Genomic DNA, 72,089 nt, shown 5'->3' on the forward strand with positions numbered 1-72,089 from the left:
GCGCTGTTAATAAGATTATTCCGCCGACACTGTTACCTTGTGCATACCATATTTCAACGCTGTGCGACGGTGCTTTACTGATTTTGTGAGTATCTTTTGAGTATGCCGCTATGGCTTCACTACATATTCCTTTTAAAAACAGGTATGCCCCGTCATATTTTAAGTATATGGCTCTGAGCACTATGGGACGTAACTTCTGAGGTCATCAGTCCCCTAGAACTTAGAACTACTTAAATCTAACTAACCTAAGGACATCACACACATCCATGCCCAAGGCAGGATTCGAACCTGCGACCGTAGCGGTCGCGCGGTTCCAGACTGTAGCGCGTAGAACCGCTCGGCCACCCTGGCCGGCTTAAGTATATGTTTTTCACATGTATGTCAGTAATACTTTTCATTATGGCCTATTTTTTTGTTTTAAGATGTAGACAGTCCACTACTTGTATTTGTTTTTACACGAGTGTTGCTGCAGATCTGTGGGTGATCGTCGCCGACCTAAACCGGTAGTCTAAGGACGTAACAATTTTGTAACCATAGACGGAAATAAATGAAATTTGTTCTACACTTTCTCGATCACCGTTCTATTCGCCACCGTTTCGCAGCCTGTTGCAAAAATTCTGTTTTACGCATGATGGAGCTCGAGCACATTCCAGTCTCGGTATTCGAGAAGCGCTTCTTAAGCGATCGTTTTTTTCTGGACTGTTCCACAGTGAATATGAAATCAGAGTATAATACCCAATAGATCGGAAGAATTTAGTCAACGCTTACAGATGTAATACTTACCGGTACCAATGATTGTCAGTAGTTGATTAATGTAATTTACATTTTTAGTCGAAATTGCGAGGTCTTTTTTTACTAGTGAGAGGGCTTTGAAAGCAGATTGGGATGAGGTGACAGTACTCAGCCGAATAGCACAGTCACGTAGGTGGGCAGACGCACCACCTTGCAGGGAGTTCTCAGGACATGCCTTGGAGGGACACTGACTAATGACATGCGGTCCACTGGTCTTTCTTTTGTAGAGCTGCGACTGGGCGTCGGACGCACCACAGGCAACACAGATGTGATCTCACACAGCCACCCTTCTGCGACTCAAAAGTGAAAAGACAAAGAACGTTGTTTTCAGGAAGGTAAAGGAAAGCCTATTGTGCACGAAACACAGAAAGCCGTGTTCCTTTGGAACGCACCGCATGCTATAGTTAACATATAGAAAATAGAGCGAGACTAGGGCTGCTAATAAAGATGTACCGATGTATTGGTATATCGATATTTTTTTCAAGAAATATCGATGCATATGAGAGCTATTTTCCTCCCCGATATATCGATATCAAAATGGAAGTATCGGGGACCAATATTTTTATTTTATATTACTTTTTTCACAATTTTCGGTACATATTTGAAGTTGTTTCTTTGAAATTGTAGTAGAAGATAATTTTACTTTCACCGTGTGCAGGTGTCTTACGACTTTTTTTGAGCTTTCATCACGTACAATCGTTCTGTCTGACTGTGTGAACACAGTACCGGGTGACAATAACCTAACTGTATGAAATAAAATCGTCATAACTTCTGAACGCTTTGTGTTACGACGTTCAAACTGCGCGGTTGCCCGCGGCGCATGATCGTAATTAGTATGACTTAGTTTAGCGACGAAGCCCACTTCAATTTGGATGGATTCGCCAGTAAGCAAAATTGGCACCTTTGCGAAATGAGGACCCACTTTTCGCGATCGAGAAATTTCTTCACCCTCAGCGGGTGACTGTGTGGTGTGCAGTGTCCGGTCACGGAATAATCGGTGCGATGTTCCCTGGTAGCACGGTCATTCTTTAACTGCTGTGAGGGGTCCACTTGTACGTGGAGCCCGATTTGGTAAAATATTTCATGAAAAATGACGTGTAATGGTTATCACATGTAGAAGAGGTTGTATCTTTGACACCACTGAACCAAAGATGTTGTCTGAGTGGCAGAATCGATTTAAGTTGGAGCGCGCGAAGCGCAGAAGCTGTTGTCGTTGCACTCTGTTAAAGGAAGGACTTAAAGACTTTAAGCTAGCGGCTAGCTGTGAGAATTTAGCTGTTGGCCCATGGACGCAGCATAATACAGTTTTGTAAGGTAATGAAATTTTGTATGTTTAGTTTTAAGTATGCAGCAACGCAATGTGAATTTTGTTAATTCTAACAGTAGGGCCCTTGAATGTAGAAACCGACTATCTTCTGTCATATTTAATGTATAGGTTGATTACGTATACCCGATTTGTAATATTTTGTGTCCTTTGTAAACCTAATACAACGAAGTTAAATTTTGGAAGCTCTTTTGTCAAACGATGTCAGACCTTTTGCCATGCAACAATCCAAGTATTGTTAACTACGTCAGTAAGTGAGAATTGTAGAACAGAATTGAGAAGTTCACTGATTTTGAAGTCAACGTAAAATGTTTCATATTAGATTTTGTGAAGGAGGAACTTTATTTTGAATACAATTTTCGAACTGAAGAATTCGGTCTTAGCATATCCTGTTATCAGTACCTCATCCTCTACCATGTCGTGTGACATTCTTTGTATGAAGCTACTTTACGGTCGGCATTGCACTTTGCTGAGCCCAGATTGAATATTGTGTATGCCTACTGTGCAGAGAACATGATACCAAGATTACTTCCGTTGCGACTCAAGAGCTACGGAAAATGTATTTCATTGTTTATTTACACAGGGAATTTTATCAGTTTATTGCACAGGGCCATTGTTATCGGTGCTCACGAGACTGAGTAAATTTCAGAGGGATTCATTTCATTATAGGCATTACATACTGGTTTTCCAGATTAAGTTGTTTAATTTTTCTTTGGATTACAGTAAAACTGATTAAGCACACCATTTTCTAAACAACACATTACACAGTAAGTATGAATAACACAAATATATTTTTAAAGAACGTTACACTGCTTTATGAGTTTTTAAGCGACCTAGTCAGCTGGACGGCAGATCTATGCGTAGTTATTCATCTACTCTGAAGGCCATGAAGGTGTCAGGAATTGTGATAAGAGACGAGCAGCACAAAATTCGCGGAGTTATCTGTCAGGAAACACGTGGCCGTTCTGAAGCAACTAATGTCTCAATTTGTTAAAAGAACCCGGGTTGGTAAGCTACAGCACCAAACGGAGAACCACAGCATGTCCGAGGCAGAGGAAGGATGGTCCTGTGATCGCAGATTAACCGTAAGTTTTGAAACACCCTCTTTTTTTTGTTACTCCAAACTATAATTGAGTTTTTCTCGAAACAACATTTTTCTGCGCGCAAGTGCTCTACAACCTCGTTAGATTAACCGATTCATTTGATTTTTTTAAATGAAAGACAATTTAATTTTGGCGGTCCCGTCGAGACCTTTCTTTATTCGAATTGTATACATTTTCTTAGACATTTAAACTTAGATAAGCATGCCAAGAAACTGACAGGTTTTCCAAATATCTACTTTTTTTTCGAGATATTTTTTCAAAATCCCATCATGATGGTATACCAGGTTCATTCTAATTTAAGAATTTAGTATTTTTATGGATTTCAAAAACAGCCACGATAATGCACAACTAGAGTTACGCTTTATCAAAGTAGTGGTTAGATATTTTTGGTTCACTTCGCAAATGACGTAGTAAATGGTAGGATCACCGCTGCCATTGATTGAGCCATCACATTTTAATTTTGTTACAGTTTTTTTTATTGGCAATTATGGTTTGCAGTGGTAACGTATGTCAAAGCATCTGGGACATGTGATACATCTGCGACAATTTTTCTGCAATTGACGATGGTTTAAGAAATTTGAAATTTGTGGTAAGTTTCTATGGGACCAAACTGCAGAGGTCATCGGTCGCTAGCCTTACTCACTACTTAATCTAACTTAAACTAACTTACGCTAAGGCGAACACACACTCACATACCCGAGGGAGGACTCGAACCTTCGACGGGGGGAGCAGCACGAATCGATGGTTTAAGACCGATATCTGTAGCAGAATAAATAATATTACGACAGACAGCACAGTGTTGTGCATTTTGTAAAATTTAATTACGTACTTAAGTCAGATTATTTCAATCAGTTATTTGATTTATTGCTTGTTGTTGTTGTTGTGGTCTTCAGTCCTGAGACAGGTTTTATGCAGCTCTCCATGCTACCCTATCCTGTGCAAGCTTCTTCATCTCCCAGTACTTACTGCAAACCACATCCTTCTGAATCTGCTCAGTGTATTCATCTCTTGGTCTCCCTCTACGATTTTTACCCTCCACGCTGCCCTCCAAAGCTAAATTTGTGATCCCTTGATGCCTCAGAACATGTCCTACTAACCGGTACCTTCTTTTTGTCAAGTTGTGCCACATACTCCTCTTCTCCCCAATTCTATTCAATACTTCATCATTAGTTATGTGATCTACCCATCTAATCTTCAGCATTCTTCTGTAGCACAACATTTCGCAAGCTTCTATTCTCTTCTTGTCCAGACTATTTATCGTCCATGTTTCACTTACATACATGGCTACACTCCATACAAATACTTTCAGTAACGACTTTGTGACACTTAAATCTATACTCGATGTAAACAAATTTCTCTTCTTCAGAAACGCTTTCCTTCCCATTGCCAGTCTACATTTTATATCCTCTCTACTTCGACCATCATCAGTTATTTTGCTCCCCAAATAGCAAAACTCCTTTACTACTTTAAGTGTCTCATTTCCTAATCTAATACCCTCAACATCACCCGACTTAATTCGACTACATTCCATTATCCTCGTTTTGCTTTTGTTGATGTTCATCTTATATCCTCCTTTCAAGACACTGTCCATTCCGTTCAACTGCTCTTCCAAGTCGTTTGCTGTCTCTGATAGAATTACAATGTCATCGGCGAACCTCAAAGTTTTTATTTCTTCTCCATGGATTTTAATACCTACTCCGAATTTTTCTTTTGTTTCCTTTACTGCTTGCTCAATATGCAGATTGAATAACATCGGGGATAGGCTACAACCCTGTCTCACTCCCTTCCCAACCTCAGCTTCCCTTTCATGCCCCTCGACTCTTATAACTGCCATCTGGTTTCTGTACATATTGTAAATAGCCTTTCGCTCCTTGTATTTTACCCCTGCCATCTTTAGAATTTGGAAGAGAGTATTGCTGTCAACATTGTCAAAAGCTTTCTCTAAGTCTACAAATGCTAGAAACGCAGGTTTGCCTTTCCTTAATCTTTCTTCTAAGATAAGGCGTAAGGTCAGTATTGCCTCACGTGTTCCAATATTTCTACGGAATGCAAACTGATCTTTCACGAGGTCGGCTTCTACTAGTTTTTCCATTCGTCTGTAAAGAATTCGCGTTAGTATTTTGCAGCTGTGACTTGTTAAACTGATAGTTCGGTAATTTTCACTCAACACCTGCTTTCTTTGGGATTGGAATTATTGTATTCTTCTTGAAGTCTGAGGGTATTTCGCCTGTCTCATACATCTTGCTCACCATATGGTAGCGTTTTGTCAGGAGTGGCTCTCCCAAGGCCATCAGTAGTTCTAATGGAATGTTGTCTACTGTCAAACTCTTCACGCAGTATCGTATCTCCCATTTCATCTACATCCTCTTCCATTTCCATAACATTGTCCTCAAGTATATCGCCCTTGTACAGACCCTCTATATACTCCTTCCACCTTTCTGCTTTCCCTTCTTTGCTTAGAACTGAGTTTCCATCTGAGCTCTTGATATTCATACAAGTCGTTCTCTTTTCTCCAAGGGTCTCTTTAATTTTCCTGTAGGCAGTATCTATCTTACCCCTAGTGAGATAAGCCTCTACATCCTTACATTTGTCCTCTAGCCATCCCCGCTTAGCCATTTTGCACTTCCTGTTGATCTCATTTTTGAGACGTCTGTATTACTTTTTGCCTGCTTCATTTACTGCATTTTTATATTTTCTCCTTTCGTCAATTAATTTCAATATTTCTTCTGTTACCCAAGGAGTTCTACTAGCCCTCGTCTTTTTACCTACTTGATCCTCTGCTGCCTTCACTACTTCATCCCTCAGAGCTACCCATCCTTCTTCTACTGTACTTCTTTCCCCCATTCCTGTCAATTGTTCCCTTATACTCTCCCTGAATCTCTGAACAACCGCTGGTTCTTTCAGTTTATCCAGGTCCCATCTCCTTAAATTCCCACCTTTTTGCAGTTTCTTTATTGCTTAAGCATACAGCATTATGACAGCAGTACCTTTCCTTTCCTAACGAGTCAGTTCAAGAATTACGAACAATATGGGGTTCTGTTGCTGATGACGGTACTTTATGTATTTTCTTATTTCAGCGAATAGAATTTTAAAGGGCCCGCAAAAGTAGTGCCTCTGGATGCTTGCGAGAACGATCAGATAAAGATATCGCAAGGTACGGGAACTCGGTAAGATAGAAACGTGATCTGTGTAGTTGCGTTAGGAACTCTTAATACTGATACAGTGTCACACCTAAAACTTCCCAACTACTTTTGACCTTTGTATTCTGGATACGTGAGCGAAGCATAGTGTGGAAGTTTAAGAAGTGTTATTTGCGATGTTGTAAGGTTGCTCAGATTCGAAGCTGATCAAATATTGATCGAAACAAGTCTACATAAAATAAACGTGCAAGTGAGACGGTGAAATAAAAGACTGAACAACAGTAACACGGTTGCCGAATGTCCCGTTACGAATATGTCGGAAACAGTGAAGGGGACGACGTCATCTAACAGCTGACGAACTGGAGAATCACAGCACCGGTACGAAAGTAGCCAGCGCATCTCTCGAGCATTAACCGACTTCCTTTGTAGTTTTATGCCGCCCACGGAATCGATACTTCCAAGCCTTTGGCATCTCCACGGCGTGATTTAGTCACTACTTCGCTTCTTTTCTGCTGTCCGACAGTCCTTTTTTTGTGGTAAAATCGATCAGTGTGCCACAGTAATTGACCTTCAATATTTGAGCCCATCCCGTCTTCGCCGGAATCGGTAATGTTTGGCTTTCATTCCCTCATAAAAGAACGCCCCTTTGGTGGGACTCTGACACGCAATTCCCCGACTCAGCCCTTCATTTAATTTCTGTCTCTCTCTCCTTCTCTCTCTCTGCTTTTACAGTCAACATAAGGTATCGTGTAGTTCACAAGTTTAGCGACTGAAGTCCGTCGGCGACGTTCTCTGAATGCAACACAAGACCGGCGCTGCGACGAGATTGTCGTGGTCTGCAACGGCAGCCGTCGGTGTTGACGTGGGAGAACTCCGAATGCCGAAACCAGATGCGCGAACTGATACGGACGAATAAGCAGCCTTCCTGCTGTTTCCACAGAAGTACAGTCCCACTCTTTGGACAGGCCGGCTGGATTGCGCGTCCGGAGCGGATGGACACAGTTGCTGCCGCAAAACGATGACCCTCTGCTGGTTACGTTCAGCTATCCAGTGACACAGTTGTATCCGGACGGCACGTGGTTGCCAACTTTCACCCACTGCAGCGTTGCTTTCTGTCTCACACTGAGATATGTAATTAAGGGGATAGACCAGGGTAGGAAATTTCTTTGAGCCTACTTTCTTTACTGGCTCAAAATGTTCCTTAGAGAGTCTGTTTTTAAGATTCATTCATATGAAGTGTGTAACAAATGTTAAAAATATGTTAAAGCTGCTAGTTACTGGATGGAGGAGTGGCGCACCCGAGCGCTCGATTGCAATCGATGTAATACTATAATATACTGACGCAAAAAAATTCGCAACACGAAAAAAAATAATTAATGTAGAATAATGAAATTTTGGTAATACATTTGTCTAGGTAACATTTTTAAGTGATTAATATTGCAAGATCACACGTGAGATAAGCCATTGCAAATAACCGATGTAGCCGCCAAAGAGCTGAATGCAAGCATGCAAACGTTCTGCCGCATTTCGGGTTGTGCGGTGTACTTCCATTACTGTCGCAATTGGTCTGTCAGTACAGGGACGCTTAATGTAGTTTGTGAGTGACGGAGTTGTCGTCCGCTAATGTCCCATGTGTGTTCGATGGACCGAGCAAGCCTAGGACGACATGTCGACACCGTGTAGAGCAACAGCGGCAGCTGGACGAGCGTTATCCTGCTGGAAAATACACCCTGGAATGCTGTTCATGAATGGCAGTACAACAGATCGTATCACAAGACGGACATTCACGTTCGTCGTCAGAGTGCGTGCGATAACCACAGACCTTAACTTCAAGTGCAGGTCAAGCTTTTCTACACTACTTGCCATTAAAATTGCTATACCAAGAAGAAATTCACATGATAAACGGGTATTCATTGGACAAATAGCCCCCGGTAGCTCTGTGGTCAGCGCGACAGACTGCCAATCCTAAGGGCCCAGGTTCGATTCCCGGCTGGGTGGGCGATATTCTCCGCACAGGGACTGGGTGTTGTGTTCTCCTAATCATCATCATTTCATCCCCATCGACTCACGCAAGTCGCCGAGGTGGCGACAAATCTAAAGACTTGCACCAGGCGAGCGGTCTACCCGACGGGAGGCCCTCGTCACACGACATTATTATTATTGGACAAATATATTATACTAGAACTAACATGTCATTACATTTTCACGCAATTTGGGTGCATAGTTCCTCAGAAAGCAGTACCCAGAACAACCACCTCTGGCCGTAATAACGGACTTGATACGCCTGGGCATTGAGTCAAACAGAGCTTGGATGGCGTGTACAGGTACACCTGCCCATGCAGCTTCAACACGATACCACAGTTCATCAAGAGTAGTGACTGGCATATTGCGACGAGCCAGTTGCTCGGCCACCATTGACCAGACGTTTTCAATTAGTGAGAGATCTGGAGAATGTGCTGGCCAGGGTAGCAGTCGAACAGTTTCTGTATCCAGAAAGGCCCGTACAGGACCTGCAACATGCGGTCGTGCATTATCCTGCTGAAATGTAGGGTTTCGCAGGGATCGAATGAAGGGAGAGCTACGGCTCGTAACACATTAGAAATGTAACGTCCACTGTTCAAAGTGCCGCCAATGCGAACAAGAGGTGACTGGGACGTGTAACCAATGGCACCCCATACCATCACGCCGGGTGATACGCCAGTATGGCGACGACGAATACACGCTTCCGATGTGCGTTCACCGCGATGTCGCCAAACACGGATGCGACTATCGTGGTACTGTAAACACAAGCTGGATTCATCCGAAAAAATGACGTTTTGCCATTCGTGCACCCAGGTTCGTCGATGAGTACACCATCGCAGACGCTCCTGTCTGTGAAGCAGCGTCAAGGGTAGCAGCAGCCACGGTCTCCGAGCTGATAGTCCATGCTGCTGCAAACGTCGTCCAACTGTTCGTGCAGATGGTTGTTTTCTTCCAAACGCCCCCATCTGTTGACTCAGGGATCGAGACGTGGCTGCACGAACCGTTACAGCCGTGCAGATAAGATGCCTGTCATCTCGAGTGCTAGTCAAACGAGGCCGTTGGGATCCAGCACGGCGTTCCGTATTACCCTCCTGAACCCACGGATTCCATATTCTGCTAACAGTCATTGGATCTCGACCAACGCGAGCAGCAATGTCGCGATACGACAAACCGCAATCGCGATAGGCTACAATTCGACCTTTATCAAAGTCGGAAACGTGATGGTACGCATTTCTCCCCCTGACACGAGGCATCACAACAACGTTTCACCAGGCAACGCCGGTCAACTGCTGTTTGTGTATGAGAAATCGGTTGGAAACTTTCCTCATGTCAGCACGTTGTAGGTGTCGCCACCGGCGCCAACCTTGTGTGAATGCTCTGAAAAGCTCATCATTTGTATATCACAGGATCTTCTTCGTCGGTCAAATGTCGAGTCTGTAGCACGTCATCTTCGTGGTGTAGCAATTTTAATGCCCAGTAGTGTACTACGTTGATAGGTCGGCTGCAGGCCCTCAGCTGCCTCCCTTGTATACAATACACGGGCATCACTGGGACCGAAGCAGAACCAGCTTTCATGAGAAAGCACAACAATCTCCACCCTGCCCCCCCCCCCCCCAGTGAGCTCTCGCTTGACACCATTGAAATCGCGAATGGCGGTGGTTGGTGTTCAGTGTAATGGACGCCGGAGGGTGTCTGGCTCGGAGCTGCCCTTGAAGTAACCGATGTGCAACAGTTGGTTGTGTCACTGTGGAGGCAACTGCTGATACAGTACGACGCACCAGAGCCAAACACCTAAGACAACGGTCTTCCCTCTCGGTTGTGCCACGTGGCTGTCCGCAGCCCAGTCTACATACGACCGTTCATTGTCGTGACGACCGCTGCCAGCAATAACGTACAGTGGCTTCCTGCCAGTCTTCCTACGGTGTCGCAGAAGGAACATCAAGCTTCTCGTAGACCTGTTACAGGACCTCGTTCAAACTCAGCGAGGCGTTTATAATGGCGGCTCTGACGCCTTAAAGGCATTCTTGGCTAACATCAACGTCCAATCTCGAATGCGGCTAACGCTCAGGACCGTTACAGCGTGTATTCAAAGCGAACCTGGTTTGCGCACTCACCGTGGTGCTGCTTACAGCACTCTTAAGCGACTGGAACGTAGTCTGAACAGTGTGGTGTGCGTACTGTAAGGCCTTCGGTACACACACCATCAGATTATTTGACTTGTCGCTCTAACGAAGTAGGCGAGTGTCAGCAATATGTCTCGTGGTCTTATCGTGGCGTGTTTATCTTCTGCCGTTACGTCAGACGATAGAAATGCCACTTGCACGCTTTGAGTAGCAGATTGACGGTGACCAACTTTAAACAGAACTTGATTAATTTTCACATACATTTATTAAAATAATAAGCATAAAAATTACTTAACTTGGTTCTGGATGCTATTTACAATTGACAATCAGAAGTTCCTTTGGTATTGGTACGTTAATCTTATTCTCACAAACAAAGTATCTATACATTTCTCTTCATGGCTATGGACAGGAATATGATAATCTTATTAGGCTCAGACTGAAACTTGACTATAGACTGGTACAGACAAATACAGACTGGTACGGACTGGTGCAGACAAATGCAGACTGATGCAGAATAATGCAGACTGACTAATCGGAGGTCTGTACACTCGTTATAATACGTGGAGCGTTGAGGTATCACTGCGCGAGTGTGATCCGCAAGGAGAAAAGGTCCCTCGGGCATGGGTGTGTGTGATGTCCTTAGGTTAGTTAGGTTTAAGTAGTTCTAAATTCTAGAGGACTGATGACAGATGTTAAGTCCCATAGTGCTCATAGCCATTGAACCATGTTATTGAACAAACAGGACCCCTGTTCCTTCGGTAACTACATTGACGGACAAAAAATCGCAACACTAAGAATAAACTGTGCGACATAAAAGGAATGTGGTAGGTGTGTTTCTACATTTGAAAGATGATGTCTGTTTGTTGTGTACATAGTTCCGCGTAGTCAGCACGTACACAACTTCCCCACTAGAGCGCGGCCCGCTAAGCACAACAGCGCACGCGCAGCGCTCGTCTGTCTCCGCACTAGGCGCTGCCTGAGAGACGGACCAAATTCTGCTTCCGCCGATCCGTGTATTAATACGTAGCGCAGCCAATGAGATTGCGACCATAGCGGTCGCGCAGTTCCGGACTTAAGCGCCTAGAACCGCTCTGCCACACTGGCCGGCCTCCTGTTAGTTTCGGTCAGTATCACAGAGGGCATTAGTGTCGACTAAAATACTATTCTCAACAACATTTCCCTTCGTAACATGGTTCGCTTGTACGAAAGTCTGAAAGCAAGTGTCTCCTGTCTGCTTAACATGTCATTTCGCTTGTTTTTTCACAAGTAAAACTTAAGTGCTTGTAAATGACAAACAAAGGTATTTATTCCATAGAAGAGGCTCGGATAGTATCCCCAGTCGTACAAAAAATGCTTCGATTCGCTAAGCGGAAGCCAGTTAACCGATATAATTTCGTCAAAATGAGAGTGTTCTGATATCGGCGAAAAAAAGACCAACTGCATGGTGCTGGTATTGACTATCAAAGGATCGTTCAATTTTAGTATTAAAAAGCACAATTTCGAAACTTTAAACCTTCGTATTTCTGAAACAACATTTTTCAAGTTGACGGAAGCTATAACTCATGAAATATATAAGAAATTGCATTATACTTTATTGTAACTTGTGAGTCGGCGTTTTTTATATTGTACTAAATAGGATTCTTGCGATGAACTTTAATTTAGATGTTTGGTGCACGTTTTAATAACGACTGTTTTGACGAAAACATTGATTTGCGTTCAGAGTGACATCATTTTTTTACAAACCATTAAAAAAATGTACCTACGTACTACATTACGGATTAGTTTCAAAATAATTTCTGAAATTCTGGAAACTGTGCCGTTCAGAGCTTTCACCAACAGCCCTCGCATTCTGCGGAGGCCTTTCGTCGATGTTGTATAATGTTCTCCGGATGCACGTTTTTGTTTAAAAGTATATATACACTCCTGGAAATTGAAATAAGAACACCGTGAATTCATTGTCCCAGGAAGGGGAAACTTTATTGACACATTCCTGGGGTCAGATACATCACATGATCACACTGACAGAACCACAGGCACATAGACACCGGCAACAGAGCATGCACAATGTCGGCACTAGTACAGTGTATATCCACCTTTCGCAGCAATGCAGGCTGCTATTCTCCCATGGAGACGATCGTAGAGATGCTGGATGTAGTCCTGTGGAACGGCTTGCCATGCTATTTCCACCTGGCGCCTCAGTTGGACCAGCGTTCGTGCTGGACGTGCAGACCGCGTGAGACGACGCTTCATCCAGTCCCAAACATGCTCAATGGGGGACAGATCCGGAGATCTTGCTGGCCAGGGTAGTTGACTTACACCTTCTAGAGCATGTTGGGTGGCTCGGGATACATGCGGACGTGCATTGTCCTGTTGGAACAGCAAGTTCCCTTGCCGGTCTAGGAATGGTAGAACGATGGGTTCGATGACGGTTTGGATGTACCGTGCACTATTCAGTGTCCCCTCGACGATCACCAGTGGTGTACGGCCAGTGTAGGAGATCGCTCCCCACACCATGATGCCGGGTGTTGGCCCTGTGTGCCTCGGTCGTATGCAGTCCTGATTGTGGCGCTCACCTGCACGGCGCCAAACACGCATACGACCATCATTGGCACCAAGTCAGAAGCGACTCTCATCGCTGAAGACGACACGTCTCCATTCGTCCCTCCATTCACGCCTGTCGCGACACCACTGGAGGCGGGCTGCACGATGTTGGGGCGTGAGCGGAAGACGGCCTAACGGTGTGCGGGACTGTAGCCCAGCTTCATGGAGACGGTTGCGAATGGTCCTCGCCGATACCCCAGGAGCAACAGTGTCCCTAATTTGCTGGGAAGTGGCGGTGCGGTCCCCTACGGCACTGCGTAGGATCCTACGGTCTTGGCGTGCATCCGTGCGTCGCTGCAGTCCGGTCCCAGGTCGACGGGCACGTGCACCTTCCGCCGACCACTGGCGACAACATCGATGTACTGTGGAGACCTCACGCCCCACGTGTTGAGCAATTCGGCGGTACGTCCACCCGGCCTCCCGCATGCCCACTATACGCCCTCGCTCAAAGTCCGTCAACTGCACATACGGTTCACGTCCACGCTGTCGCGGCATGCTACCAGTGTTAAAGACTGCGATGGAGCTCCGTATGCCACGGCAAACCGGCTGACACTGACGGCGGCGGTGCACAAATGCTGCGCAGCTAGCGCCATTCGACGGCCAACACCGCGGTTCCTGGTGTGTCCGCTGTGCCGTGCGTGTGATCATTGTTTGTACAGCCCTCTCGCAGTGTCCGGAGCAAGTATGGTGGGTCTGACACACCGGTGTCAATGTGTTCTTTTTACCATTTCCAGGAGTGTATAATACAATCTTAGAGTATACAATAAGGTCTAAAGTCAGTTTCGTGGTATTTTATTGAAAAATGAGTCATGAATATCGGTTCCAAAAGCGAGCGTCTCCCTGGTCTGCCCCCTTAAAAGTTTCTCAAAGAGCGACAGCAGAATGGAATACACACATCAAAAAAAGTTTTGCAGCACCCCGGTTCCCAGAACTCCTGAAGATAGACATTGACTGTGGATATTGTATCACAGACACAGTCTCTTTGACTGTTCACAGATGTGACTCAACCCGCCCAAAAACGTAAACAACCATGCATCAGCAGCGACTATTAGACGGAGGGGGTCCGACAGCCGATTAGTTCCAGTCATTCCACCAGGAAGGAGGTACACGGCTCGTCTGTAGTTCAACCATGCCTAGAGGCTCAATACCGCGATTCGATCGCGTCCGCTTTGTTACTTTGTGCCAGGAAGGGCTCTCAAAAAGGGAAGTGTCCAGGTGTCTCGGAGGGAAATAAAACGATGCTGTTCGGGCATGGAGGAGATACAGAGAGGCAGGAACTGTCGATAACATGCCTCGCTCAGGCCAACCAAGGGCTACTACAGCAGTGGATGACCCCTACCTACGGATTATGGCTCGGAGGAACCCTGACAGCGATGCCACCATGTTGAATTATGCTTTTCGTGCAGCCACAGGACATCGTCTTACGACTCACAGTGCGCAATAGGCTGCATGATACGCAACTTCACTTCCGACGTCCACGGCGAGGTCCATGTTTGCGACCACGATACCACGGAGCGCGGTACACATGGTCCCAACAACAAGCAGAATGGACCGTTCAGGATTGGCATCACGTTCTCTTCACCGATGAGTGTCGCATATGCCTTTAACTAAACAATCGACGGAGACGTGTTTGCAGGAAACCCGGCCAGGCTGAACGCCTTAGCCACATTGTCCAGCGGGTGCAGCAAGGTGGAATTATGGGGTCGCATTATCTGGGGCCGACGTACGCCACTGGTGGTCATGGAAGGAGCCGTAACGGCTGTACGATACGTGAATGCCATCGTCCGACCGATAGTGAAACCATATTGGCAGCATATTGGCGAGGCACTCGTCTTCATGGACGACAATTCGCGCCCCCATCGTGCACATCTTGTGAATGACTTCCTTCAGGATAACTACTTGGCTCGAGTAGAGTGGCCAGCATGTTCTCCAGACATGAACCCTATCGAACATGCCTGGGACAGACTGAAAAGGGCTGTTTATTGTCGACGTGACTCACCAACCACTCTGAGGGGTCTACGCCGAAACGCCGTTGAGGAGTCGGACAATCTGGACCAACAGTGCCTTGTAGAGCTTGTGGATAGTATGCCACGACGAATATAGGCATGCATCAGTGCAAGAGGACGTGCTACTGGGTGTTAGAGGTACTGGTGAATACAGCAATCTGGACCACCACTGTTGAGAGGTACTTAAGTAAATAAATTAGTGAAATCAAAGTGAAGTAGAAATTAGAATATAACTGAAAAACTTGGTTTAGTTTAGAGAGTTACATACTGGCAAACAGCGGGCAGAACAGCAGAGCAGAAGAGACAATGACCGTGAAGTCAGCAAGTTCCACATAAGCGGGCGCTGTCGATTCAGCCGTCACGTCATCGCCCGACCGGCTCACGTGTTTCTCAGTTGTCGCATGTGAGCAAAGGCCCTCGCCTACATTCCAAGAGCTTCCAAGAGCCAATGACCGACGTTAAGAAGATTCTTCGAGAAGCTTTTCAACGTGACAGAATAGGCAATGACCGTGAAGTCGTTCACCTCCAGTGAACTGAAGTGAATAAATACGTGAGACGCAGTGGGCCCGACAGACGAAGGAAGAAGAGAAGAGTAGCAGTTGTTTCCAGTCAGTTTCGGTGCTGAAGTCCGTCATGCAAGAAGAGACTGCATCATGCACAGACGCACCGAGTCCGCCGCTGTAATGGAATAGCAAGCAGCAGCCGCGGCGCCAGAAGACAGAAGTTAAAAGGTATTTGATGACTGATTTTTACGTACCCGGGTGACTCGTGAGGATGGGAAGGAGACGGCCTCACATCAGCAGTCACCTGTGAGCTGGAATGAAGATCTGACAGCCGAAGACTGGCAAGTGGGAGTCCGTTGTTCGAGTCCGGGACACTGGCCTTCCCCCGCCGACGCTGGCCGACGCACAACACACGCGACCGCTTAGAGAAGAGAAACACTGGGACGCCACATCCAAGGTACCACCAGCCGATACACGACTTCGCTCGCAATAATTAAACGGGCCACCTCGCGCTGCGCGTCTCCAGTCAGCTGGGCGAGACGGCGACACGAGATACACACTGCCACGCGTAATCAGACGCCGCCGCCGCCGCCGATGCCGCAGCAGAAGACTTCGCAAACGACACAGCTGCCGCTCTCCGAGCCAGAACATCGAGTAAGAAACAGTTGTACAAATCTTCAATAAAAGTTATCTTATGTAAAAATGATGTTTCATTCGACCTCATACCCGAGCCAAGGAAGAACCCACGCTGCCCACATGTTGTTAAGAGAGAAAAATTAATTAATTTAGTATTTTCACCCTGACATAATGCTTTAGAATCCTCATCCTGACAATTTACTAGCATCAAAAGAGAAAACCCAGTTACATTTAGTAGCACAACTGTTACACCACCTATGAAGGGCTCGCTGTATGGTGGTAAACATGCAATGTGTGGTTTTCATGAGCAATATAAAGGGCGGAAATGATGTTTATGTTGATCTCTATTCATATATTCAGTACAGGTTCCGGAACTCTCGGAACCGAGGTGATGCAAAACTGTTTTTGATGTGTGTATATGACCTTACGTAAGTTAATTATCGCGACAAGAAGACAACCCACATTGGTGATGGAGAATAATTTCTTTTTAAGGGCATCGTGAGGGACAGCACACTTGTAACTCTGTAGTTTGATTGAATTTTTACCTGTGTGGGCACATGATTTAATCCTTAATAAGTGGGTCCAAATCAAGCCACTGAGTAGACTGACTGGCGTCATTGTTCGATGACGGGAGATCCACCAAACCCTTTCAGTTCGTACGAAATGTTGCGCAAGGTAACGAAAACGACCGGTAAAAAATATCTCAGGGGGTTCTAGCCTCTGTGAAGCAAGCATTTCCCGAAAAAGCACGAATAGTGTTCGGTCCTTCACATTCGCACAATCTGCCTGCAATTTCTCTGAGTTGGCCACTGAAAAACAGCCAAAACACGATGAGAGTCATTTGTACGGCGGGCGATGGGATGGCAATCACTTTTCAATAGTTACGACGGCTGTTTATAGTAAATAAAGTAATTATTTAGTCAGGAAATACGGACGGTTTATGCTTACGTTTTCGCGTCTTCGTACAGTTATCCCGCACCAAAATTTATTTATTTATTTTTTTTTTTTGCCTTCGGTGTTACCTGCGTGGGGGTTTCTGGACGTTAACGACAATATGAGTTCAGTTAGCTTGTTTGTCGACCTTTAAAGAGGAGATGATAGGGAGGAAATCTGCTTGGTTGTAGTGGGCGTTCAGTTACAGTAGGCTCGTAGTTTTCCGGAATTGGCAAAATTAATCTGCTGAAGTAGCAAGTTATTACATGTAGTGAATTCATTTATTGCTCTATTAACACATTTGTTTACTGAGGCGTCAGACCAAATCCCATACAAAGAATGTCAGATGCTTTCAATCACCAGCAAGAAGGGCCGTTATCAGAGACGAGAGCTTTCATTGGGCGGCAAACTACTGGCCGTTTGTCCTAAATCATAAATCATCGGTAGTATGAAATAATTCACTATCGGTCAGGCACCACTTGCCCCGTAGTACACTGAATAGACAAAGAAATTGGTACACCTGCCTAAAATCTTGTAGGACCCCCGCGACGTGACGCAACACGACGTGGCATGGACTTGACTAATGTCTGAAGTAATGCTGGATGGAATTCACGCCATGAATCCTGCAGCGCTGTCCATAAATCCGTAAGAGTACGAGGGGGTGGAGATCTCTTCTGAACAGTACGTCGCAAGGCATCCCAGGTATGCTCAATGATGTTCATGTCTGGGGAGTCTGGTGGCCAGCGGAAGTGTTTAAGCCCAGAAGAGTGTTCCTGGAGACAGTCTGTATTGCTACATTCTCGACGTGTCTGGAGTCGCATTGTCCTTCTGGAATTGCCCAAGTCTGTCGGAATGCACAATGGACATGAATGGATAGAGATGATCAGACAGGATGGTTATGTACGTGTCACCCGTCAGAGTCGTATCTGGACGTATCAGGGGTCCCATATCACTCCAGCTGCACTCGGCACACACCACTGCTGAGCCTCCACCAGCTTGAACAGTCCGCTGCTGACATGCAGGGTCCATGGGTTCATAAGGTTGTCTTCATACCCGTACACGTCTATCACTCGTTACTCGACCGACCGCCGTGCGGGATTAACCGAGCGGTCCGAGGCGCTGCAGTCATGGGCTGTGCGGCTCGTCCCGGCGGAGGTTCGAGTCCTCCCTCGGGCATGGGTGTGTATGTTTGTCCTTAGGATAATTTAGGTTGAGTAGTGTGTAAGCTTAGGGACTGATGGCCTTAGCAGTTAAGTCCCATATGATTTCACACACATTTGAACATTTTGAACTCGACTGACCAGGCAACATGTTTCCAATCATCAGCAGTCGAATGTCGGTGTTGACGGGCCCAGGCGAGGCGTAAAGCTTTGTGTCGTGCAGTCATCAAGGGTACACGAGTGGGCCTTCGGTTGCGAAAGCCCATATCGATGATGTTTCGTTGAATGGTACGCACGCTGACACTTGTTGATGAGCCAGCATTGAAATCTGCAGCAATTTGCGGAAGGGTTGCACTTCTGTCACGTCGAAAGATTCTCTTCAGTCGTGGTCTGTCCCATTCCTGCAGGATCTTTTTCTGGCTACAGCGATGTCGCAGATTTGATGCTTTCCCGGAAACCGTGAAATGGTCGTACGGGAAAATGCCCACTTCATCGCTGCCTCGGAGATGCTGTGTGCCGTCGCTCGTGCGCCCACTATGAGACCACGTACAAACTGCCATAACCTGTCGCTGTATCAGCAGTAACCGATCTAACAACTGCGCCAGACGCTTGTTTTCTTGTATAGACGTTGCCGACCGCAGCACCGTATTCTGCCTGTTTACATATCTCTGTATTTGAATAGGCAAGCCATACCAGTTTCCTTGGTGCTTTACTGTACAAACATAAAACGTATAAAACAGTAACCTGTCCCTGCTATTCGCTGAAATTTCTCTAACTCAGTTCTTTGAGACAGAGCCAGCCAGTCGCTGTTCAATGCTGTTCCAATGAGTACTGAAAATTGCTGCTTAGCTTGCGGTTGCCCTGTGTCCACCAGAGTCTGTCACTGCCTTCCCGTAGCTTCACAGCACTCTGAGTGCTCCAGTTACTCGCTGAATCTCTCCTCTCTACTACCACTGTTACTCCCTCCGCCTCATCTGCCCCTCTCTGAGCTTTTATTTCGTTCTCCATCGATTCTGGGTGCACACAGCCCTCTGCGATATCCGTCGGGAGTATTCTCCCTTGGCGGCTTTCCTCGACATGTGATCGTTTTATTGCTTGACTGTCAGTCTAATCTGTACTCTGGGTCGCTCCATTACGTGCGTTGGAAAGTTTCCTGGCATTCTGTTCACGTAGACCCTAGGCGCTGCTGACGAAGTCTAGTGTACTGCCTGTAGCCGTGTTTGACCAGCCTCGAAGGAGCAAAAGGTCTCCAGCTGCTTTGAGACGCGTTATCTCTGTCCCCAACATTCTGTTTAACTTCCCTCTGTCACTCACGCGGGCCGTCTAACATGCTAAACCTGGCTCACTTCTTATGTTATGATTTGAAAACTAATTACAATTATTAACATATTCTACGGTCACGACTATATGTTGTCAGTTCAAGCTCGGGCAGAAGAAAGAGTTGTAAGTAGGCTGTTTAGGTTTTTATGTTGGTAACGCCACGTAGCGCTCTGTATGAAAATCACTGGCTGTGCTGTGTGCAGTCTGTGGCTGGTCGGCATTGTTGTAATATTCGCCATTGTAGTGTTGGGCAGCTGGATGTTAACAGCGCGTAGCGTTGCGCAGTTGAAGGTGAGCCGCCAGCAGTGGTGGATGTGGGGAGAGAGATGGCGGAGTTTTGAGAGCGGATGATCTTGACGTGTGTCCAGCAGAAAGAGTAAATTTGTAAGACGGGATGTCATGAACTGATATATATACTTTTGAACACTATTAACGTAAATACATTGTTTGTTCTCTATCAAAATCTTTCATTTGCTAACTATGCCTATCAGTAATTAGTGCCTTCAGTAGTTAGAATCTTTTATTTAGCTGGCAGTATTGGCGCTCGCTGTATTGCAGTAGTAAGAATAACGAAGATTTTTGTGAGGTAAGTGATTTGTGAAAGGTATAGGTTATTGTTAGTCAGGGCCATTCTTTTGTAGGGATTATTGAAAGTCAGATTGCGTTGCGCTAAAAATATTGTGTGTCAGTTTAGTGATGATCAGAATAAGTAAAGAGAGAAATGTCTGAGTACGTTCAGTTTTGCTCAGCTGTTTGAAAATCAAATAACGTAGAAGTTTACCAGCACATTATTATATAATTTTCCAAGGGGGACGTATCTACGTGAACTCTTCTTGCAAATTATCTTTATCGGATATACAGTACGCCCTATGCACTAAGGTCTTAAGGACACTCATGGTCTGTGAAGGGTGATGGCAGCTACTGGCATGTAGATGAAGAATTGGAGCCTATGTGTAGGTTTACGATATATGGCATGTCCTAATTTATCTTCTGGTAAACCTTCCGGAATGTAAGGTCGTGGTCCATGAAACTCTTCAGCTCCTAACGTTTCGTCCAGAGCTGCGCTGGACATCTTCAGAGGGGTGTTTCTCCTCCGGTGAGTCTTGCCGACTGACGGGTCGGACGTCTGAGAGCGGTTTATACATCGTAGAAGTTACACGTGATATGCAGAGATAATCTTTGTCAGAGATAAAACTTAACTATCGATCGTAATCTCGTCACGGATAAAACTGTCTAGCAATTCTGTAGTGCTACTGTCCAAACATCACTAAGTTTCATGGTCTCTTCTTTCCGATTAAAATTATCCCTATGTTTATATATTTCAATTGCTTCTCTACAAAGCCGTGGGTAATAGTTCGTCGTCGTAGATAAAATTTTTGTTTCGGAAAACCTCACTTGATGATTTCCTGACTGAAGAGCGTGTTCTGCTACAGCCGATTTATCTGTTTTTCCTAATCGGCAAAGACTTCTGTGTTATTTTAACCGTGTATTTACGCTTCTTTTTGTTGTTCCAATATAAACTTTTCCGCATCTACACGGAATTTTATATACGCCACTGGCTGATAGAGGAGCGGGTTTATCTTTTACAGACCGGAGAACATGACAAATTTTCTTCGTTGGTCTAAAAACAGGTCTAATATCATGTTTACTTAAAATCTTTCCAATCTGATCCGTTACTTTCTTTATGAAAGGGAGAGAGACTGTATTCTTCCATCGTTTTTCGGGCTTGTCCTTAGGCTTTTTGTTGTCTGGGTGCAGAATTCTGCTTACTTCTTTCTTTGAGTAGCCATTTTTCTCAAAAGCGTGCTTCAGATGTTTTAATTCGACGTCTCGATACTCCGGCGTGCAAATCCGTCTGGCTCTGTCAACGAGACTTTTAATCACACCTCTCTTTTGTTGTGGATGGTGGTTAGAGTTTTTATGTAAGTATCTGTCTGTGTGCGTTAGTTTTCTAAAAATCTGTTGTTTCAATCTTCCATCTGTCTGTCTCATAACTAAAACATCCAAAAACGGTATTTTGTTATCATTTTCTCTCTCCATGGTAAACTGGATTCTTGGATTTATATTATTAAGGTAATCAAAAAATTTATTTAAGGCTTCTCTACCATGTGGTCAGACCACAAATGTATCGTCTACATACCGATACCAGCGAGATGGTTTCTTATCTGCTTTTTCCAAGGCTGACTGTTCGAATTTCTCCATGTAGAAATTAGCTACTGCAGGACTCAATGGGTTACCCATTGCTACGCCATTAAGTTGCTCATAAAATTCATTATTCCACTGGAACTGACTGGAAGTAAGACAATGTCTGAAAAGAGCAGTCAGATCTTCTGGAAAAATATCTGTTATAAAACCCATAACTTCGTTAACTGGAATCATAGTAAATAAAGACACTACATCAAAACTTACTAAAATATCTTCAGGAGTCAGAATTAAACCTTCAATTTTCTCTATAAAATGACGTGAGTCCTTTATATATGAGTCAGTTTTTCCAATATATGGATGTAAACGAGTTGCTAGATATCTTGCTATTTCATACGTAGGAGAATTGATAGCACTAACAATCGGTCTCAGATGAAGGTCACTCTTATGGCTAAAAATGGCTCTGAGCACTATGGGACTTAACATCTATGGTCATCAGTCCCCTAGAACTTAGAACTACTTAAACCTAACTAACCTAAGGACAGCACACAACACCCAGCCATCACGAGGCAGAGAAAATCCCTGACCCCGCCGGGAATCGAACCCGGGAACCCGGGCGTGGGAAGCGAGAACGCTACCGCACGACCACGAGATGCGGGCGGTCACTCTTATGTACCTTGGGTAGGCCATAGAGTCTAGGACACATAGCTTCAGTCTTCAATAAAGCTCTTTTTTCTTCTTTTTGAATATCTCTGCATATCACGTGTAACTCTGTCACGCCCACTTTCTACGATGTATAAACCGATCTCAGACGTCCGACCCGTCAGTCGGCAAGACTCACCGGAGGAGAAACACCCCTCTGAAGATGTCCAGCGCAGCTCTGGACGAAACGTTAGGAGCTGAAGAGTTTCATGGACCACGACCTTACATCCCGGAAGGTTTACCGGAAGATATGTCATCCGGTCGTGAAAGCCTTCATACTATGTCCTAATTTGCCATCAACTTTACGGTGAACGACAACATCGAAAAAGTGGAGGAGCCATTTTTTTTATTTCCACAGTAAATTTGATACTATTTCATATAGAATTCAAATGCTCAAGAAATCGATGTAGTTGATCCATCGTGTGCGGCCATACTACAAATGAGTCGTCCACGTACCTCCAGAAGGCCGTCGGTTTAAAACTTACTGAGTCCACTGCCTTGTCCTCGAAGTCTTCCACGAATAAATAATCTACCAGAGGGGAGAGGGGACCTCACATAGCATCTCCCTCAACCTGCTCATAAGGCCGCCCGTGGCACCTTGTCCTCGCTCTGAGGATGGCCGGTCGATATGCCGCCAAAATATCAGTGGAAGAAATTTTATTTGCGCGTCTGCACGCCCGAAATTTGACGGACAATTCATTACGCCGCAAAAAGTTGAAAATGCACAGCGATATCTCTGTCCGCTGAGGCGGAATGGAAGAATGTATGGTACAGTCAACCTACGACAGAGAATGTCAGCTCACGCTTTAAGGGGCTCCGGAACGCCCTATACTTGCAATGTTAAAATAACGCTTATAAATTACATCTTTCCTCACAAAGTATTTGAGGTAGGAAGTTGAACTTTTTACAGATTATTTATTGGAATATGGGCTACAACTTAACACAGGGATTTTACAAAATTTTAGTTCAGTTATTAAAGATGATTTTTTTCAATTGTAATGAAAATTCACAACATTTTTTTGCAACTTTTTATTTATATATTCAAAAATATACAGTTTTTTGGAAAAAGGCTGTGTTAAATTATGCAGAAGGTACTGTGTAACATTTACTGAAAGTTTGAAACAAATATGTTTGGAAGATCCTTATAAAACATGTAATTAGTATGAGAAAATAAAAGTTTTGGGAATCGAGCGACAAAGATTGGATTAACTTTTTAGTGCATTCCAGGTCCATAGGATGGATTATCTTCATCCTCTGCAAACTCCTCCTCCAGCTTCCTCTTGTTCCTCCTCCTGTTTACTCTTGCTTGTATTTCTAGACTCTTTACAGCCCTGTCTGCAGCCCGAAGGCGTTCTTTGTCTAAAGCAAGCATCGCTCGTACCATGTTAGAACCTATCTTCATTCCCATATTTCTAAATTGGCTTTCCAACATTTCTCCTTTTCTTAAAAGCCTTCAGAGGATTTCTAATAACTTTACTTTTACTCATTATTATACTTCAACAAAACAGAGACTCAAGAAACAGAATTAATTACGAATATTTTCGAGATAACGACAGAGTAAATAAACATGAAACAATCGACAATCACACCAGCGATATATATTGAACCATCACAGGTTAGCCACAACACATACTTTATCTCACATCACTAAAATGTACCTGATGAACACGGACGTTAATAATAACACCATTTGACAGCAGTTTAACACCGCCACAGTGGGTCACGCACATGTAGAACACATTTCAAAAAAAATTTAAAAATAGTAGTAGTCTTCGGAATTGAATAAATTATATATCTATTAAAAGGTAAAAGTCTGCAGATTCAGAAAACGCAAAAAAAGTAAAAATTGAACTTTTCATGATTTTGAGCCTTTCCGGAGCCCCTTAACTCTGAATCGGTTTTGACGAGGACGAGTTCGAGTACCTCGTGGATTCACATGAGCCCAGACATGCGAATTGAGGATATTTGAATGCCAATGCGTCAGACACACCAGCTTACCTCAGCATCACCAGCATTCTCTAACATTACAAGCTATTTGTTTTGATGTTCTCTGCCTCCTGTATTAATCTGAACGAAAAGTTTCCGAACACCGTGTATAACTGGTTTAGGCATGCACGGTAGTTTTGAATCACGCCATTATTACATATTATGAGTTGGTGCAGTTCAGCAGAACGAGAGGTGTATCGAGCTTTTGTTACAACTACAGTCATTTGTTTTGAATCTCTTAACGTAGTAGCTAGCCATGTACTTTTCTTCACTTCTATCGTCGAGCCGGAAGATGGATAGTGCGTAGCCGAAACCAATAATTCTATTCAAAAAGCTGTCTGATCAAGGAAATTAAATAACATGATGGCTCTCCACATGGTCATTTTATGCCAAAATCTGTTTGCCTCAATTGATAGTGAGGCGTGACTTGAGGATGGGATAACAGACTGAAATCGCTGTCGTAGTGAATAAGTATATCTGCCTTCTAAGCGCTCGTATCAGGGGTAACGCTCGTTTCACACTACTTCCCGCATACGTGACGTCATTTTGACGTCACGCGCAGTATCGTCGACAGCGCGATCGGTTATCGATTTTGTGACAAGGGAGAACATGAACGTTATCGCTCTTCGTTTCACTCGCAGCGATTTAACCTGTCCTCTTAGGTTACGGTCTAATTATGCACTCGGGAGTAGCCGCTTATTCGGAAATAAAGAGCCAAATATTTGTGAGAAGGAACAATATGAATTTCATCGCTCGTCGTTTCAGTTACGGAAAATTAAGCTGCCATGTTGTTAGGATCTTGACTAACCATATACTCGGAAACCGCTAAATACTTATTTGATCCTTCTTGGTAAAAACTGGTTTAAGGCAGAGAGACAGTCTGTCACCACTTGTTTTTAATTGTGCCCTTGAATACATAAAGAGGGAATGGTACAAGGACAATCCCAAGAATATTAAGATTGGAACGCAAAAAGACGACATAAAGTCAAACTGTTTAGGATTTGTTGATGACCTCGCTCTCCTCGCCAATAACACTCAAAAACCAAACAACAAATACGATCATTACAGGGATTGGCCCAGAGTATTGGCGTTAAAATATCTTTTGAAAAAACAGAACTAATGCTAACGGAGCCGCCACTGGCAAACAAAATTAGAATTAGAGAACACGACATAAAAACTGTTGAAAAATTTAAATATTTGGAACAAATAATAACACGCGACATGAGTGAGAAATCATCATGGCAGAGCAGAATAAACAAATTGACTAAAACACATCATGTTGCCAAAAATTCATATATGCTTCTCCATAAGCACAAAACTGAAACACTACAAAACAGTCACACAGCTGCAAATAACATACGCTAGCGAAACTATGTTTAAAACAACCAAGACGGTAGCAATAGACAGATTACTCAAAATAGAAAGAAGGATAGTCAGAAAATGTATAAATAAAAAATACCAAACAACACAGAGTTTTGAAAATAGCTTCAAATGAGTTTATAAAGAAATAGAACCAGTGAAAAGTAGAATAAAAAAGAAACAGGTCTCTTTCATCGGACCTTTGATGAGGAGAACAGAAAATAGAGTTAGCAGGAAGAATAATTGAGAAGTTATGGAACAGTAAGAGAGGCATTAGATGGATCGCAGAGATGAAGGCGGTCATGATGAAATTACATATAACATTAGCGGATTTGAAACGCAAGACAGTCGCCCTCAAAATACTTTAGGAAAAACATATCACATTACCAATAAAAACTACCAAACAGACAATGGGAAGAATGATTTCGGATGAGGAGAGAAGGGCGCGATAAGAAAGAACGAAAAAATATTGCAACAACCTAATTCATAATATTGACTAAAGAGGTCCAAAGTTGGCCATAAAATAATAAAAAAAAAATCAAATAGAAATCTAAATAACACCAGATATTTCAGAATATACTTGTATTACATTAGTGAGAAATTCCTAGAATGTGTTAACAACGTTGAACTGACAAAAAATTATTTGCATGTGGAGAGACCGGTACTTACATTTTTTGATTCGAGAAACGACAACGCTATCCATTACAGTATTACTTATTCATGTGTTGTTTTGTATCCTGTCTTCTTTACCACAGTATCTCTTACAGGTCGTCAAAGAATTGGAAATACTTGGATGATTGTTAATTGCTCAGGTGTAAGTTTTTTAAGCAATAACTGAAATCAGGTAGTGTAAAGTCACGAAAAAAACGGGGTGGAAACTTCTTTTGTAGGGCTAAAGTATGACATACATGTACAAGATGTACAACTTTGCTTCCGGCGTTTTTTTCCCTAGCATTTGAGGCTTTAGTGGAACAAATTGGTTACACATGTACCATTCAAAGTATTTTCCATCGCTGGCCACCACTTTCTCTCATGTTTCGGGCAGTGTACCAACCCCGCGTCGAAAAAATTGTTCATCTTTTGAAGCGATCCACGAATCGATGCAATTTGTGACTTCTTCATGAGATCGGAAATGTTGGTCAGCCAGACATGCGCCATTGATCTAAACAGGTGATAGTCAGAGGGAGCAATGTCTGTAGAATACGGCGGGTGGGGTTGGACTTCCCATTTTAACTTTTCCAAGTACGTTTTGACCTCTTCTGCAACGTGGGGTCGAGCGTTGTCGTGCTGCGAAATCAGTTTATCGTGCCTCTCGCTTACTGCGGCCGTTTGCCTTTTAATGCTCTGCTCAGACGCATTAATTGCGCTCGATAACGAGCACCTGTGATTGTTTCTCTTGGTTTTAACACCTCACAGTACACGACACCGAGCTGGTCCCACCAAATGCAGAGCATGATCTTGGAGCCGTGAATATTTGGTTTGGCTGTCGATGTGGAAGCATGGCCGGGATATCCCCATGATTTTTTTGCGGTTAGGGTTACCGTAATGAGCCTATTTTTCGTCGCCGGTCACAATGAGATGCAGAAATCCCTTCCGTATTTGCCTCTGAAGCCACTGTTCACAAACTCACAAACACCGTTCAGCGTCTCTTGATTTCAGCTCACACAGAACCCAAGTTCCCTCTCTCTGAATCATGCCCATAGCCTTGAGACGTTTTGAAATGGCTTTATGTGTCACTCCCACTACTCGTGCCAATTCTTCTTGAGTTTTACGCGAGTCTTCACCCAGCAATGTCTCCAATTCTGCATCTTCGAAAACATTCTCTCTTCCACCACTATATCGGTCTACGACGTTAAAATCACCGTTCTTGAAGCGTTGAAACCACTCACGACACGTTCTTTCACTAACAGCGTCCTTACCATACGTACTGGAGAGCATTCGATGAGACTCAGGCGCTGTTTTCTTCATATTGAAACAAAACAGTAACACCTCCCGCAAATGACGGGAATTAGGCTCGTAAACTGACATTTTCAATCAAGAACAACTTTACGATACAGACACAAATCGACTAATGTTTGAATGAGGTTATGTTGATGTGGGTCCAAGCTAACTGCCTGACGTCTGCGATCTGTTTCTTTCGACGACTACTTACCGTAGTCGCCACCCATCGGCACGGCGGAAGCAAATTTGTAACTGAAACAAAGATGAAATACTCTTTCGTTCCTGTTGATATAGATGAATTCTACCATATTTTGTTATCTGTATAAACTGATTTTACACGATATTCGTATTAAAATGCGTTCAGTCTTGGATAACTTAAAACAAACGTTGAAGTTACAAAACCATTCAACATTTTTTATTTCCACCTGAAGATGACATAAGTCTGGAATATGTTGACGATATTGTATGTGTGATGTGAAAACATTGTTTGTGAAATGCGGACGCTATTGCTTTCCAGTCGAATTGTGCTGAACTTTGGAGAAAGAGTTATGTTTTTAATATTTAGTTTCCAAGTTTATAAGAGCTATGTAGTGACTATGTATGATTTCATTGTGCTGTACCTGGGTCGCTCTCGTTTTTCATTTGTCTCTGTTCTTTCAGTTAAGTTGCAAATGTTCGTATAATTTCATAATTTATCGCTTCATGTGTATTATTTTTGGCACATGAAATAAACTTGTTGTAAATGGAATAATGCCATTTAATTTAAATTGCATCAAATATTTCCTCTATTAATTATTATTTGATACCAAAAGCTATTAAAATCTTTCACACACTTCATTTTTTCAAAAAAGTTTTGTGTTTCTTGTATCCTATAATACTTTTAACATGAAATTTGTTAAAAAATAGTCTTTGTCACAGCTATCACCCTAACACATTGAAACTTGAACCAGGCATAAAAACGAAATTATTTAACATAAAATGATTTTCAAATTCTTTTGGGGAGCATCAGCATTATAAAATAAATGTTACAAATATTGTTTGAAGTTACCCATTGTACGGTACTGACCTTGGGCTGGCCCAATGCGTTTAATGTGAATCAGCATCCCACTTGGGTGGTTGATTTGGGGGAGGGAGCAAACAGCGAAGTCATCGGTCCCAGCGTCCCAGTGATGAGAACACTATTAGGTTAAACGTCTGTGTATGTAATTGCAAGACGGTATCACTTTCACACGTGTGCTTTATCCATGCACTATACGTGAGTAAGTTACCTGATTTAAAAATTTTAGTATTTGCTATACCCTGAATTTAAGTAATTTATTTTTTGATACACGCAGCGCAGACCAAAAAGTGCCCAGTTGTATGCCCCCACGTTTCTGTTGTGTTTGGGAGCCTGTATACCTTTTCTGTGTACATTAAATTTGCATTCATTGTGTATGTTTTAGAATCTGTAGTGAATCGAGCAACTGTCTGAGGTGTTGGCTGAAATCGACCCAGTTACTTCATCTGTCTAAATCATGTACTCTCCACCTTTCACTTGCCTGGGGTTTGTTGCTCATAAAAGTAGATGAGAAGACCTGGCAACTTGTTTCCCTTTGCAATGTGGAAGTCACACGCTCATATGACTGAAGTCTCTTCAGTTTGCTTCACAGAGGTCTACATTATTTTAAATTCTCTGCTTTCTGTGACTGTGTACATTGTAAGGTGTCAGGATACGTTACGACTTCACATGTGATTCTCCACGACACGCCGATTCGGTTGATACGGCACATGCCATACTTTGGAAATAATTAGCTTCATGAGGAGTGCAATGAGCAATGGGCACATACGTGGCTTTCGTGTACACGGTATTGAGAGTCCCTTCCTCATTTGTATGCAGGTAAATGCCTATATTTTTATAGCAACGTGGGACCGAAGTGAAAGGGGCCAGTCGCTCAGGCAAGGACGCATAAGCGCGACATGGAAATCCACTTTAGGAAACATAGCGAGGCGCAACAAACCGACCCTTATTGCAGGAAGCCAATTTAGAACACAATGGCCTGGACCGTCGCCTCTGCGCATTACTAAGGCAGGTGGAAAAAATCCTCTGCATCGCAGTAGGTTCGTTCGAATAAAGCTATCACAACCGACTGTAACGGTTTTCAAACTGTCTGTATTGCGCATGCGCAGCTTCGTGATTGTTTCGACCGTCAGAACCCTTTGAGTTTATACGAACGCATATTTTGCATGTTTCGCTGTGTGACCGCGTGTAGCGCTAGTTGACACCTCTGCTCTCTTCGCGTTGCTCAAATGTTTCTGATTTAAATAATAAAACTGTGCACCGGATACGTACTTTTTCGTCCTCAGCACTACGCGTTTCGAGAATTTATTCTCATTGTCATGTGAAAACATTTACGTAAGTATTTTGTGGCACGTTAACACAAGTGAACGTAGCAAGCCAACGCCCAGCGAGACACCCAGAGCTAAGCGTCCGCACTCCTCGACGTTCGCAGAGCGAATCAAGGAAGAGCGAATGACGCTCCGTGCTGCGGCGCAGCTGGACCCCAGTAGCGCTTATCGCAACCGCTGTTTATTGCTACAGCAATGCCTCAGCGACGTGGTTACCGTCGTCGCTGGCGGCGCATTGTACCTGTGTATCGCAGTTTGAAGGCGATTGATATTGACTTGGCTGGGCAGTTTAATAAACAGCAATTGATTGCAGGTCCAAATGTTTTTCGTTGACTCCATCTGAACTTTACCTGTGATGTACAAGCAGTGTTTGGAGGTAGTACTTGGCTGACAGTTGCTGTTGTATGGGGCAATCAAGCAGATTATGGTGGCCTTGAAGCATTTCCAGATGCTAACATTTTGGCTTGGAAGACATGGAGTATTGCTGAGACTGCAGGACTGTTGCCTAAACAGCCATCGTGTTATGACAAACTAAGCGCAATAGGCTGCACGATGCGCAACTTCACTCCCGACGTCCACGGCGAGGTCGATTTTTGCAACCACGACACCATGCAGCGCGGTACAGATGGGCCCAACAACATGTAGAATAGACCGCCCTGGATTGGCGTCACGTTCTCTTCACCGATGAGTGTCGCATATGCCTTCAACCAGACAATCGTCGTGTTTGGAGGCAGCTCGGTCAGGCTGAACGCCTTAGACCTACTGTCCAGCGAGTGCAGCAAGGTGGAGGTTGTCTGCTGTTTTGGGGTGGCATTATGTGGGGCCGACGTTCGCCGCTGGCCGTAACGGCTGTACGATACGAGAATGCCATCCTCTGACCGATAGTGCGACCATATCGGCCGCATCTTAGCGAGCCATTCGTCTTCATGGATGACAATTCACGCTCCCATCGTGCACATCTTGTGAATGACTTCCTTCCGGATAAGGACATCGCTCGACTAGAGTGGCCAGCATGTTCTCCATACATGAACCCTGTCGAACACGGCTGAGATAGATTGAAAAGGGCTGTTTATTGACGACGTGACCCACCGACCACTCTGAGCGGTCTACGCCGAAACGCCGTAGAGGAGTGGGACCATATGAGCAACAGTGCCTTGATGAAGTTGTGGATAGTACGCCACGACTAATACGGACATGCATCAATGCAAGAGGACGTGCTACTGGGTGTTAGAGGTACCGAAGTGTACAGCAATCTGGACCACCATCTCTGAAGGTCACGCTGTATCGTGGTACAGCATGCAATGCGTGGATTTCATGGGCAATAAAAAGGGCGGAAATGATTTTTATGTTGATCTCCATTCCAGTTTTCTGCACAAGTTCCGGAACTCTGGGAACCGAGGTGATGCAGAACTTTTTTTCGATGTGTGTATATTCTCCACCGTCTGAGGTGGTGCAGTGATGCCCTTACTCTGTCGGACTTGTGCTCCTTTGTCAGGCTGTGGAGAGTCCACTGCACACAGAGTTGCCGGAGTTTAGATGCTCTGCCATGATGGAGTGACTGATGCCCGACATGCGCCAAACGTCTTCCACCGCCCACTGTCAGTCGCTTCTGACGGCAGCATCAACTGTAGCAACGACACAAGGGGAAAAGACACCATGAGCGTGTCCTGGCCCAGTGCTGTGTTTCAGTAAGTCATTCAGGCACGAAATACTCTTCCTGACACCCCTTCCGCAGACAGATACCGCACTACACCTCGCAATTCCTCTTCCCAGTCTCCGTGGTGAAGACGGTCGTGTGACAAACTCACTGAGCTCGAGTTGAGAATTCTAAGAAAATGAAACACCTCCAGCGTGGAGCACGGTAAATTGCTGATTTGGGAATGAAATAAAAAATAATGAACACTTAGAAACATACATTTTTATTTTTCACATACTGCACAATAATGGAAGTTTCTAAGGGGCATGGTTTAAACAGTGTACCTGGAAAATGTCTACCTTCACAATACACACTTCTAACGTTCTGGGTGGTGTAAGTCGTGTCTCCCTACCACTTTCGCGCAACGACGCTCTGAGCGTGTTTTTTAGGGAATTGACTAGTTTGAACCTGGGACCTGTTGCTGGTAAGGAGATGCCAGACCACAAATGACATGTAGAGTTCAGAAGAGTTCAGTGAGACTAGCGATGATATAATCAAATACTTAATGATTTCAGCGTCAGCTCCACTGCACTCCCTGTAAAAGAATCTTAATACTAACTAAATTTAGTAGAAGGGGTTCAAGGCTTTCCTATTTTTAGTTAGCTGGTAAAATAACGTCGAGAAAACAGTTAAGTTTACCATTGGAATTTTTATTCTGCTCACAAAACATTGTTTATAAATTGCAGTATTGTTAAAAGGAAATATTTTAATACAGGATGATAAAAACCAACTGAGTTCAACAAAAATGCTAACGAATATTCTCTGAATGGGTTTCCAAGTTCTATAATGGATCGAAGGATGACCTATGCCATATCACATCTATAATCTAGGTATAAATTAAGTTTCATAAAGGAGAAAACTATCAAAATGGTCTACAGTGACCCTCAATTATCTTTAATTACTTATTTAACTTGTCGTAAATTACAGTGGCTGATGTGGCTTCTCAATAATTATATAACAGAAAAATCATCGCGTTTCAGATTTTAACTTCCAGTAGCAAATGTGAATACCATGAGCTTTAATTGACGATCGACACTAGTATTACGCAAAAAGGGTATGTAACAGATGAGAGTTCTGCAGTTCAATCTTTGGCTTGTTTATAATGTGTAAATCCCGTAATCGTATCTGTGGCTAAGTGTGTTCAGCGATGTTTACGAAAAACAAGATATATGTTTCCAACAGTGCCTCATAAAAGTAATATACATCTAGTGAAAGTTTTAACTTGTGAAATTGTGAAAAACAAGACACAATGGTTTCAAAAATACGTCCTAAAAGAGATATATATACCTGCAGAAAGATTTATCTCCACAGATACTCAACCACCCACACAATGGGTACAAAAAAGCACTAAATGTATATACCATCTGATGATGAGTTGCTAGGCAGCTCGAAACCGGTCATGGTTAAATAAAATACATCTACATAAAAGGCGACTGGTTGCAGTAATTTCTGAAAACCTTTTCTTATGTGGCATCGCGTGCGTTCATTACCTTGTCGGTGGTTAGGCAGCGTCAGGGGGCGGCGGGCGGCGCAGCTCCACACACCTCGCCGGCTCGGAAGCAACTGCTCCTAACTTCTCTTTACTACAATCTCCTGAAGTGGGTTTAAGAAAAAGATACCTGGCTGTGTTTTCATCTGACCAATCAGGGTCTCAATGTTAACCTTAAGCTCCACCTACAAAAATTCTGTCCATCGGAGCTATGTGACATATTGCCGGATTTGCTGTCATGTCAGGGTTTTCATGGAATCTGTAGGTCTTCCAGGGTGCTGAGACAGTTGCAATACACCTTTGCGTTCAGGTAACCCCAAAGAAAAACATCGCCTTGGGCTAAGTCCAGTGATCGTGCGGGCCAGTTGAGATCCCCCATCCGAGAGGTAAGCCTTCCAGGAAAAAATTCATATTAATACCCACTGTGTTTGTAGTGGCACCATCTTGTTGAAATCAGGTACCCCGTAATTGCATTGCCTCGAAAGCCAGCTGGAAAAACTCTTGCAGCATAGTTAAGTCACGATCCGAATTCACAGTTACAGCAGGACGACTTTCCTGGAACAAGAAAGGGCCAGTGGTGCCTACTCGTGATATGGCGCACCTGCCAGTGAGGCGGTCTGAGTGAAGGGGTCTCTGGTGAATTAGCCTGGGGTCCGTGTCACTCCAGTACCGAAAATGCGCCTCATCAGAAAAGAACACTGCGTCACGGGGTATGGTTGCCAACATGTCTTCACAAGATGTTCTTCGTGTTAAATAATCCCGTACTCACAATCGCTGGACCACACACATTTTATACGTGTGAAAATTCAGTTCATTATGAAGAACGTCTCGAAATGCCAAGAGCAAAGTGCGTGTTTCCGAGCTGAGAGTTTCGGGAATTGCAATACCGCTGCTCTAACTCGTTAGACATTCTGTGGTTTCGTAATGCTTCGTTCAGGTCCTCTTCGCACAGGAGACACATCCTCTGTTGTCCTGAATGCATTTACCCAGTTTAAAATTGACTGCTGTCCAGGAACACGGCAGCTTGGGGGGAACTGCAAATCGCAAACGAAAAGCACGCTGCACTGCAATGATCGAGTGGGAATTCGAGAAATTCACTCCAACACAAAATCAGCCCTCCTCACGTGTCGACTGCATTATCGCAACTGAACAACAATTGAATACAGGCCTCCCGTTGGTCACTACAGACCGCGCCCACTCTCCCGTCTAATCGACTAGCAGTGCTGCCACAACGTGAATTCTAAAAAAGCAATTTACCGCGCTCTACCCTGTACAGCCGTCCTTAAGATGTTATTTATTATATAGCTACCAGTTTCGGCGCTTCACCGCACCGTCTTCAGGTCTTACGTGATGCAGAAGAGGTTATCACGATCCACATGTACGATGCATCAGTGGCCAACGTAACCGGTGTACGCAGACTGCCTGCGACTCTGATGTCGCCTCAGCCAACCATCAAGTGCCAGTCGACAGTTGAAGAGACGGCACCACAGTCGCAGGTAGTCTGCGTAAACCAGTTACGTTGGCCCCTGATACAACGTCTGTAAGGATCGTGATAACCCCTGAAAGGTCTCTGTTGCATTCCTTTCGTGTTAATTCTTTAAAACTGTTTTCATTTACGGCATACATTCCACTTCTAAATTTACTGTGGCGTTTCTGACTATCTGGGACGAGACTGAGCAGTGGAACGTATTACTTTTACACATAATCAAGAACGGTCTGTCACACTACTACACTTTAAAACACACTTTATATGTAATTCATGTCACACAGTCTCATACGGAACCTACATCCCCTTTCTTTTACATACTGTATAAGATAAGATACTGTTATCCCCCTTCCCTTCTGTATGAAAGGATGAATGAGCAAATGTATTTATAGTTGCATGCTTGATGGTAGCAGACAAGCCTGTCTGCTAGAGAACAGTAGGACCAACGTCGGAACAGGTAGCTACGCTTTCTAAAAGCAAAGAGGTTTCTATTCTTAGTATGGTCCTGTCCGTCCCTTGTCATGTTGGCATAGGAAGCTGCCTCTCTGGTCACTTCCGTTTGTATCTGTGAAGCACCCTCGGTAGGAGCCTACGCCAGTCGGTTTGCGGCCAGCGTCTGAAGTGGTAAGATCTCCGGCTAAGCGCGTGTCTGCTAAGTCCGTAGGACAATGTATTTCTTAAGTTTAGCCTAACTGAACATTTAATCACCTTTATTTCAGGTTTAGATCTAAAATATCTTATGTTATCTTAAATTGCAATGCAGTGTAATTCGAACATGAACTTCAGAATATCTTCCAGTAGTTGCTTTGTCACTACTTTCTAAGTAAAGTGGAACCACGTGTGGATGGTCTGTAACTCTAACTAAGATCATGAATCTTAAATGCGAATGTGCATGAGATTATAACGTCTCGTCTTGACAATATTTTTCAATATAGCAACTTTTCTTTATGTTCAATCCACGTGGGGTGTACTTCGTGAGACCAGTACCACGTGCTTATAGAGTCGTTTGACCCATCAGGTTAATAGTAAGACGATAGTAACCAGTTCGAGGTTTTTCTTTTGTAATTCGTGTTTCGATGTAATTTATTTTAATAATCAAAATTATTGTGGAGTTACACTCTTTGTGTAAACCAAGTTGACCACGTGAAGCATGTAGTGTAATCATCAAAGTAGCCCTCAGCTATTCTTTTCAGGAAGATTTCACAGAGAGTTAGTATGAATTTAGTATACCAGTGTGTGGTAATTTCATGACGGACAGGATTGCGCTATGAACGTAACTTCTTTGGGTGAAAATTGAATCGGTTGGTTGTGGTTAATTTCCTCTTGCATATGTTTCGACGTTCTTCGTGTGTTATTTTATGAATGCAGTGTTGTATGCAGTCTCCCAATCTTGGCTCCATATTTGATGTGTTCTGTAAGATTAGAAACTCACATTTTTACAATCCTAAATAAGGCACCAGTTTAGTTATGAATCGAGTTTAATATGCTGAAATTTTAACGGAACAATGATCAATGTTAAAATAAATGTCCAAATATAAACTGATTTATTTCGTTTTATTTAAATTGCATATATATATATATATATATATATATATATATATATATATAATCTTTTAGTACTCATCTTACGATAACTGGTGATTTTATATATATATATATATATATATATATATATATATATACGATAACTGGTGATTTTATATATATATATATATATATATATATATATATATATATATATATATATATATATATAATCACCGGTTATCGTAAGATGAGTACTAAAAGATTATAATTAATGTTAGTCTGGTTCGGAATTTGGTAAGCTAGACTGGATACCTGGTGAAACAGTTGCTCAGTAATGCAAGGTTAACTTCCCCAGATAGCTCACAGCTTTTAACACACTTTTATTGTCTTGAATATCAGCACCGCTTTCAGAACAAATTAATGCATCAACATTACACCCCTTCAGCATGAACTAAGACCTGAAGACGGTGCGTTGAAGCGCCGAAACTGGTAGCTATACAATAAATGACGTCGTAAGAACGGCTGTAGATGTTTCATTTTCTTATAATAGTGAATGGCCGTATCTCTCAGACCTCCAGCTACAAGAATGGACACACACAAGTTCGAGTCGAAAACGTCTAACAGGTAAATGGGACAGCAGTTGGTTCAAATGGCTCTGAGCAACATGGGACTTAACTTCTGATGTCATCAGTCCCCTAGAACTTAGAACTACTTAAACCTAACCAACCTAAGGACATCACACACATCCATGCCCGAGGCAGGACTCGAACCTGCGACCGCAGCGGTCTCGCGCTTCCAGACTGTAGCTCCTAGAACCGCTCGGCCACAGCGGCCGGCGGCACAGCAGTGAACTTGTAGCTGCTCCTTCCTGATTTCCAATAGAGGGCACTTCTACAGAACCGTTCTTACTAACGTTTAAACATCTCCCAAGCTTCGTAGATGACAATGCGGCAATTACTTCAATATCAGACGCACAGTGTCGCAAATGTCGGGGAATAACCCAAAAGTGAATGACAAATGTTGTAAGTAGGCTGTTTAGGTTTTTATGTTGGTAACGCCACGTAGCGCTCTGTATGAAAATCACTGACTGTGCTGTGTGCAGTCTGTGGTTGGTTGGCATTGTTGTAATATTCGCTATTGTAGTGTTGGGCAGTTGGATGTGAATAGCTCGGAGGGTTGGGCAGTTGAAGGTGAGCCGCCAGCAGTGGTGGATGTGGGGAGAGAGATGGCGGAGTTTTAAGAGGTTACTATAAGCGTACGATCTGGACGTTTGTCCGGCAGAAAAAAGGAAATTTGTAAAAATGGATGTCATGAATCGATAGATATATACATATGATGACTTTTGAACATTAGTAAGGTAAATACATTGTTTGTTCTCTATCAAAATCTTTCATTTGCTAACTATGCCTATCAGTAGTTAGTGCCTTCAGTAGTTAGAATCTTTTATTTAGCTGGCAGTATCAGCGCCCGCTGTATTGCAGTAGTTCGAGTAACGAAGATTTTTGTGAGGTAAGTGATTCATGAAAGGTATAGGTTACCATTCTTTTTTAGGGATTATTGAAAGTCACATTGCGTTGCACTAAAAAAAAATATTGTGTGTCAGTTTAGTGATGATCAAAATAAGTAAAGAGAGAAATGTCTGAGTACGTTAAGTTTTGCTCAGCTGTTTGAAAATCAAATAACGTAGAAGTTTACCAGCACAGTCAACGTTAACTTTCAAAGGGGACGGTTCAAATGGTTCAAATGGCTGTGAGCCCTATGGGACTCAACATCTGAGGTCATCAGTCCCCTCGAACTTAGAACTACTTAAACCTAACTAACCTAGGGACATCACACACGTCCATGCCCGAGGCAGGATTCGAACCTGCGACCGTAGCGGCCGCGCGGTTCCAGACTCAAGCGCCTAGAACCGCTCGGCCACACCGGCCGGCTTCATAGGGCACGTTCCAATGTTGAATGTACGACGTCGCCAGATGTACCTCACCGCACGGGCAGCGGCAGCTAAAGTCAGTCTGTCGCACTCGAACCTCCCACCTCGTGTCAAGTTTTCGGTGTGGCTCTGAGCCCACTTGCGTGACTTTAGCGCGTCTGATTCAGGGTTCGAGTCTTGTGTCTGGTAGACAGTATATTTTTCCCATTGCGTTAGACAATTATGTGAGTACACTGAAGTAAGATTTATTGTTCAGTATTTACTGGTCCCACAATCTCCGCTGTTTTACTCCGAAGTACAGAAAAAAAAACTACCGTATTGCTTCACAAGTGGATGACTATAAGTTTCCGAATTCCGTCGTTACCAGTAAATGAGCTTCGTTTTCTTTCCTAAATAATCTCTGTTAACAAAAAAAAGAAGGGACAAAAGGAAAGAAACACAAAATAATGTTTTTACTCGGTTATAGCGAAGAAAACAATTTTCTAACTCCTACTTTACAACAGGTCACCTTTACAAAAAGTGTTCGAAATTTGCACCGCTTGTTCGCATGCATGTATTGCATCGCTCAGTCATCCCTTCGCGCCGAAACCCAACCACAGCACATGGGGCGAGGTACGTCATCCGGTGACGTGACATTTTCAACATTTCACATCCATTTTTGGGGTATCTACCGACGTCTGCGACTCCGCGTATCTTATATAAAAGTACTTGTCTCAGCGTCATCTACGTAGCTACGGGAATTTTTAAATACTAACATCAGCCACCATATATATGCATACCTACCTGCGTTACCAACGTCCACTCCACGGTCGTTCTGTAGTGTGACTGCCCCTTACAGGTTCCCCAAAATATTATCAGACTACTGTTTACGTTTGCTTCTTGTTCTTAATTTCTCCAGTGTGCACATAGCATTTGCTATAACTGGTAAATGTTACAGTACTTTCGTGTCTTAACACAGGGTGAGGAACGCATTTTCGAACGTTTTCTGGTTTTAAATGCATATAATTCGGCAGTGCGATGCATTACGCCTCTTTAATGTGACCTTCTGCTTGCTGTACATTTCGAATAACCACGAAGAGAAGTACTTCGTGTCAAAAGGCTGCTTTCGTACACTAACATGTTCCTTTGCTATGTTTGGTCGAGTTGCGATCTTTCCTTCGCACAGCGTTCACCGAGAAAGCTTCTAGAGTTTGACTGATGGAAATTTAAAGGCACGTAAGAGGAAAAACGCCAGATTGAAAGTAACCGCCGTCCGCTGTGACCTAGCGGTTCTAGGCGCTTCAGTCCGGAACCGCGCTGCTGCTGCGGTCGCAGGTTCGAATCCTGCCTCGGGCATGGATGTGTGTGATGTCCTTAGGTTTAGAATGACAGTTCTTGAACTATATTAAAAAACGTAAATTAGTTAAAACTACGGCGTTCTCATACTTTATTCAACATGTAAACGTCACTAGAGATATCCGAATTTAGGTTATGACATGTTCAATACACCTGCCATCATATGCGATGATGTGATGCATACGAATAGCGAAATTGTGCTTGACCCGCTGAAGTGTCTGAAGCTGATGTCACTTTTCTATAAATGTATTCAACCATTTAGTACTGTAGTAGCTTGGGACTGATATAACTCAACAATAAAGAAATTTATTAAATAGTCCTGTAAAGCTGTTGTTTTATTTATAAATAAATGGAACACTTATTTAACAAATTTGTTCAAATAAATGCGCTGATGTAAATAATATCTAGTGTTATATTGTGAACATTAAATAGGGCAACAGGTTGCAGTGTTTGCATTGGGAATAAATACTACAAGGGAAAAATTCCAAGTTTTGTGAATGTTCTCAATCTACACAAGTGGCCACATAAAACTATTCCCCTTGACATGAATATCAATGCATTTGGGTGCAGATTTGTAATTGATATTGTTTTGAAGGCTGAAAGGAGATGTAATGGGTAGAGATCATGATCATAAATTTTCGAGCCATGGAGTTCTAAAGATTCCAGCTGTTGGAGGGCTAGTTACTCCTAAAACATCAGTAGATGCAGCAGTATTGTTTTGATATCATAAACCATGTTTTTTAACAAACTTGATCCAGCACAATATTTACATATGCAATATTGGAAAAGCACTAGTTTCATGGTTATCCATTACAGACTATGATTATTTCAGTGGCATCTCTATATACTCCAGTGGGTGAATAATGCCAGTTTTTGAAAAGAATTAACATTTATTTTGGTGTAAGTAGGTGTATTTACTGCAGAAATGTGTGCTAATACATGTTTTTAATACTGTGATAAATAAGGTACAGCTTACTATTTCACATTTTAATTACATCCACAGTTATTAGGTACTGAAAGTCTAAAACTAAGGCAAAGCAAAAGCCATATGTAATCCTTCACATCTCATTTGAATGGCTCAGAAAGGGGTAAATTATGCTGCCACAAAAGTCTTTGGTCACTTACCTAATAGCATCAAAAGTCTGACAGATAACCATATAGCATTTAAAAGGAAATTAAAAGAATTTCTGAATCGCAACTCCTACTCATTAGATGAATTTTTGGATATAGTAAGTGAGTAATTCCCCCCCCCCCCACACACAAAAAATTTAAGTGTCATGTAATATTTTGTGTAATGTAATATCTTGTATAGACACCTTTTATTAACCTGACACATTCCACATCATTACAAAGTGTCATATTCATGATCTATGGAACAAGTACTAATCTAATCTCTCTAATCTACAGTTGGGTATGATTTGTAATTTCTTCTGTCACTAATTCATAATAGCTGAACTAATCCAAGATGGGAAAGAGTTGGTGTAACATACTCTGAGTCTGCAAAATGCATCCTAGTTAGCAAAATGAAAAGCAGATAACCTTATGATTTATAACTCATAAATGAAGACTTTTGAGGTTTTAGGAAAAAAGTTGTTAATAAAGAGCTTACCTGGATTCTTGTTTCACTTAGACGAAGAAAAAAATCACATTCTTATTCCTGATACAAGTATTACCGAAAAAGTTTCATATAAATTATCAGTGAGCTGTTCATTCATTTACTATGATGCTGTTCTCCATATGAAACATGTCTAATAGGATACACCAGATTTTGGCTGCCTACAACACTATTGAAATTTTAAATCTAAATAGTATAACCAGATAAGCTTCTGTTCCTTTATCTGTAACAGTATGGTCTCATTCAGAACAGTAATTCATATCATAGTAAAATATTGGTTGTCACTGTAAGGGCTTAACATGATTAATAAGTATATATTCATCTCTCACCTCCTTCCTCCCCCCCACTCCACACACACACACACACACACACACACCATCAAAAAATAAGAAAGCCTACCGTAACCAAAACCCTGGAAGAAAATTTCTTATTAATTTCATGTTAAGTCACCTCTGACTTGGCTGCTTGGTTCTCTTAAATTCTAGTCATCAGCATAAATACGTCACAAACGCAACAAAAAATACTTTGGGTGTAACAGGTGATTGTTTACATTATTTGGTTGTTAAGACAGAACTACACTGTGAAGAGACTTTTTATTTAATCAAGTTATACATGGAAGTGCTTCCAAAGTGTGTAACAAACAGCACTGTTCACGATGTATCACTATTAATATTTTCACACACTTGATCCCTTTCTAGATCAGACACTATTCTGTAAATTTCATCTTTAGCTTGTATTTGCCGCAATGGGGACAATCTTTTTATACTGGCACATATCCCTGAAAGAAAACTGTCAATGTGATCTTCCTTTGGCTGTGTCGCTAGAATATAATTCATCAGAGAAGCAGATGCAGAGTCTGTAGTTCTCCTCTTGTTGCCACTTTGACTACGCTTTTGCACGACAGGCCTGCTTGTCTCTGACCTCAAATAACTGTTATTTTCAATGTCCAGAATAGGTGATGACACTTCGCTGTTTGATTCATCCTCTGAACAAATATCAACAGTTATGTTAGAAACTGTTTCCCGCTCCAGCATGTATGGGCGCAGGAAAGCCATAATCTCCTCATACTTCCATGGCTTCTTGGGTATGGCAGCTTGTCCACTCTTGGTTTTTTTTAATAACACATTTTCTAAATTGGTCTCTCAGTGACACCCATCGTCGCTTGCAGTCAGGGCCTGAAATAAGACAACATATACAGCTGTTAATAGAGTGCATGGAGTAGTCTAATGCTTTTGCAAAAAATAATTAGCGACTTCCCAAACTTTTAACGGGGACACAAACACGGTTTGCTTTCATTTATTTTTACAACAGCTTCCCAATAACATGAGGTACTTTTCATTTGCTATGCTGTTAATCAGCACATAGGCAATAGACACCATTTCTTGGAAATCATCCAGGTTTCTATAAAAACATACTTTTGTTCAAAAATTTTCATGAGTAAACACTCTCTACGAAATGTTCAATTACAGCCTACACAAAGCTGAAGAAACTTCGTAAGTCTTATCTAGTAATTTACAAAACTGCAAACAAACATATTTGTATCCTGTGATCTTTTTCTAGCTCCAAATATATATGAGAATAAGGTAAGAGATTCTTTACGTACTAGGTACAAGACTGACTGTCCATTTATTTCCCTTTCACATGAATCAATGTAGTAAGTGATTGTATATTCTGTCATCCCATTAAAAGGTTTTTTGGTAATTACCCAGTCACAATGTGTCTGTTTTACATAAAAGAAGTGTTGTTTCATTCTGATGAAACGTATAGAGCAATAACACTTTTGTAATTTAAAGAATACGAGTGGCCCAAGTGCATTGCCAGATTTTCTATATGGTGTGTTATTTACATAAATATTAAATTAGTGCAATATTTCGAAATTATAGCAACAGTATTACATTAGATACGTTATATTTTACTTCGAGGCTTTATACGCTGCACATTACAAAAGTGTCTGCTAAATTACTTTGTGCTACTCCCTCAGATAAATACTGGAAATATACAGCCCAATAAAACTGACGGGAACTATTCTCCGTTACGTGTATACAGCATCCATGTGCAGTACATAATTTAAAGATCCTGAAATGCTAGGTGCACGTCAATACAACATAAATTCGGTCAACACCAGTGTATTTACGTTGTTGGAGTTTGTAAATTTTAAAAAACACCTTGTACAGTATATAATGTTTTTACTGTGGAACGCTGCACACGGTACTCCAATCAAATATTCATCGTTGTAGCGAAAACTTTCGCACATACTAACTACGTACCACTTAACAATCCTTAGTAGAAAGTAAAATTAAATTGCGTTTCATTTACCTGGACGCCCCACCTCTTCTCCAATTTCCTTCCACAGTGTTTCTTTCAAAACGGAATCACTATATCTCCTATCAGTCATATTATATAGCTCTGAATGAGAACGAGCTAAATTAATCAAATACTCGTCGAACTCCATTATCTAAACAAAATAATAAATGCAATAGAAAACACCGGAACTTACTTGTAATTAGAATAAATAACAAAGAGAAACTCGGAACTATAAAAAATTGATTCTTAGATGTTAGGTACAAGCAAAGTTCTCGAACCACATCTACCTAACCTCACTCTTTCCAAAATATATAAACAGGGGCCGAGTAAAAACATGGAGGCAGTCCTTCGAAAACCAGAGTTTACATCACGTCAACTCACCGTCATGACGGGAAACATTCTCCGAAAGAATGCGTGACGTTGACGTGACGGAGACGTTCCGGGGCGCTGACGTCGAGTGTGAGCACAGCCTTTAGAAACACAGGGAAGAATGTTTTGACGTGACGGAGACGTTCCGTTAAGTGTGAATCGACCTTGACGCATGCGCGGAATACTCGCTGCACGCTATATATTACGGAACGGAGGGCGTCTTCGTCAGTCTTCGATGGCTCACCTGAGGATGGCTGGCAGGCGTCCAGTCGAAATATCGTGGATGGAAGCTAACGACGACCGGCTGCAAGCCCGAAATCTTTTTGAATACTTAGTTCGCCGGGAAAATTTTAAATTTCATACCCCTCACTCTGTATGCGCGGGACAAAATTTTGTTACAGGCATATTTGTACTGTTTAGTATGCAATGTTTCGCGCTGTGGTGTCTGAATAATGCGTCAGTTTAGGTTCGTGTGTGTGTGTGTGTGTCTGTGTGTGTTTGTGTTTGTTCCATTTCTCTCTCTCGTCTCCCGCTGCTTTTCATCCTCTAATGCCGACCTTTTGGGGTGGGAATATTTCGGAATATGCTTGTCCCTGCACAGTGTGGGGGGACAGGCGTGGTGTCAGCTGCCTACTAGGTTCTCGTGCACTCTAAAGCTACAGCCGATTCTGTCGCCCTTTCTGGGCCAGTGCGTGGCTTAAGCTGTTGGCTGCCCGTCAGTGTCGGGCAGCGGACGGAGACAGGCGCCTGCTATTGTGTTTAAAGCCGAAAGATCCCCCGGCTTACTGCGTGGCACACAATGGATCTCTGAGCTCAGGGCCTCTCGTACTGGAACGACTCAACACTCGTGGCAGGTGAGTGGCTGCGACGAGCGATCCTTTTTGTTTTCACGTCAGCCTGAAAAATTCCCTACGTTTCGAGAGTGCTCTGCTGTGCAGTTAAAGTCCGACCAACGAACGATGCCTGTTCGCAACGGGGATTGCATTGTTGGCGATTCCGAGCGACAGCTGTGGTACGCGCATGTGCGTGCCTTCCGCTTGAACAAAGCGTTGTTGTTGTTGTCGTCTTCAGTCCAGAGACTGGTTTGATGCAGCTCTCCATTCTACTCTATCCTGTGCAAGCTACTTCATCTCCGGGTAACTACTGCAACCTACATCCCTCTCAACCTGTATAGTGTATTCATATCTTGGTCTCCCTGTACGGTTTTTACGCTCCTCACTTCCCTCCAATACGAAACTGGTCATCCCTCGATGACTCAGAACGTGTCCTACTTACCGATCCCTTCTTTTAGTCACGTTGTGCCACATATTCTTCTTCTCCCCAATTCTTGTCAGTACCTCCTCGTTAGTTACGTGATCTACCCACCTAATCCTCTACATTCTTCTGTATCACCACAATTCGAAAGCCTCAATTCTCTTTTTGTCTAAACTAGTTATCGTCCATGTTTCACTTCCATGTATCGCTACACTCCATGCAAACACTTTCAGAAAGCACTTCCTGACACTTAAGTCTATACTCGATGTTAACACCTTTCTTCAGAAGCGCTTTTCATGTCATAGACAGTCTACATTTTATATCATCTCTACTTCGGCCATCATCAGTTATTTTGTTAAGTCCCATAGTGCTCAGAGCCATTTGAACCACTGCTTCTCTTTCATATCCGTCGACTCTTATAACTGCCATCTGGTTTTTGTACGAATTGTAAATAGCCTTTCGCTCCCTATATTTAACCCCTGTCATCTTCAGAATTTGGAACAGAGTATTCCAGTGAACATTGTCAAACGCTTTCTCTAAGTCTACAAATGCTAGAAATGTAGGTTTGCCTGTCCTTAATCTATCTTCTAAGATAAGTCACTGTTGCCTCGCGTGTTCCAGCTTTTCTAAGGCATCCAAACTGATCTTCCGCGAGGTCAGCTTTTACCAGTTTATCCATTCGTCTGTAAAGAATCCGCGTTAGTATTTTGCAGCTGTGACTTATTAAACTGATAGTTCGGTAATTTTCAGATCTGTCAACACCTGCTTTCTTTGGGATTGGAATTATTATATTCTTCTTGAAGTCTGAGGGTATTTCGCCTGTCTCATACATCTTGCTCACCAGATGGTAGAGTTTTGTCAGAAGTAGCTCTCCCAAGGCTGTCACTAGTTCTAATGCAATGTTGTCTACTCCCGGAGCCTTGTTTCGACTCAGGTCTTTCAGTGCTCTGTCAAACTCTTCACGCAGCATCATATCTCCCATTTCCTCTTCATCTACGTCCTCTTCCATTTCCATAATATCGTCCTCAAGTACATCGCCCCTGTATCTACGTATATACTCCTTTCACCTTTCTGCTTTCCCTTCCTTGCTAAGAACTGGGTTTCCATCTGAGCTCTTGATATTCATACAAGTCGTTCTCTTCTCTCCAAAGGTCTCTTTAATTTTCCTGTAGGCAGTATCTATCTTACCCCTAGTGAGAGAAGTCTCTACATCCTTACATTTGTCCTCTAGCCATCCCTGCTTAGCCATTTTGCACTTCTGTCGATCTAATTTTTGAGACATTTGTATTCCTTTTTGCCTTCTTCAATTACTGCATTTTCATATTTTCACCTTTCATCAATTAAATTCAGTATTTCTTCTGTTACCCAAGGATTTCTAGTAGCCCTCGTCTTTTTACCTACTCTGCTGCCTTCACTACTTCATCCCTCAGAGCTACCCATTCTTCTTCTACTGTATTTCTTTCCCCCATTCCTGTCAATTGTTCCCTTATGCTCGCCCTGAAACTCTGTACAACCTCTGGTTTAGTCAGTTTATCCAGGTCCCATCTCCTTAAATTCCCACCTTTTTGCAGTTTCTTCAGTTTCAATCTGCAGTTCATAACCAATAGATTGTGGTCAGAATCCACATCTGCCCCTGGAAATGTCTTACAATTTAAACCTGGTTCCTAAATCTCTGTCTTACCATTATATAATCTATCTAATACCTTTTAGTATCTCCGGGATTCTTCCATGTATACAACCTTCTTTTATGTTTCTTGAACCAAGTGTTAGCTATGATTAAGTTATGCTCTGTGCAAAATTCTACCAGACGGCTTCCTCTTTCATTTCTTACCCCCAATCCATTTTCACCTACTATGTTTCCTTCGCTCCCTTTTGCTACTCGCGATTCCAGTCACCCATGACTATTAAATTTTCGTCTCCCTTCACTACCTGAATAATTTCTTTTATCTCATCATACATTTCATCAATTCCTTCATCATCTGCAGAGATAGTTGGCATGTAGACTTGTACTACTGTAGTAGGCATGGGCTTCGTGTCTATCTTGGCCACAATAATGCGTTCACTATGCTGTTTGTAGTAGCTTACCCGCACTCCTTTTTTTATTCATTATTAAACCTACTCCTGCATTACCCCTATTTGATTTTGTATTTATAACCCTGTATTCACCTGACCAAAAGTCTTGTCTCTCCTGCCAACGAACTTCACTAATTCCCACTACATCTAACTTTAACCTATCCATTTCACTTTTTAAATTTTCTAACCTACCTGCCCGATTAAGGGATCTGACATTCCACGCTCCGATCCGTACAACGCCAGTTTTCTTTCTCCTGATAACGACGTTCTCCTGAGTAGTCCCCGACTGGAGATCAAATTTGGGGACTATTTTATCTACGGAATATTTTACCCAAGAGGACGTTATCATCATTTAATCATACAATAAAGCTGCATGCCCTCGGGAAAAATTACGGCTGTAGTTTCCCCTTGCTTTCAGCCGTTCTGAGTACCAGCACAGCAAGGCCGTTTTGGTTAGTGTTACGAGGCCAGAAACCGTATATCCCGTTTACGCAGAATTTATTGCTTACCACCATGATAACTCGCAAGAAATGGAATAGAAATTCACTAAACAAGTCGCTACGATCACGATTAATGTTCGCATTAGTTACGCATTCACAGCAGAGTGCTCAGAACACTGACGAACGCTCGCTGGCTGTCGGAGAATGCGTGACGTAGATGTGCGGAACAAGTATAAACTTGAGCGCCATCGTTCGTAACTCCAATTATAGGTGACGTGCAAGGTAAATGTGAGGTTATGAGGGACCAAGCAACTTGCCTAAGTTCAAAATACGGCAAGAGCAGTAATCTCTCACTCCTGAGATACAAATAATTCTCACACTAATAAACAAGAACAATACAATTGCAAATGAAATAGTTTTTTGATGATGGAGGTCCACATGTGTGGGTCTCAGGCCGCATTTACCGTGAAAACATACTAGTCTTCGCTTTGTATTTCATTTCCTGATATTCAATAAAAGCTTTCTATTCAGCAATTAATACATTGTGTATGAAACACGAAACTGCATTTGCTAATGCAGACTGATAAAAAGGGTTCTTATTGTAAATATTTTTGAAACATATGAGATTCCAATACAGGTTTTTGTTGACGTTCAAAAGCAACTTGATAAACGCAATAATATGATATTTCTGCCAAGTAATAATTTGCTGTTGTTGTTGTTGTGGTCTTCAGTCCTGAGACTGGTTTGATGCAGCTCTCCATGCTACTCTACCCTGTGCAAGCTTCTTCATCTCCCAGTACCTACTGCAGCCTACATCCTTCTGAATCTGCTTAGTGTATTCCTCTCTTGGTCTCCCTCTACGACTTTTACCCTCCACGCTGCCGTCCAGTACTAAATTGGTGATCCCTTGATGCCTCAAAACATGTCCTACCAACCGATCCCTTCTTCTAGTCAAGTTGTGCAACAGACTCCTCTTCTCCCCAATTCTATTCAATACCTCCTCATTAGTTATGTGATCTACCCATCTAATTTTCAGCATTCTTCTGTAGCACCACATTTCGAAAGCTTCTATTCTCTTCTTGTCTAAACTATTTATCGTCCATGTTTCCCTTCCATACATGGCTACACTCCATACAAATACTTTCAGAAACGACTTCCTCACACTTAAATCTATACTCGATGTTAACAAATTTCTCTTCTTCAGAAACGCTTTCCTTGTCATTTCCAGTCTACATTTTATATCCTCTACTTCGACCATCATCAGTTATTTTGCTCCCCAAATAGCAAAACTCCTTTACTACATTAAGTGTCTCATTTCCTAATCTAATTCCCTTAGCATCACCCGCCTTAATTCGACCACATTCCATTATACTTGTTTTGCTTTTGTTGATGTTCATCTTATACCCTCTTTTCAAGACACTGTCTATTCCGTTCAACTGCTCTTTCAAGTTCTTTGCTGTCTCTGACAGAATTACAATGTCATCGGCGAACCTCAAAGTTTTTATTTCTTCTCCATGGATTTTAATACCTACCCCGAACTTTTCTTTTGTTTCCTTTACTGCTTGCTCAATATACAGATTAAATAGCATCGGGGAGAGGCTACAACCCTGTCTCACTCCTTTCCCAACCACTGTTTCCCTTTCATGCCACTTCACTCTTATAACTGCCATCTGCTTTCTGTAGCCGGCCGCTGTGATCTCGCGGTTCTAGGCGCGCAGTCAGGAACCGTGGTACTGCTACGGTCGCAGGTTTGAATCCTAACTCGGGCATGGATGTGTGTGATGTTCTTAGGATATTTAGGTTTAAGTAGTTCTAAGTTCTAGGGGACTGATGACCACAGCAGTTGAGTCCCATAGTTCTCAGAGGCATTTGAACCATTTTGTTGCTTTCTGTACAAATTGTAAATAGCCTTTCGCCCCCTGTATTTTACCCCTGCCACCTTCAGAATTTGAAAGAGAGTACTCCAGTCAACATTGTCAAAAGCTTTCTCTAAGTCTACAAATGCTAGAAACGTAGGTTTGCCTTTCCTTAATCTTTCTTCTAAGATAAGTCGTAGGGTCAGTATTCCCTCACGTGTTCCAACATTTCTACGGAATCCAAACTGATCTTCCATGAGGTCGGCTTCTACCAGTGTTTCCATTCGTCTGTAAAGAATTCGTTTTAGTATTTTGCAGCTGTGACTTATTAAACTGATACTTCGGTAATTTTCACATCTATCAACACCTGCTTTCTTTGGTATTGGAATTATTATATTCTTCTTGAAGTCTGAGGAATTTCGCCTGGCTCATACATCTTGCTCACCAGATGGTAGAGTTTTGCCAGGACTGGGTCTCCCAAGGCTGTCAGTAGTTCTAATGGAATGTTGTCTACTCCTGGGGCCATGTTTCGACTTAGGTCTTTCAGAGCTCTGTCAAACTCTTCATGCAGTATCATTTCATCTTCATCTACATCCTCTTCCATTTCCATAATATTCTCCTCAAGTACATCACCGTTGTATATACCCTCTATATACTCCTTCCACCTTTCTGCTTTCCCTTCTTTGCTTAGAACTGGGTTTCCATCTGAGCTCTTGATATTCATGCAAGTGGTTTTTGCTAGTGCCAGCAAATAAATCTTTACGGTACGTTTTACGATAAGCTTCAAAATAGTTATTTTTCACAATACAGAAATACATCCTATATTTGTCACAGATGTCTACTACCTTGGCAGTGCAGCTAGGCTTTCTGCGGTTTGGTAGTCGGCCAACATTTTAAAACCTAACTTTTGAAATTGGTTGCAACATTGCTTTGCTTCTCTTTTTATTCGCGCTTACTAAATCATCTAAATCTTCACTGTCAGAGGAATTCACTGCGCAAGGACGTCCTTCCGTCATAGCTTCTGGCACGACATCTTAACATTTAACATTCTTATTCTTTACCAGTCAGTTTTATCGAGCTTAGGAGGAAAATCTTGTCAAAAACGAGAATTCGTCATCTTCGCAATCTGATACTTCCTCATCGGTGTGGTTAAAAAGAATATCAAGAGCTCAGAGGGAAAACCAGTCCTAAGCAAAGAAGGGAAACCTGAAAGGTGGAAGGCGTATATAGAGGGTCTATACACGTGAGATGAACTTGTGAGCAGGACGTAGACGAAGATGCAATGGGAGACACGGTACTTCGAGGAGAATCTATCAGAGTTCTGAAAGACCTGAGTCGAAACAAAGCCCCGGGAGTAGACAACATTCCATTAGAACTACTGATAGCCTTGGGAGAGCCATGCATGACAAAGCTCTTCCATCTGAGGTGCAAGACGTATGAGACGGGCGAAATACCCTCAAACTTCAAGAAGAATGTAATAATTGCAATTCCAAAGGAAGGAGGGGCTAACAGGTGTGAAAATCATGAACTATCAGCTTAATAAGTCACGGTTGCAAAATACTGACACGAATTATTTACAGAAGAATGGAAAAATTGGTAGAAGGCGACCTCGTGGAACATCATTTTGGATTCTTCAGAAATGTAGGAACACAGGAGGCAATGCTGATCCTACGACTTCTCTTAGAAGATATGTTAAGGAAAGGCAAACCTACGTTTATTGCCTTTGTAGACTTAGAGAAAGCTGTTGGCAATATTGACTGGAATACTACCTTTGAAATTCTGAGGACAGCAGTAGTAGTAAAATATAGGAAGTGAAAGGCTATTTACCACTTGAACAGAAACCAGACGGGTGTTACACGAATCGAAGGCCATGAAAGAGAAGCAATGGTTGAGAATGGAGTGAGAAAGGATAGTAGCCTATTCCTGATGTTATTCAATCTGTACATTGAGGAAGCAGTACAGAAAACCAAAGAAAAACTTGGAATAGGAACTAAAGTCCAGGGAGAAGAAGTGCGGATGACAGCAAAAGACTTGGAAGAACAGTGTCTTGAAAGAAGGATATAAGATGAACATCAACAAAAGTAAAACGAGGATAATGGAAGGTAGTCGAATTAAATCAGGTGATGTTGACGGAATTAGATTAGGAAACGAGACACTTAAGTAGTCGATGAGTTTTGGTATTTGGGGAGCAAAATAACTACCGATGGCCGAAATAGAGAGGATATAAAACTTAGACTGGCAATGGCGAAAAAGCGTTTCAGAAGTAGAGAAATTTGTTAACATAGAACATAGGTTTAAGCGTCAAAAAGTATTTTCTGAAAGTATGTGTATGGAGTGTAGCAATATATGGAAGGGAAACATGAACGATAAACAGTTGGCAAACAGAGAATAGAAGACAGTTTTTGATATTTCTGAGTAACAGCCATACACTATTTTTTTAAAGGAACACACCACCATTTGACTGTTTTATTGTTTATTTCAGTACAACCCAGCTTTCGGCCTTGTATGTCCTTTTCAAATATTTTCAGGACACTTAACACGTTGTCAAGCTCAAAGTTGGCCATAAATTAAGAAAAATATTGGCTCCCCAGAAAAAGCCAGATGTATAACCACCATTTTGTAATAGATCAGTAAAGAATCGTTGGAGCAGCTCATATTTAGTAAAAACAGGCTTACATTGGTAAATGAAAGATGAGCACATGTCCTTAAAACGAGATGGTAGTGATAGTGAAATGAAACAACTGAATTTCTGTTGTTCTATTACTCATACCCTTTGATTTCACTATCATGAAAGTCCTTCATAAATCCCATCCGAGGGACGAAATTGTTGCATTCTGTGGTGACAATTTCAACAAAAACTGTGGAGGTGCAAGAAGAAAGAGGGAAAACGATTTTGCAAGACTTAAGACTGTTGAAGAGCAACATTCATGGTGTCGCTTGTACAGTGCAAATAGTGCATAATGCAGTACAAACCATTGCTGATATTCTTCCAGTAGACATAGAAACATTTGTTAACAAAGTTTTTCAATATTTTCACATTTGCGTCTTTGATGAAGAACTAAAAGAGTTTGGCGAGTTTTCTGAAGTGGAATATAAATAGGGGCATGACAGCGTTAAACGCAGACGGCTTTCCTTGGAACCGGTTGTTAACAGAATGATTGATACTTGTCTCAAGTAAAATGTCCTGTCTTAAAATTATTTGTTAGGCATCCTAAGTCACTGTTTCTGCTGTATTTTATACAGAAAAAATTGAAAATGCCTTCACTCACAGTCGTGATTTTATTTCAATGCACGATGCATTTCGAGCCCTGGGGACCCGTCTTCATGTGCCTCGACAGTCTACAGCGATTATTTTTCCAGATCTAGGTTGGTTCTGGTCCCAGTGAGATTAAAATGGTATAATACAAAACCCCTAGGGCTCTAAATGCATCTTGCATTGAAATAAAATCACGATTGTGATTGAAGATGGTTGTTCTTTTTTTTATGAAAGTAATACAGACACGGAAGAAAGACTAATGGAAATGGATAAAATTAAGATATGAAAACTCGGTCTTTGATTAGTACATTGCAAGAAGAACGCATGCTGAGAGATTCCATTTTCTTTGATATTTCAAGTTTATTTCGTGAAACCTTATTTGACTATACTGAAAAATGTACTTACCCACTTCATATGCGGAAACAGTTTAAGTGGGTTCAACTCAAATATCGTCTTCTTTAGATGTCACCTCATCAGAGTCATAAAAGTGGTATTGTTACATTACAATTCTCTCTGGTATTGTTACATTCCATCCTCTATATGGTGAGTAGCACCTTTCCTTCTCTGGTACTGTTACATTCCATCCTGGATTTTCCATTGTTTGAAAACCTTAGTAGAGTTAGATGAAAATATTACGAAATAAATACATGAAAATGAACTTTTTGAGGAATTGAATAATGCTAAAAATGTATATGAAGTGGAAATCCATGCATTAAGAGCTTTTAAGTGTGTTGGTGAAAAATGATCTATCATTTTCAGCTTCCTTGCATCTGAACATGTGTGCAGCAAAAAATGCATTTGTGCTAACTGCATCTGACACTAATGCCACTGCAGAAAGAATATTCACAATCACAAATACTTTATGGACTGTTAAGAAGAACAGGTTTAGTGTCGTGGGAACTGTTCAGAAACTAATTATATCTAAGACACAATTTTATGATATTTGTTGTGCTGATTTATTTTTAATATGCTGTTTGAAAATTACAAACTCTTGAATGACATGCTTTCTTCTGCAAAATAAAAATGAGAGTGAAAGTGAGCAATAAGTTATCTATGTGAGTAAAAATCATTCTCTACCCTAATTGCAGATCTCGATATATTAAAGTGATGTATTATGTTTGCATGTGATAGCTGTAAAGCAATTAAATATTTTCTCGATTAGTAATTCATCGTATTTTGATGGGGTTTTTAGATTGAACTTCACCAAAAATAAGGGTACAGTGATACATGTAGTTGTAGCATAAGCCACATATTTTATCATGGATCTACTACACTGCTGTTCGTGAAAATGCAAAGCGAAGGAGACATGTCATATAATCTACAGTACTGGCTATTAAAATTGCTACACCACGAAGATGACGTGCTACAGACTAGAAATTTAACCGACAGGAAGAAGATGCTGTGATATGCAAATGATTAGTTTTTCAGAGCATTCACACAAGGTTGGCGCCGGTCGCGACACCTACAACGTGCTGACATGAGTCTTATCCGCATGGCTGTAACGGATCGTGCAGCCACGTCTCGATCCCTGAGTCAACAGATGGGGACGTTTTCAAGACAACAACCATCAGCACGAACAGTTCGACGACGTTTGCAGCAGCATGGACTATCAGCTCGGAGAACGTTGCTGCGGTTACCCGTGACGCTGCGTCACAGACAGGAGCGCCTGCGATGGTGTTCTCGACGACGAACCTGGGTGCACGAATGGCAAAACGTCATTTTTTCGGATGAATCCAGGTTCTGTTTGCAGCATCATGATGGTCGCATCCGTCTTTGGCGCCATCGCGGTGAACGGACATTGGAAACGTGTATTCGTCATCGCCATTCTGGGGTATCACCCGGCGTGATGGTATGGGGTGCCATTGGTTTCACGTCTCGGTCACCTCTTGTTCACACTGACGGCACTTTGAACAGTGGACGTTCAGATGTGTTACGACCCGTGGCTCTACCCTTCATTCGATCCCTGCGAATCCCTTCATTTCAGCAGGATAATGCACGATCGCAGGTTGCAGGTCCTGTACGGGCGTTTCTGGATACAGAAAATGTTCGACTACTGGCCTGGCCAGCATATTCTCCAGATCTCTCACCAATTGAAAACGTCTGGTCAATGGTGGCCGAGCAACTGGCTCGTTACAATACGCCAGTTACTACTCTTGATGAACTGTGGTATCGTATTGAAGCTTCATGGCCAGCTGCAGTTGTACACGCCATCCACGCTCTGCTTGACTCAATGCCTAGGCATTTAAAAGGCCGTTATTACGGTCAGAGGTGGTTGTTGTGGGTACTGATTTCTCAGGATCTATGCGCCCAAATTGCGTGAAAATGTAATCACATGTCAGTTCTAGTATAATATACTTGTCCAATGAATACCAGTTTATCATCTGCATTTCTTCTTGGTGTAGTAATTTTACTGGCCAGTAGTGTAATTTATTCCACAGATTAAGGACACAATATACAAATGATTAGACATACGGAATTGTACATGAGATTTGACCACCAGAATTCGGTATGGTGTGGAGCTGCCACATGCTGCAATCGGAGATTCTAGATGTCGTGGCTTGGAATCAAGGAGGTCATGGAGATGCTGTTGGGGAACACACTGCTACATGGTTGGGAGGATCATCGTTAAAGGTTGCAAGAGGACCAAAAGGAACAAGTTGCTGAAAGACCACACTCCAGACATGTTTGATGGACAACTTGTCAGGAGTATGTGCAAACTAGATAATCAGTATTGGACGTCATTCTTTGGAAAAGGCTAGCATATTCCTCACCACATGTGACCAGGCTCTATCCTGTTGGAATATGACATGTGGAGCTGCCTTCAGGAGGGGCAGTGCCTCGGGCTGTAGCACGCCTCTGGTGGTTAACGGTTGCTGTCCAGATTGCCCTCAGTACATAGGAGGCGAGTTCGCACATTGTAGCCAATGCCGCCCCAAACCATCACATTTGGTGTCTGTCACCTATGCCCCTCACCGATGCATTCTGCCAGGTAGCTGTCAGCGCGGTAGCATCTAACACGTAAGCTGCCATCACTGTGGGACTCATCTGAAAACACTAAGTTTTGCTACTCAGCAAGCCAGTGAGGCGTTGGAAGTTCTGGACAACGGAATCCAACGGAATGGCACGCGTGCCGTTGGTGCAACACTCAGCAGAAGGCGTCGAACTGTCGATGCAGACATGGCCACTCTAGGTGTAGCACTGCAGCGCCGAGCCAATGCTGTGGATGAAGCTGTTTTGCCAGTATCGGCGACGAGGACGAGTTGCCGGTCATCGTGCACTGTGATCACACTGTGTGGTCCAGTACCCACCTGCTGCTGCTGAAAGGCCTCACACCAACGCCACATATACCAGTGCACAGCCCTCTGACTCCACACACACTGTGAAAAGACACACCGACCAAAGTGTTGTGAACCACGTCCTGTTGTGTCACTGTGTGACAGGGACACACACACCGTTGAGCTCCTTGATACACTTGACACAAGTCTTGGTGTACATTAGTGCCTCCTCTATAGTCTTTACAGCAGATTCTGCACAACTGTACAGTCTCCTTTTATCAAGGGTACTGAAATCGTGTTTGGTATATTCCTCATAATTGTAGCACATTAGAGCATGAAATTTCCCATGTCTACAAAAAGAATCTTACCACGATCAACTCTAACCAATGGTCTTGATCAGTACAACGTCACCATTTCATATCTACAATGTAAACCAATAATTTGCTTTAGTATGGTGCTGTTCTCAGTATGTTTTTGATGTAATCTTAGATGTCTGTTCTATATTAGGCAATAATGTCTCATTTACCTAAATCATGTCATGTGCACAACATCAGTCAACATCACAAATACCATCTCTGTAAGAAGAATATTACCACAATCAACCCTAACCAATGGTCTTGACCAGTACAACGTCAACCAATAATTTGGTTTAGGCTGGTGCTGTCCTCAGTATGTTTTAATGTAATTTTAGATGTCTTCACAATGTTAGTTTAATTACGCCTCATTTATCTAAATCATGTCATGTGCACAACATCAGTCAACATCACAGTCACACTTGCAATATTTTCACTGTTACATGCTAGATAATTTGCATAACGTCATTTTTAGGTCGACAACTTAATCCCCGATTATGTAAAGGGAATCACACTTTTGTTAGTAAATCACTTAACGGTAATCCGCCTTGTTTACCTGTAACTTCATTTCTCAAGACCTACTGTTCAGAGTGTAAGGAGCCGCCAATTTAACGGCCAATTCATTCTTTTTATCTATCATTCCAGTGGCATGAGTTTAAATGTATACCGTTTTTCAGTAAGAAATAGATCTTAAAGCTTATTGCAACATTTGTCAGTCGTTCTTCTACTTGCAAGAGGCAGAAATTATAATTTCATTAAGTAAGAATAACTTGGGTTGTGAAGTCATGTGTGAATAGATCTTTCGCCGCCTTCATATAGTGCATTAGCAAAACAGTAACCATACAACTAGGCCAGAGTCCTAGTTGACAACCTTATATTTAACTGTAACTGTAAGCAACCAGTAATTGCACTAGTAGGGTAGCTATACCTTGCTACGGTGGTCATTGTCTACTAGTTAAGTCGGCTGGTGCAGACACTGTGTAGGATCAACATTAGATTGTGGTGGAATGCGGAGTGTGTATCGGAGTGTGTATTCTGTTTCCGTCCCTTTTACACCATTCTATGCTGCACATTTCAGTGTTTTTTAAGGATGGTACGACCAGTCTTGATAGGTAGTAGTTTCTAGAAATTTTGCTTAGAGTTGCTCCACTACCATGCTTCAGTAGGGCAACTGCCTCTCAAAATTATACTGTAAGGGAGAGGTTATGCAACGTTATAAGCTCTCTGGCTTGTCTCCTATTTGTACGTTAAATTCATCCGCCTCTTGTCAAGACTGGCGATAGGTAGGACAATTTAGTTTCATCACGCTAAGAGTCTCGTGACGTTAGTTAATGCTGGCGAATGTATTTTATAAAACTAGCTTGTAGTTCCATTCTAAGAATGCACGACAGAACGACAGAATGTACAGTTCGACTTTAGAAGTCATTTAACAACTGAAAATGCTATATTCTCTTTTCTCTGTGAGGTACTGGACGGGCTAAACAAAAAGTTTCGAACGCTTGGCGTATTTTTTGATTTAACTAAGGCATTTGATTGTGTTGATCACAAAATACTGCTCCAGAAGTTGGACCATTACAGAATATGGGGAGTAGCTCACAACTGGTTCACCTCTTACTTTAGCAACAGGCACCAACAGGTAATTTTTCACAATGTTGATAACGGCTGTGATGTAGGGTCTGAGTGGGGTACTGTCAAGTGGGGGGTGCCCCAGGGATCAGTGTTGTGGCCGCTCCTGTTCCTTATTCATATAAATGATATGCCGTCTAGTATTATGGGTAACTTTAAAATATTTGTGTTTGCTGATGACACTATCTTGGTAGTAAATGATGTTCTGTGCAACATTGGCTCGGTTTCAAATAGTGTCGTACATGACCTCAGTTCATGGCTTGTAGAAAATAAACTAACGTTACATCACGGTAAGACTCAGTTTTTACAATTTCTAACTCACATTTCAACAAAACCTGACGTTTTAATTTCACAGAACTGGCATATGATTAGTGAAACTGTACAGTTCAAATTTCTAGGTGTTCAGATAGATGGTAAGCTGCCGTGGAAAGCCCACGTTCAGGATTTTGTTCAGAGACTTAATACTGCCATATTTTACTATTCGAATGGTATCAGAAGTGAGTGATACTTCGACACGAAAATTAGTCTACTTTGCTTATTTTCATTCGCTTATGTCATATGGTATTATATTTTGGGGTAACTCTTCCCATTCTACAGGGATATTTTTGGCTCAGAAACGGGCGGTTCGGGCAGTAAGTGGTGTGAGTTGACGAGGCTGGGTATTTTGACATTGGCCTCTCAATATCTATAACCCTTATTGTCTTTTCTTGTTACCAATATTAGCTTATTCCCAAGACTAAGCAGCTTTCCCTCGGTTAATGCTCGGGATAAATCAAACCTGCATTTGGATCAGACTTCCTTAAGTCTAGTGCAAAAAGGTGTGCAGTATACTGCTGCAGCCATTTTCAATAAGCTGCCACTCGAATTCAAAAATCTTAGCAGTAATCCACGCGCTTTCCAATCGAAACTGAAGAGTTTCCTCATGGGTCACTCCTTCTATTCCATCGAGGAGTTTCTTGGAAAATTAAGTTGATTCTTATTGTATTGCTGATAGCGTTTAGTTAAACATTGTGAGCGTGTGGGTGCTATTCTGTCATTCTCAGCAATGGATTAATTTGAAATATACCGTTTACCCTGTGGCTCCTGCAAGATGCAATTTTCACCCTCACACTACTACAGAAATCAGACAGACGCTCCTAACGTTCTAAAGAGAAATGCCTGAAAAACTTTCAGCAATAAATATCTTCTGGAGTCGTCCACCGTAAGGAAATGACACAAAAATTCACAAAATTTCTTACGTAACTAATGGGATACTTGTGATACCACTCAAAAATTCTCTCGCAGGCGTTTAACTATAGCTCTGTGCGTTCACACCGCGCAGTAAGTGTGGCGGCCAACACAGTGAACAACGCTTAATCGCAAGGACTCAATATAGAGTCTCACTCCAATTTGCTCTCGACAGAGGTGCTCTCCCAGTGAAGTACTGAGGAGAGACTTGTTCCTCGCACTTTGAGTACACGTACGAGCGCGCACACTCTCGTTACGTGTTCTCGCTCCAAGAGCGACAACGGAACAGCCCCTCTCCACGCCAGACGTGAAGGGGTATATCTTTCGGTCCCTTCCATTACTCCTTCAGCTCGAGGCGTCAGGAATATCGTCTGCCAATCAGCATTGCTCTTCTAAAACGGGAGGATGACGTTTCGTTTAAGGCGACCAATCCGAAAATCTGTAGCATCGGCGTTTGGCGTTTGCTGTCTCCCTGTGAAAACCTCTGACACTGTGTGCTATGTTTGTAAACAATGCGTAGGCTGGGCGCTCCCACACAATGTAGCGGAATTTGCTTTTAAGCCCAACACGGGGTCGTTCTTCCTTTCACTCGGGCAAACGTTGTCTGCTCTACGGGCGGTCAGTGGCCGACGTAGATAGTTGACTCGTCCTCTTGAAGGGATGGGCCTCCCGGCATGGAGTCTGCCTCTCCCGAACTAACAACTGACCGTTGTGTGTGGAATGTGTGTGTGTACACTAGCCTCGAGTATTTCAACCTCGGTGCGCATTTGCGATTTACTAGTTATTTGCCTATCGCTTACATGAATTCATACAACATTGACTTTATCTTATCGAGTTTGGGTTCGAATGAAGCGTCTTGATGTGCGGCATATGATTGTGAGGGCGGAATATGTAAGCAATGAAGGTCAGGAGACCTCGACGTCTTACAACATATGGACTGACTTTTTCAGGTTCATGAACATTTATTTTTATCTGTTATTACTTTTATGTTGTAATTTCATGTACTGACAAGTTCCATGAACTTGGAGATTTGCTCCTCAATTTGGTCCTACAGAACTTGACGTGTAAATAAAATAAATAAATAAACTCTAAGCCCCACAGGAGAGACCACACATCATTCAGAGACTTTGTTCCGGCTCTCGTGCTGAAGGAGCCACATTCCCCTGTCAATCAAGTTGAGATGGGGCTCTGTAGAAGGCTGTCGGGTCTCAAGTGCTACCTGTCACCTAATAATCTGCGGTGAGAAGCGACACACATCTTGGGATGTCTGGGCCTGCGAGATGGGAAGAGAAGCCTTGCAGACTTCCCGCCACACTGGTTAGGCTTCTGGAAATTCAGGAGTGTATAAACAGCGCTCTGATCTGCCCATCGCCTACTGATGTAAGACGGGAATTAACTGTCGAGGAAGATGTGCTCTGATTGGGCCACGTCTGGAGACATTCTGTGGTGGTAATTTATTAAATGTGGTGGTTCTCACGCTATCGGCGGAAAACAATAACATTTGTTCGTGATTGGCGGTTGCAGCCAGAACAGTGCAAACAGCAGAGTCGGCAGCAGGCATATGTGGAGATGAACACTCTTGATTTGGATGTGGAAGATAAAAAGGTCTCCAGTTTTGGACGTCTAGGACTCTGAGTTTGGATAGTGGATTAGACACACGCAGTCCGAGTCTTGACGAGCGAGATTCTGGTTCTTCACGTGCGACCGTGCAGGACCGACACACCACTGCAGCAGCTTAGTGAGACTATACATCAGCACCGGTGATAGGTGGAGTTGATGTTTGCAAGGGGGACGCACCGTTGCCACACTACCGTTAATCCCAGTTTCAGTGATAATATCGTTTTCATTTATTGTTCAATCACCCGCTGAAATGCCGTGTCGCTAGGGCCTCCTGTAGGGTAGACCGGTCGCCTGGTGTAAGTCTTTTGAGTCGACACCACTTCGGCGACTTGACCGATGGGGATGATACGATGAAGAAGACAACACAACACCCAGTCCCTGAGCGGAGAAAATCTCCGACCCAGCCGGGAATCGAACCCGGGCCCCTGAGCATGGCATTTCGTCGCACTGACCACTCACCTATGGAAGCACACAATCACCCACTGGAGAAACATTTGGTGGGCTGTGTTCACATTAGTGACTGAATGTGCTGTGGTCCCCCAATTCCTTTATTGCAATCAGTATCACTGAGTCTGATCCTATGTCATTACTTCTAATATCAATTTAAATTTATTTGTATTTCGTTTAAACTAATTTGTAGTTTTCTTCATGTCGTTATTATTTTTATTAGTCATTTGAGAAAAAAATATTCACTATGATTTTATATCAATGCCCCACCTTAGAACCACGTTAGGGTAATTTTTGAGTTGGCGATTTCGCTGGGTAGTTAAAATTAACATTGTATCTTAAGGGGTGTTTGATGGAGCCTGGACAGTTCCATCATTCCGATACGATTTCCAATCAACACTCGTCGGGGGTCTGCACTTTGTGCGGCCTTCCTCTGTCCACTGCTACCACACATGCATCACTGTCATAGCAGCGTGTCTTGTACGAGCTGCAGTACCACGGTACGACAAACTCGTTTCCCAGGGACTGCTCGCTGTGTCGCGTTTGAACTGACTCACGTGCTGATACTGCAACCTCTGACACTGATGAGGCATACCGAACTTGCTTGCACGTTTCCCCTTCGTTTGGCAGATTGGTACCAACTGGTTGTGGTGTTAACACCGACCTTTCTGAACATACGAAGGGGGCCACTGCTGGGCCTACGTGCACGTCGCCGCTCAGAAATCTTAATCACTTTTCATGATTCCACTGTTCTACACTTCTTCCTGTTTTGGAATGATTCAGACCATTAATTCTGTGCGTTGCAATTTTCACAAACAGCGGTGTGTACAGGGTGGTCCATTGGTAGTGACCGGGCCAAATATCTCACGAAGTAAGCATCAAACGAAGAAACTACAAAGGACGAAACTCGTCTATCTTGAAGGGGGAAACCAGATGGCGCCATGGTTGGCCCGCTAGATGGCGCTGCCATAGGTCAAACGGATATCAAATGCGTTTTTTTTTAAAAACAGGAACCCCCATTTTTTATTACATATTCGTGTAGTACGTAAAGAAATATGAATGTTTTAGTTGGACTACTTTTTTCGCTTTGCGATAGATGGCGCTGTATAAGTACGTGGTTTCACGTAACATTCCGCCAGTGCGGACGGTATTTGCTTCGTGATACATTACCCGTGTTAAAATGGACCTTTTTCCAGTTGTGGAAAAGGTGGATATCGTGTTGACGTATGGCTATTGTGATCAAAATGCCCAACGGGCGTGTGCTATGTATGCTGCTCGGCATCCTGGACTACATCATCCAAGTGTCCGGACCGTTCCCCGGATAGTTACTTTATTTAAGGAAACAGGAAGTATTCAGCCACATGTGAAACGTCAACCACGACCAGCAACAAATGATGATGCCCAGGTAGGTGTTTTAGCTGCTGTCGCGGCTAATCAGCACATCAGTAGCAGACAGATTGCGCGAGAATCGGGAATCTCAAAAACGTCGGTGTTGAGAATGCTACATCAACATGGATTGCACCTTTACCATACTTCTATGCACCAGGAATTGCATGGCGACGACTTTGAACGTCGTGTAGAGTTCTGCCACTGGGCACAAGAGGAATTACGGGACGATGACAGATTTTTTGCGCGCGTTCTATTTAGCGACGAAGCGTCATTCACCAACAGCGGTAACGTACACCGACATAATATGCACAATTGGGCAACGGAAAATCCACGATGGCTGCGACAAGTGGAACATCAGCGACCTTGGCGGGTTAATGTATGGTGCGGCATTATGGGAGGAAGGATGATCGGCCCCCATTTTATCGATGGCAATCTAAATGGCGGAATGTATGCAGATTTCCTACGTAATGTTCTACCGATGTTACTACAAGATGTTTCACTGCATGACAGAATGGCGATGTACTTCCAAAATGATGGATGTCCGGCACATAGCTCCCGTGAGGTTGAAGCTGTACTGAATAGCATATTTCATGACAGGTGGATTGGTCGTCGAAGCACCATACCATGGCCCGCACGTTCACCGAATCTGACGTACCCGTATTTCTTTCTGTGGGGAAAGTTGAAAGATGTTTGCTATCGTCATTCACCAACAATGCCTGACAACATGCGTCAGTGCATTGTCAATGCATGTGCGAACATTACTGAAGGCGAAGTACTCGCTGTTGAGAGGGATGTATTGCCAAATGCATTGAGGTTGACGGACATCATTTTGAGGATTTATTGCATTAATGTGGTATTTACGGGTAATGACGCTGTAACAGCATGCGTTCTCAGAAATGATAACTTCACAAAGGTACATGTATCACATTGTAACAACCGAAATAAAATGTTCAAACGTACCTACGTTCTGTATTTTAATTCAGAAAACTTACCTGTTGCCAACTGTTCGTCTAAAATTGTGAGCCATATGTTTTGTGACTATTACATCGCCATCTATCACAAAGCGAAAAAATCGGTACTACACGAATATGTAATAAAAATGGGGGTTCCTAATTAAAAAAAAAAACGCTGTTGATATCCGTTTGACCTATGGCAGCGCCATCTGGCGGGCCAACCATAGCGCCATCTGGTTTTCCCCTTCAACCCTAGACAAGTTTCGTTCTTTGTAGTTTTTTCGTTTGACGCATATTTCGCGAGATATTTGGCCCGGTCACGATCAATGGACCACCCTGTATAGATGTAGCATTAACGGAAGTTTCCGATAAAAGTCGATACATTTCAGCTTCTGTGTCCCATATTGTGCAAGTCTGGCTACCCTAAGGCACAGTGCCTTTGATTATTGATTTTTGTTTTCTGTGACAAGTTTAACCCCGCCTCTCGGGTCAAAGCGAGGCTGGCAGCCAGTATTTAGACTGATCTGATAGGGTAGCAGAGCAGAGAATTAATTCAGGTCCGCCAATAACCAATTAAATTCGTGCAGCAGTACTTCGCATGATTTGTCTCGCGCGCTGCACGTGCCGAAAGTAAGTGGGTTTTGCTCGCGACCCATGGTGGGATTTCCCACAACACCATGGAAGGTCCGAGGCGCGGTCGAAAGAAACGTTTCGCATTATACGCACAAACACTTGATATAGTGTTTAGAAGGCAGTATATGAGGAATACCCAAGTTTTAAGTATCATATATACAGTGAAGGGCCAAAGAAACTGGTATAGGCATGCGTATTTAAATACAGAGATATGTAAACAGGCAGAATACGGCGCTGCGGTCGGCAACGCCCATATAAGACAACAAGTGTCTGGCGCAGTTGTTAGATCAGTTACTGCTGCTACAATGGCAGGTCATCAAGATTTAAGGAAGTTTCGACGTGGTGTTATAGTCTGCGATGGGACAAAACATCTCCGACGTAGCGATGAAGTGGGGATTTTCTCGTACGACCATTTTACGAGTATACGTGAACATCAGGGATCAGGTAAAATATCAAATCTCTGACATCGCTGGCGAGAAAAAGATCCTACAGGAACAGGACCAACGACGACTGAAGTGAATCAAAAATGGTTGAAATGGCTCTGAGCACTATGGGACTTATCATCTATAGTCATCAGTCCCCTAGAACTTAGAACTACTTAAACCTAACTAACCTAAGGACATCACACAACACCCAGTCATCACGAGACAGATAAAATCCCTGACCCCGCCGGGAATCGAACCCGGGAACCCGGGCGCGGGAAGCGAGAACGCTACCACACGACCACGAGCTGCGGACTGAAGCGAATCTTTCTGCATGACAGATGTGCAGTGCTTCAACAAACTGCTGCAGATTTCAACGTTGAGCCATCGACAACTGTCAGCATGCGAACCGTTCAACAATACATCATCAATACAGGCTTTCGGGGCCGTAGGTCCACTCGTGTACCCATTATGACTGCACGACACAAAGTTTTACGACTCGCCTGGGGCCATCAACACCGACATTGGACTGTTGATGACTGGAAACAAGTTGCCTCGTCGGACGAGTCTCGTTTCAAATTGTATCGAGTGTATGGACGTGTACTGGTATGGAGACAACCTCACGAATCCACGGATCCTGCATGTCAGCAGCTGTTCAAGCTAGTGGACGCTCTGCAATGGTGTGGGGCGTGTGCAGTTGGAGTGATATGGGACCCCTGATACGTCTAGATACGATTCTGACAGGTGACACATGTCTTAAGTACCCCGTCTGATCGCCTGCATCCATTCGAGTCCACTGTGCATTCCGGCGGACTTGGGCAATTCCAGCAGGACAATGCGACACCCCACACGCGCAGAATTGCTTGAGTGGCTCCAGGGACACTCTTATGAGTTTAAACAGTTCCACTGGCCACCAAACACACCAGACATGAACATTATTGAGCATATCTGAGATACCTTGCCATGTGCTGTTCAGAAGAGATCTCCACCCCCTCGTACTCTTACGGATTTATGGACAGCCCTGCAGGATTCGTGGTATCACTTCCCTCCAGCACTACTTCGGACATTAGTCGAGTCCATGCCACGTCGTCCTGCGGCACTTCTGCGTGCTCGCGGGGGCTCTACACGATTTTAGGAAGGTGAACCAGGTTCTTTGGCTCTTCAGTGTATAATTAGGTTTTCTTGGGTGCGTGAGTTCTACTCGCATTTATGCGGATTTTTTTGTTCATTACGTTGCTGAAGTTTCAATCATCAAGCCTAAAGGTGGGATGCGCTTCTCCAGTCTTTTCACCTGCCACTCAGCAATTTCAGCTTAGATATATGTCGTTCAAAATAGCTTCTAAACGTCTCGGAATGGAGTAATGCACGTCAGTTCACGTAAGCTCGTCCTATATGAAAAACGCGTGAAGAGCTGGCACTGAGCACTATGGGACTTAAATGGTTCAAATGGCTCTGAGCACTATGGGACTCAACTGCTGTGGTCATTAGTCCCCTAGAACTTAGAACTACTTAAACCTAACTAACCTAAGGACATCACACACATCCATGCCCGAGGCAGGATTCGAACCTGCGACCGTAGCAGTCGCACGGTTCCGGACTGCGCGCCTAGAACCGCGAGACCACCGCGGCCGGCTATGGGACTTAACTTCTGAGGTCATCATTCCCCTTGAACTTAGAACTACTTAATCCTAACTAACCTAAGGACATCACACACATCCATGCCCGAGGCAAGATTCGAACCTGCGACCGTAGCGGTCTCTCGGCTCCAGACTGTAGCGCCTAGAACCGCACGGCCACTCCGGCCGGCAGTGTGAAGATCTGTTGAGTAAACAATGGACTAAGCTACCACGCAAAATTGCAACAATATGTCATTTGTTCCAAAGATATTGCAAGCTAGTCTATGGTGCTGGGAGTTCTCCGTCTGCCAAATGACTAAAAAGTCATAACCACTACACTGAAGATGTGCCACGTTTATCACAGAGCAGAGAAAACTGACATTAGTTAAATAGTGTGCGTCACCTAATGAGTTGACTAACTTGACATAAAATTGACTTAATTCCTTCAAACCCACAACAAAATAAATGACATGGTAGGGAATGAGAATGGGTGTCGTTGCAAAATTAATAACAATGACCTACGGTATCACAAAGAGATTTATTAACTAATATCGAGGTCAAGAGAGAATAAACATATAAACAGAAACTTCAGCTGTATAACATTTCATTGACACGAACTCAGGTTGGTTGGCAATAGACTTGGGGAACCTGACTGGAACTTACGTGTGGATGAGACTGGCTACTTTGAGTGGGAGGATGGCAGTCTAGGCAAGCACTGGTTGGTCTCTCGCATCAATATACACTCCTGGAAATTGAAATAAGAACACCGTGAATTCATTGTCCCAGGAAGGGGAAACTTTATTGACACATTCCTGGGGTCAGATACATCACATGAGCACACTGACAGAACCACAGGCACATAGACACAGGCAACAGAGCATGCACAATGTCGGCACTAGTACAGTGTATATCCACCTTTCGCAGCAATGCAGGCTGCTATTCTCCCATGGAGACGATCGTAGAGATGCTGGATGTAGTCCTGTGGAACGGCTTGCCATGCCATTTCCACCTGGCGCCTCAGTTGGACCAGCGTTCGTGCTGGACGTGCAGACCGCGTGAGACGACGCTTCATCCAGTCACAAACATGCTCAATGGGGGACAGATCCGGAGATCTTGCTGGCCAGGGTAGTTGACTTACACCTTCTAGAGCACGTTGGGTGGCACGGGATACATGCGAACGTGCATTGTCCTGTTGGAACAGCAAGTTCCCTTGCCGGTCTAGGAATGGTAGAACGATGGGTTCGATGACGGTTTGGATGTACCGTGCACTATTCAGTGTCCCCTCGACGATCACCAGTGGTGTACGGCCAGTGTAGGAGATCGCTCCCCACACCATGATGCCGGGTGTTGGCCCTGTGTGCCTCGGTCGTATGCAGTCCTGATTGTGGCGCTCACCTGCACGGCGCCAAACACGCATACGACCATCATTGGCATCAAGGCAGAAGCGACTCTCATCGCTGAAGACGACACGTCTCCATTCGTCCCTCCATTCACGCCTGTCGCGACATCACTGGAGGCGGGCTGCACGATGTTGGGGCGTGAGCGGAAGACGGCCTAACGGTGTGCGGGACCGTAGCCCAGCTTCATGGAGACGGTTGCGAATGGTCGTCGCCGATACCCCAGGAGCAACAGTGTCCCTAATTTGCTGGGAAGTGGCGGTGCGGTCCCCTACGGCACTGCGTAAGATCCTACGGTCTTGGCGTGCATCCGTGCGTCGCTGCGGTCCGGTCCCAGGTCGACGGGCACGTGCACCTTCCGCCGACCACTGGCGACAACATCGATGTACTGTGGACACCTCACGCCCCACGTGTTGAGCAATTCGGCGGTACGTCCACCCGGCCTCCCGCATGCCCACTATACGCCCTCGCTCAAAGTCCGTCAACTGCACATACGGTTCACGTCCACGCTGTCGCGGCATGCTACCAGTGTTAAAGACTGCGATGGAGCTCCGTATGCCACGGCAAACTGGCTGACACTGACGGCGGCGGTGCACAAATGCTGCGCTGCTAGCGCCATTCGACGGCCAACACCGCGGTTCCTGGTGTGTCCGCTGTGCCGTGCGTGTGATCATTGCTTGTACAGCCCTCTCGCAGTGTCCTGAGCAAGTATGGTGGGTCTGACACACCGGTGTCAATGTGTTCTTTTTTCCATTTCCAGGAGTGTATAATTAAGCACGCAATGGACACTGGGAGTGACTACTGCGAATACAAGGGTGCTATAGCAAAAAGATGGCTGTGAAAACGATTGATAGGCTTCTGAATTTGCCGAAGCTGTGCAAAGTTACCGATATAGCCTGTGAAAGACGAGATGCTGTCGCCAGGTGCAGGGACTGCCGAAGCTGCTAGGTTTGGTGGCGCGTCGTACTGCGGGAGACGACCCCACGTCTGCCAGTGATTGTCTCACATCCATGAAAATATTAAAGTTACACGCGGGTGTCCGGCTGTGTTTGCAACTAACTGCTCTCTCCGTAGAAACGGAAGAGCTCTAGCGTCTACTCCGCGATGGTCGAGAAGCAAGTTCCCCCCGACGTTCTTGAGTAAGCCTATCGTGGCCCAGCAATGGTTACCGTGCCTATCATGTTTGTAGCAAGGACACCCGATCTTCCTCAACCAATCACTGCAGTGCAGTACACATTCTGTTCTCCGAAAAAACAGCACACAATGCCTGCAGGTCCTGCAGCCAAATCCTCGACGCATTTCACAAGATGAGGGAAGTTTCCTAATGAACACAAGCTCCGTCTCGTCCTTAAAATGATTTACTGGGTGCCGTTTTGCTGTTTATTTCCGAATATATGGTGATTTCCGAGTGTGTGGTTTGGCAGCAACGTAACAGGACAGCCTTAAACTGCTGCTTGTCACAAATAACAATCGTCTCACAAATCCTCCTGCAAACCAATGGCACTTCCCATTGGTATATCCGGTTTTGATGAAATAAAGCCAACACGGTGCCTTAAGCTATGCCCAAGTTACCAGTCAAAACGCCATGCAGATTCGTCTAGTAGTTTCGGAGAAGTGTGTTCCAACAGACAGACACGGTAGTTTCACATCTTTATTATTAGCTTGCTAGCACTAAAGGGCTGTCATTGGCCGCTGTGACGTGTGAGTGTTTCTTCCCTTGGGCTGTCCTGTGTACGAGGGGGCATAAAGCAAACTCCACGCACAGTCTTGTAGTTGAGTGACGTCATAGCCCACATGTCCGTAATTCTTGGTTTCTGGGACAGCCACAGATATTTTTGGGCACTTTATCGTACACTGAGTCTTTTCTAGTATATTTTTCTCTGATGGGTCTGCAAAACTACGCGACAGTACGTGTTCCTTTGAAAGTGTCTCCAAAAACACCGAATTTGCTGCACAATGGCGCTTGTACACACTGTTTCTTCATTACTATTTCTTGATTTTTGATGTGGTTTTGTCTTTTTTGCATGATAAGACATAATTTTGGCCAATGGATAAGAACAAGTGGGAAAAAAATCAAATAGTTGAGTAAATATAATACAAATACTAAGACATAGCTGTGTCAGATTTAACTCTCCTGGGAGAATGTCTGTGTCTACACACACACACACACACACACACACACACACACACACATACACACAAACACAGTGAGAGAGAGACAGACACAGAGAGTTCCTTCTCTAGATTGTCGCACTGATGACAAAAAGGTATACATTGAAATAGATGACAGAGGGATAGAAAAACAATTAAAATCGCTCAGAAGAGGAAAGGCCGCTGGACCTGATGGGATACCAGTTCGATTTTACACAGAGTACGCGAAGGAACTTGCCCCCCTTCTTGCAGCGGAGTACCGTAGGTCTCTAGAAGAGCGTGGCGTTCCAAAGATTGGAAAAGGGCACAGGTCATCCCCGTTTTCAAGAAGGGACGTCGAACAGATGCACAGAACTATAGACCTATATCTCTAACGTTGATCAGTCGTAGAAATTTGCAACACGTATTATGTTCGAGTATAATGACTTTTCTGGAGACTAGAAATTTACGCTGTAGGAATCAGCATGGGTTCCCAAAAAGACGATTGTGTGAAACCCAGCTCGCGCTGTTCGTCCAAGAGACTCAAAGGGCCATAGACACGGACATCCCTGGTAGATGCCGTGTTTCTTGACTTCCGCAAGGCGTTCGATACAGTTCCCCACACTCGTTTAATGAACAAAGTAAGAGCATATGGATTATCAGACCAATTGTGTGATTGGATTGAAGAGTTCCTAAATAACAGTACGCAGCATGTCATTCTCAATAGCGAGAAGTCGTCCGAAGTAAGAGTGATTTCAAGAGTGTCGCAAGGGAGTGTCGTAGGACCGTTCCTATTCACAATACACATAAATGACCTTGTGGATAATATCGGAAGTTCACTGAGGCTATTTGCGGCTGATGCTGTAATATATCGAGAGGTTGTAACAATGGAAAATTGTACTGAAATGCAGGAGGATCTGCAGCGAATTGACGCATGGTGCAGGGAATGGCAATTGAATCTCAATGTAGACAAGTGTAATGTGCTGCGAATACATAGAAAGAAAGATCCTTTGTCATTTAGCTACAGTATAGCACGTCAGCAACTGGAAACAGGTAATTCCATAAATTATCTGGGAGTGATTTAAAATGGAATGACCGTATAAAATCAATCGTTCTTAAAGCAGATGCCAGACTGAGATTCATTGGAAGAATCCTAAGGAAATGCTGTCCGAAAACAAAATACTGCTCACCGGTGTGGGATCCGTACCAGATAGCGTTGATAGAAGAGATAGAGAAGATCCAACGGAGAGCAGCGCGCTTCGTTACAGGATCATTTAGTAATCGCGAAAGCGTTACGGAGATGATAGATAAACTCCAGTGGAAGGTTTTGCAAGAGAGACGCTCAGTACATCGGTACGGGCTGTTGTTGAAGTTTCGGGAACATACCTCCATCGAGGAGTCACGCAGTATATTGCTGCCTCCTACGTATATCTCGCGAAGAGACCATGAGGATAAAATCAGAGAGATTAGAGCCCACACAGAGGCATACAGACAATCTTTCTTTTCACGAACAATACGAGACTGGATTAGAAGGAAGAACCGATAGAGGTACTCAAGGTACCCTCCGCCACACACCGTCAGGTGGCTTGCGGAGTATGGATGTAGATGTAGATGTAGAGAGAGAGAGAGAGAGAGAGAGAGAGAAAGAGAAAGAGAGAGCGAGTTTCCAAGAACCTGTGACACGGTTGCCTCTTGTAAAATTTATAAACCAGTGTAATAGCATAAGGTAAGTGTACAATACGACACACGGTTGCCTCTTGTAAAATTTATAAACCAGTGTAATAGCATAAGGTAAGTGTACAATACGACACATACGAAGAAGTTAGCTGTCACGTTATTTACTAATTGTTATGCTTGTTAATCAAATACGAACGCAATAAGCAGTAGGCAAAATCGAACAACACAGCTGAATTTGTACTAAAATGCTTACACTATGTGTACAAGTTTGTGTTTTGTTTGTCTCATTTCCGTTCCCCTGATACACGTTCAATCTGATTTGACTTTGTATGACCTACGTCTCTGGATGCCATTGTAACAAAAATAAAGAAATTAAGTGATCTGTATCAGGATATTTCAGAAAATGTATTAACAATGCGTCCTGAATTTAAATCAGTACGACAGTCCGTGTGTTTTGTCTTTGTCTTACTTCACAGTACATTTCAAAGTGCAGTTAACACGTATTTAATTTCTTAT

The sequence above is a fragment of the Schistocerca nitens genome, chromosome 10, assembly GCF_023898315.1.
Source record: "Schistocerca nitens isolate TAMUIC-IGC-003100 chromosome 10, iqSchNite1.1, whole genome shotgun sequence".
Taxonomy (NCBI): Eukaryota; Metazoa; Arthropoda; class Insecta; order Orthoptera; family Acrididae; genus Schistocerca; species Schistocerca nitens.